This window comes from Quercus robur, chromosome 8 (genome assembly GCF_932294415.1).
Source record: "Quercus robur chromosome 8, dhQueRobu3.1, whole genome shotgun sequence".
NCBI classification, from domain to species: Eukaryota; Viridiplantae; Streptophyta; class Magnoliopsida; order Fagales; family Fagaceae; genus Quercus; species Quercus robur.
The window spans coordinates 10,940,020-10,991,244 of NC_065541.1; the positions used below are offsets into that span (position 1 = coordinate 10,940,020).

Here is a 51,225-nt window from a genome sequence, read left to right on the forward strand (position 1 = left end):
TCACGCGCTTATCACAGAATACCCAACTGATATCCCGGTTAGTTTCTTAAGTTTGATTTATTACAAGTTATCGATATAATGCCTGATAGTGCTGACAGATGAGAGTTGATTAGATTATGCTTCAAAGTAGCTTTATCACAAATATTTTCAAAGCAACACATACATAGAGCACATTCGTTCACAAAGTTGTGTTGCCCATTAGACCAACGCTTAAAACATGTAAATCAATTTCCATTTTTATTACGATGAAGAAATAGTACAGTGTACAAACGAAAAGCTGGAATCAGCCTACGTCAAAGCTTACTACATAAGCAAGAAAAAGAAAAATACAAGAAAGCTGGAGAAAGCCGGGGAGGTATGTCGGAGGAAAGGTTGGCTACAGCTCCGAGACCTTATTCTTCCCCCGCACCCTTACCTGCCCATAACTCAGGCAGCCAAAGAGACCCAACTTGAACCTGACACCGTTGAAGAAAAGGTGTAGGGAGTTGGAGGTGGTGGGGCTTTCTCTAAATATACGCCTGCCGCAAAGCAGAGGCGCTGATGGAGGAAAATCTTTCTTCTGCCACACCAAAACTCTGGCATGGACAGAACCTGCTTCGGATTTTGACTAAAAGAGGGGAAGATTCCTTTCCCCCTCGGTGGGGATGGAGTACTCTCCTGAACTTGTGCTTCCTGTGCCCATACCTTACTATTATAAGCCTCATGAAGACACGGCGCTTCTGCGGCGGAGGAAGTTCTTTCTTCCCAACCCTCGCTTTCAACATTTTATGCCAAGAAAGGAGAACTCCGGGTATGGGAAGCGTGATGTGGGAGAAAACTAAAAGGATGGGTGTATATATAAAGCAACCCTCTCTCCCTCCTATTTATTTGAAAAGACAAGATAGTGGCAGTCAACTCACGCGGCGTCCCAAGGAGCACTACAGACAAAGTGGTCTTGGCTCAACTTCCAACGTCAACTACAGCCAAGAGACTGAAGGAGCCTCGTAAAGGCGCGCCTCGATCTTTGGGGCGTCAGAGAAGTACTGCATGGCCAGAGGTTGCAGAAATATCTCTTAATCCGCAGGTTCATTGAATTCGCGACCCAGGCCCGCTTTGCGTGAAGGCCCAGGGACACCCTGTTTGGCACCTCGGGAAATGCTTAATGAAAGGGAAAATCTGAACTCAAAGTCTTGGACAGAACCTAAGGCTTGCATGATCCTCGGACTCAGGCTAAAAGGGAAAACCAAGTACTAATGCAGACATTGGTCTTGGACAGAACCTAAGGCTTGCATGATCCTCGGACTCAAGCTAAAAGGGAAAACCAAGTACTGATGCAGACATTAGTCTTGGACAGAACCTAAGGCTTGCATGGTCCTCGGACTCAAGCTAAAAGGGAAAACCAAGTACTGATTCAGACATTGGTCCCGGACAGAACCTAAGGCTTGCATGGTCCTCGGACTCAAGCTAAAAGGGAAAACCAAGTACCGATAAAGACACAATCCTCGGACTTAAGCTAAAAGGGAAAACCAAGTACCGATAAAGACACAATTCTCGGACTCAAGCCTAAGGGAAAAATCAAGTACATAAGGTAAAACGCGTAAGTCCTGAACAAAATCCAAGTTTTGCAAAGTCCTCGGACTCAGGCTTCTTGGGAAATCAACTGCCCGAATGAAGAAATTTCTCGGCTTAAATACTGGAAAGGGTTAAGTCTCGCGTATCATGGAAATGGCAGAACAACCTAATGATCGTCAACCTAAAGAGGCCATTCATCCGGTGGGTAACACGTCCTCGGATAGCTACTTCTTACATCTTATCGAAGCATTTAATACCCATCACGGCTAATTTTAAGATAAGTCTCATTCCTCACTGGTCGGATTGCTATGTTGAATAATAATTTTGTTAAAGTCATCGTGGCATCTTTTTATCAACGATTACTTTGGCCTTATTTATTATCGATTGAAATGCTATACTATTATGCCGAGCAGCGCTTTCACATTTGTTAAAATATATAAACAAGACATACGAAATAGAGTAACAATAACTTTTATTAATATGAAAAATTGTTACAACGTACAAGGAAGGGCTTAAACGAGCCTATACAAAAAATGAACTGCTAAAACAGTAACAACATCCGTAACACAAGTAAGTAAACCATCAGGTGTCTTCTGAATTCGCCTTCAAAGTCTTTCTGAAATCTACGCCTCAGTACTGCTCATATCAGGAGAAGATCCTTATACAAAAATAATGAAGGAGAAGGAAGAAGAATTGGAAGACATGGAAGCACTTCAGCAAGCTCTTGTCACTGAAGAATGCAAGGGAAAAAGAAGATGGAGGACATGAGCGGGAAGGAGGAGAAGAAGAGGGAAGCAATGAAAAGAAAGTAAAAGGAGCAAAAGAGGGAGAAGGGGAGCCATATTAGGTATGCTCATGAGAGAGCGGATGGAGATGACAAGGGAGGTTTTCGACTCAGTCACACCAGAAATGGGGTGTGACGAGTCCCTGCTTCGGATTTTGGCTAAAAGAATGGGGAGGCAAATCTTAAGCCTCCGCCATCCTTGCCCTGACCGAGCCATCTCAAGTTTTGTCAAGACATGGCATTTCTGGGAAAGGAAGGATTTGTTCATGGTGGATTACTATGAGAGAAGTATTATTGAATAGGGAGTAACCGGATGGAGGAAGTGGATTCTGAGAAGAACGTGAGGGATTCAGATATGAGAGAGTCACCCTCTGTCTTCTCTCTTTATATAGGGAACGAAGAAGAGGGTATGTGACACATTCAGATCCCCAGGGAAATCCAGAGTATAACGCGCCGTTTCGTTCTCCCACACCATCAATAACCGTTGCATCTGGGAGGCCTCGTAAATGGGAAGACATTAAAGACACGCTGCAGATAACCATGCGGCATAACGGCAACGTGCGCAAATCCAGGAAAAACGGCTCGTAGACCGGTGCGTTCCTTGTGGAGGGGAAGAGTCGCCAGTGTTGATCAAGATCCGAAGAAAGTGAACGGCAATAAGGGCTTGACATCATCAAAATCCACCTGTCCTACCATGATGTTGGACAGCAGGATTTTGAGGGGCTAATGTGGGGACCAATAATTTATGGGTCCGGCCCACACGCTTATGGGAAGCCCACCGGTCTTAAACTGAAGGAGGCCAGGGCCCAAGCTCGAAACTAGGAAACATAAAAATAGCCCGAAGACATAGCCGAGGACGGTTTCGTCCTCGGCAGGCCCAAAACCTCAGGGATAGTAATGGAACACGAGTAAGCTAGAAAGATCAGAAAATATCTTGGGGAAGTTGTCTTTAATGCCCTTCCCTGACATGACACTGCCCCTAACAGAGCCGGGATCTTAGGCTTTATGGATCATCTCCAGTAATTTTGGGATTAGACTGATGGGACAGATATCTGTCCTGGAAAGATCGACCCTACACGTGGACGAAGGACAACGAACGTAGGCTAGTATAAAAGAGAATGTTATGTGACCAAGAGGGGGGGCTCCCATCTAGCTTCTGGAGAAAGACTTGATGAAAGAGAAGGCCTGGATAATACATGCCGGACATCACATAAAAACCCTCCGACGGGTAACCGGGGATAGCACCATCGTTCCTCGGACATGATCCGAGGAGCCAAGTCCTCCTAGATACAAGATTGAAGGGCCTGAATATACAGCCCAAAGCTCTTTCTCATATTGGTTCGCCTATAGTCCGGCCCGAAATGTCACCCTGTGATCCAACGCTGGCCTTTCAAGCCCACTCTCTACAAATATTATTGTGAGGGACTTTCCGTGTGCGAGCCCAACATCGTTGTTGGGCCGTTAAAGATTTTGTGTCCTTACAATAGTTATTCCTCATTTTGAAGAATAGCTATTCATAAGGAATGATTATTCCTTGTAATAAAAAATTAAAAATATAACCAAACTAAAAAATAATTAAACCATAGTAATAACTATTACAGTCTACCAAACATGCTCCAAGAGTCACAACTCTTTGTTATTGGCTGGACTAAGGGTCATCAAATAGCCCATGGCCTATGGCCCGACCTAAAAACCCGACAACCCATCGGGCCAATGAGCGGCCCGGCCCGTTGTTATTGAGGCCCAGGGGTAGCCCACTAGCCCAGCGGGTTAGGCCGTGGGCTAGTTTTTATGCCCATAGGTACCTGGTGGGCTAGCCCAGTAGCCCAGCTCATTGGCCCAACCCGTTGCCCGGTCCAATAACTTAGAATTTATAACAAAAATATATAGGAGGTGTATGAAGGATTGATCTTGAGATATTGTAGAGTAATTTCTTAAGAGAACTCTCCCAACCACTAAGATACTTAAAGTAATTGTGCTAAACTTAGTTTATTAAATATATATTTTTCTAGTAGTCTAGCAAATTTGAATTAACCATTTGATATTTTTTTTATTAAAGATAAAAATAAAAAACTATTTGAAGCCTTAATAAAAAAAATTAAATAAGTTTCCATCAACAAAACAAAAAATTAAATTGATTTGACTATAAAAAAAATTGTAATTAAATATTAAATTCTTTGATTCTTTCTTTTAAAAACAATAAATTGATTATTCCCTTATAAAAAATGATTCTTTCTTTATAAAAATAATAAAATAATATGCTAACACAATCCCATTGGTAGCTCATTAGGCCCAACTTAGTAGTCTAGCTCGTTTTAGACAAAATGGGCATTGCTCATGGGTAGGGTCATGGGCTGGGGTTTTCTCTTTCGGCCTAATCCGACCTAGCCCGTTAACTAGTTAATAGTCCATTATGCCCAGCCCATTGTGCCCCTAGGCCAAGTAAAAATGGACCGGGCTAGCCCGACCCGACCCATTGACAACCCTTAGGCTGGACTAAGCCTAATATGGGCATAATCATTTAGGTTCATCCTGATCCAATATTTTTAACATCTCTCACTTACACATGGTGGACATGAAATGACTAATCATATCTCATACCAAACATACCAATTTATAATATTGTTCATACTTGGCAAAGAGAGCATCACGCTAAAGTCTTGTTAGAGACTAGCATTGCAACACTCCCATAAGTATATTGTAATGCATCAGTTTCATTCATTCATATCGAACTTAACACCTTTAATCCTTCTTTGACTTAAAACATTTGATCCCTCCTCAATTTATTCATTTTAAAGCCATGTTAAATTCATACTAACTATAATGTGTCCCCGATTATGTCACAACATCCAAGAAGCAATACAACTTGACGTCTATGAACATCAAACATAGATGTGTTACTAAATAGTCTTCATTCTTCCTCATGCAAAGACGGAACCGGGATTCTATTTTTAGGGGGCAAAGCCAAATTTTGAATAAGAGATTTCCACCATTTAAGAATGAGAATTATACTAAGATTCATGAATAAGTTAATGCATGAAAAATAAAAGTAGCGTCTATTTGATATTAACAAAATATAAATTTCTTTAAAAAAAAAAACCAAAATGATTGTTGTTCAAGACATATCAACTTGATCATCTTGTGAAGATGTAACTGGACATTCAATTAAATCCAAAAAGTCATTTATGATTAATATTGTATTAAATCTGAAACAATTTCCTTAACTTTAAAGTTAGAGCTTAGCATAAATTCTTTGGTATGTATATCATATTCTACCTGGCACCTAATTCCAAACGCAAACATAAAACAAAACTAACTTTAAGAACCAAAACAAATTAAAAAAAATAAAAATAAAGAATTGATGAATATGACCATGAAAGAAAAATATAAATTTGAGAAGCAATACCAACAATGTGACACAAGAATAATGTTTTCAATTTGATTATATCGAAATTATCTAGCATTATGTTTTACTCACAAAAAAATTAAGATGATTTTCAAAACATAAATTGACCTTCCTTCGTACTTGTATCCAAACATACAAACAGTTAACCACCACTTTCCTTTTTCTTCCCATAATTTTTATTCTTATTAAGTTAATAACTGAAATTAGTGTTTTTTTTTTTTTTTTGAGAATTCAATAGTTGGAGTGGGGGTATTTAAACTCTAGATGGCTCTATTAGAAACACTAAAAGGAATTCTATCTAGTTGAGTTACAAGACTCTTGGCAATTAGTGAATTAAATAAGAAAAAAAGTTAAAAAAAAATTAAGAAATAGATTGTAAAATTTTCAATCACAAAGTTTAATAATTTTATGGTCAAGAAAACAAAATTATTAAATAAAATTGAGCCTTTTTTGTTTTTGTTTTTTAAATTAACTAGAGAGAGCCCTAGCCAATACTGAGGGTAACATTAGAGACCTCAAGATACTAGTTGTCCTCGGAACAATAACATTTATTGAGATAAGTCTTCAAGTTCCAAGGTAGCAGCACCACATTACTTGAGGTTAGGTTAGGCATTTGCTAACTAAAAGTTCATTTTTAAGGGGACCATGGGTGCTGCCAGTTGACTTTTTTGTTGAGCCAATTAATTCTTAAGAATGAGAACTTCAAAATTTATAAATTTTAACAATATCCACTGTTTCAAAATAAAAAAAAATCTGAAAATCTGCTATTACTGATATTATCCTGCTAGCTCATGAGATTTTTGACATTCTTTGGAAAAAGAAAGGTAGGAAAAAAAGGCTTTGAGGCTTTGAAAATAGATATGTATAAGGCTTATGATAGGATTAATTGGAATTTTCTTAAAGCTGTCTTACTCTATGAACTTTAGCAACACCTAGGTAAATTGGGTTATGTAGACCTCTATTCAATATTCTTTACTGGTCAATGGTAGCCCTACTCAACCCTTTAACCCATCTAGAGGCTTAAGACAGAGAGACCCTATATCACCTTACCTATTCTTGTTTTGTGCCAACATTCTCTCTCTAGCTCTTACAAAAGAAGAGAACCAGAATAATATTAAAGGAATCTGGGTAGGAAGGAATGGTGTCTCATTTACCCACCTCTTCTTTGCTGATGATTCCTTATTTTTCTTCCGGAATGATAAGGCATCTCTCTCTAACCTCAGAAACACAATTCTATGGTACTATTTAATCTCGGGTCAAAGCATTAACTTCAACAAGTCTGACATGTTTTGCTCTCCGAATATACCTCAGGTAATTCAGGAATCCCTAGCCCTTTCTCAAAATCCTAGTAAATATCTAGGGATCAATTTCAAACTTAGAGGGAGGAGGGTAGCTGACTTCCAAGACATTATTGATAGGGTACAAAAAAAGCTTCAAAGATGGAAGGCCAAATTGCTTTCCTAAGCTGGCAGAACCACTTTGATCTCATAAGTTCTACAAGCCATGCCCTTGTACACTTTTTACTGTTTTAGAATCCCTGAGACAGTTTGTAATAAATTGGATGCTGTCATTAGGGCCTTTCGGTGGGGGCATGATCTTGAAAATAGGAAGTTGCATTTGGTTAACTGAGATAAAATCTGTCAACCAAAAATCAGGGGTGGGCTTGGGCTGAAAAAGCTCAGTCTCATCAATCAAGCTATGATATCCGAGCAATTCTGGAGAATACAACATTCTCCCAACTCCTTGTTAGCTAGAACTTTCAAAGCCAAATACTTCCCTAGGTCTTCCTTACAAGAATATAAGCCAAAACCCCATCATTCATGGATTTGGAAAAACATTGTTGTGCCACACTTGCCTTCCCTACATCAGGGTCATTAGCTAATTGAAAGTGGACATCAAATTCCTCTCACACACCCAGATTAGTTTCAATGTTCAAACCTTTCCTTATTAGAGAACAATCTCCTTGATGGCACTATTGCAGACCTCATTGACCAGAGATCAAAATCCTGGAGAAATGATTTGGTTAAGAAGTTATACCAATTCCCTGCTTGTGAGGAAATCTTGCACCTATCTTTACCCAGGACTTTTGACATTGAAGACAAGACTCTTGTGGAAACACTCAACTTCTAGAGAATATAAAGTGAACAAAGCATACCATATGCTCCATCAAAATCACTACCCTTCATATGTGCAGGATCAGAGGCCCTATGGTGTTTCTCACATTACGTGGAAGTTGATTTGGAAAGTGAAACTTCCATTGAAGATTCTTACTTTTATTTGGAAACTCCTACATGATAGCCTTCCTCTCTTTGAGGTTCTAAACAACAGTGGTATTACATTTTCTAGCAAATGTCTCATGTGCAATGAAAAGAGGAATCCATAGACCACCTATTCATGCATTGTCCATTTGCAAGAGCTATTTGGCATGGATCCAATTTGGAAATTAGAACCTCTGAGTTACATCACAATTCAGTCAAACAATGGGTGGAAGCTTGTATCCTACAAAATGAACCCAGGGAGAATAACAGAATGTGCTTCTTGCAGTCCATCTTCACCATTCTTTGGTCCATATGCAACCAAGAAACATGGTTCTTCACCAAGGAAAATTGCCTAACCCTATGGAGGTTGTTCTAACATCAAGTCTCTCATTTGCAAGTACCAAGAAGCATTCCAAGCTAATCAGGAACAGAAGCCTATATCCGGACAGCAACCTCAACAGTTACTCACCAACCAGGATTGGCAAATTATTCATAAAGTGGCAGCGCATAAAAACAGAAGATCCAAGAGAAGTGGCTATGCTTTTGAGGCAAAAACACTGGAAGGAAATGTTCTATTCACAGGATGGGCTAGCAGTGGAAGGAAACCCCATTACCTTGCAATCCCGGATGCTGTGGGTGAAGCAATTTTCAAGGCTATGGAGATGGGCTACAATAGAATATTAATTCTCAGCAATTGCAAGGGACTTGTGCAAGTGTGCAATCGAGCAAGAAACCCATCTTGGCTAGAACAGATCCTCATCTCAGACTTAAATCAATTTCAGCAACAGGGGCTGGCTACACACTACCTTTTCTGGCCCAAGGAAGTTATCTCACATGTAATAGATTTAGCTTTTATTACTACTTGCTTCCCTGTACACCAGTGCAGGATAAATCCAAACTTTGTATAAGCCAGGTGGTTTTCCTTTGTACTATCTCCTTTTGATCAATGCACGTTTATCTGGTATCAAAAAAATAAATAAATAAAGGAGAAATGGCCCCTCTGAAGTCTTCACATCATTTCGTCTCTACCCTTATGTTACCTTCTGTTCAATCACTTTTCTAGCCATACCTCTTTAGACCACATCACTCATGGTCATAGACAACATCCTAAAATGGTAGTCATTAAATCCTCAACCCCGAAACATAATTGAAGTCACATAATCAAGATCTAAATAATAAACCATTGAGCTCACATGGTGATGATATAGGAAAACTAATTGAAGTCACAAAATTATTAAGATCTAAATAATATCCCATAGAACTCACATGGTGAGGATATAGGAAAACTAATGGGATGAGATGAATAAACGATTGGGTCCTTGGATTTTTCTTCTTTTTTTTTTTTTTTTTTTGGCACTAGGGTTCAAAACTATTTCAAGTCTGACTAGTTTATGACATTATGTATTAACAAGTATGGTTTTGAGAACCTATAACCGATTCTACAAATAAAAACACTGGCCTTTAGGAGATATCCATTGTAAGGTGCTTAGAGCCTTTATGTTTACTGCACAAGATGGAGAAACATATAAAATGGAAAACAATTTACTGCACAAGATGGAGAAAAATATAAAATGGAAAACAATTTAAATTTCAAATAAAACTTAAATGGAAGATTTCTGCAATATATATACATTCTGGTATATAAAGGCCTATGCTCTGCGCGATTCATGCAAAACGGGTCCATGCTTTATTTGACTACCAAACCCACATCTACATCTGACGACGCTTTTGAGTGTTTAAAAGATGGAAAAAATTTAATAGCAGCATTATATTCTTTATAATCTTACAAATAAGAGCCTACAACATCGAAATACTGTAAGCGTATGGTGATTATAAAGAACCAACATTTCTTATCAGCCAAAACGTTCATGATAAAACAAACATTCCGCATGAGATGTTTCTCAGCACCAGACCATGTAAATTAAAAAAATATAACGAGTCTCAGTAAATCATTTTAGGGATGATTCCCTACAATACGATTCACATTAGTTCCATACAAGCTTTTTTGATGAGAACTTGGCGGGTTCAGCATAAAACAAAATACAACATTTTGAAAGTCTCTCATTTCAAATTCCATCATATCCAGCCGCAATAACAAAATTAAACCCTACAAAATTTAGATCTAAATATGTTTATTTTTTATCAATAAATTCAAGTATATCCAATTCTAGGTATACCAGAAAACCAAGAATCACAAAGCACCTGCAGTTGGGTCTTCATATGTCAAGGAGAAGTCTACGAGGGTCCTCCACAACATCTTTGATACGACGCAAGAAGAAAACTGCCTCTCTCCCGTCAATCAACCTATGGTCATATGTTAGAGCAATGTACATCATTGGCCTTGGAACAACGTTTCCTCCAACAACCATAGGACGGCTCACTATCGAGTGCATACCCAATATTGCCGACTGCCAAAGAAAGGTTCATTGGTGTGAAATTCTCTTTTTTGATCATGTGAGGAGTTAGAGAATTAAAAAAACAAATAACACCAAACCTGAGGGGGATTGATGATGGGGGTACTTAAAAGGCTTCCATAAACCCCACCATTAGATATTGTAAATGAACCTCCAGCCATTTCATCAATAGATATAGATCCATCATTTGCCTTCTTTGCTAGTGTGTTGATCTCCTTCTCAATCTCAGCAAAATTCATCTTCTCAGCATTGCGGATGACTGGGACAACAAGGCCCTGGAAGGGAATAAGTTGAAGAATCTTCAATAGTGATAAATATATGTACAAGGTTTACAGCTTGAGAAATACACAATCCTACTCAACAAGAACTAATGGTGGGGTTTATAGATCACAATTACAAGAAAATTACAAGAAATCTTCCTTTTAGCAACTGTTCAGGTATCACAAAAGATGGTACCTTAAAAAATGTGGCCATGGTCCTAAAAATCAGGTCAAACTTCAAAGGGAGAAGACAACCAGACAATTCAAAACCAACATACATAGAGGAACTAACATAGCTTATAGATCACAAATCTGCATTTTTACTTGCACTTATAGAGAGAACAATATATACGAAGACAAACCTTGAACATGTATGAGAAAAATAATAAGTTAACAACAAATCATTACGTAGTATATGCCTAATCTGGAAAAAATGCTTTATAACAAAATTATGTATAACATACAGCTATTTAAAAAAATACCCATAATAAAAGGTACAAAATCCATGTTTCACCACACCATTATATTATTCAACAGCCTTGACAAACATAGTAATGTGACATACCTTTGGGGTACCAACAGCAATACTGATATCTACATAGTCTCTATAGATAATATCATCCCCATCAATGACCGCATTAATAATAGGCTGATTTTGGAGCCCACTGACAGCAGCCTGGAATATAGTTACAAAACAAGAACAGATATGTAATTAAACGCATATAAGCATGTGCCAAGCAAAGGTTAGTCTATGTTCCATAACATACTTTCACAAATCCCGACATAAGTCCTAACTTCACCCCATGCTTTTCAACAAAAGCATCCTTGTAATCAGAACGGAGCTTCATCAGATTTGTCCTGCAAGAAGCAGCAAATCAGTTTAAAAAAGACGAGAGCAGAAAATAATCATATCTTCACCTTGAAAATGAATGTAATCTGTTCTTATGTTATCTTCTTCTTCTCTTTTTCCTGTAACTATTTAGGTTGAACACAACACATAAACTAGGGAAGCAGCTTTTCCCAGTAAAAGCCAAGTACAGTTGAGAATTAAATCATGAAAACCAACCTAAAATATATTCGAGTTTAGGTTTGTCAGTTGAATAAGGCAAAAAGCTACAAACTTTAAACCTAAGCTCTTATGCATAACAAAAGATCACACTGTTGAATTCCTTTTTTCAGTAAATACAGTCATATGTAAAACACCTGATAAAAATTCATCTTAATTAATGGTAAGGTCAATAGCATTGATTATATCAAAAATTAATTTTTTCCACGAGTTTTGCTCATACCAAGAAATAATTATTATAAAAATACTATAAAAAATTGGATGATTTTATCAGAGTAGAGAAGGTAGGGGGAACTGAGGTAATATAACAATTTAATCATATAACAATAAAATATATAATTTAATTATAACATCAATGTCCATCTATGGAGGCGAGCTAGCATGTGGGCACAAATGTGCCAGTGAGGACCAAAACTAAAGCCAATGGGCTATAGCCCAACTGGCATTTCAACTCCCTAGCAATTGCATGAAGTTGCGGGATTGATTCAGCTAGTATGCATGTGTTTCCTTCCCACAGCCAAGAAAGAACAAAGTGATTAATAAAAGCAAGTCACAGAATTAAGCCTACTGTGTCACTTGTCCATATACATGCAAATAGAGGAAAGAGCCAACACCCAATCAATTCTGAGCATAATGAGAAGAATCCAAAAATGTAATACCCAGCTACCAATGAGTCCCAAATCAGGGGTAACTGCCATCTACTGTAAATACACACTATAATATTAATATAATTTTACTTACATATCAACCTCATTGAATGTTGTCAACAGTGCAAATGTGTTTTGGGAATCTTTCAATCGATTAGCAACCCGTTTTCGGAGTCTTGTCATAGGAACCTGCAATTACAAGGCCTTTATACTTTTAGCAAGACCAGCAAGATTACTTTGTTACAGTGTTAAAGTATTATATACAATTACAAAACATTACACTAACACTATTGTGCCATATGAAATTAATAGAACAAGGATAGACTTACCCGCCTTTCCCTTTCTTTAGGGGGAAGCTGAGGTTCTGTAGCTGAGTGTTTAGGAGGTGGTGTAGAGGGTGCTTTAGGCTTCGCAGTGACAGGAGCAGTTTCAACTTTAGGCTTCTGCTTTTCCTCACTCTTTTCAGAAGGGGGAGATGGCTGCGAAACAGCTTTCTCTGATGCCTTCTCAGATGGAGCAACAGGCGCCACTCCTTCAGCAGACTTTGAAATGATGGCAATCTTGGTACCTGGTTCTACAGTATCACCTTCCTTGGCTACAAACTGCCAACAATTAATTTTAATATAGTAGCCAACATTAACATTCAATATCCTATCTTTTCCAAGTGTGCAAAGAAAATAAAAGCCATGAACTTGTCATGGTAGCAAACAAAAAAGTAAAATACAAGCCAACCAATATATCACCTTTTGAATCACACCCGCTTCAGGACTAGTAACATCAATTGTCACCTGACAGAAAATAAAAGAATTTAAGTATTACAATATATCCCTGATTTTCTTCTATAGGGGGAAGAAGCCCCATTTCCAACCATGTAAAGATTCAAAAACATATTTAAATACTGCATCACATCAGCACCTTATCTGTTTCAATTTGAGCAATCGGTTCATCAACTTCTACCCTGTCACCAGGATCTGCTCTCAAAATGCCAGTTGCAGACACAATCAATCAATTAGAGTCACAAACACTAAATACTGTAGTGAATTAAAGGATTGATAAGCTGAAACGAGGAAAACATACTCTTCAAGAAACTCGCCAGTGTGCCATCAGTAATGGATTCACCCATAAAAGGGACAACAGCATCAACCAAATCCCCTTGAACGCACAAATAACCGAAGTTATCAGATATGTCAACACCAAAGAAACATGCAGAGCAAGTGTAAAACATGTCCAAGTCTGACACTATTAAGGGGTACAAAGCACAAATTAGGAAATTTTCACTCTATATAAGGCATGTGCCACATGTTTTTCCAGCACTGCGTTTTGGGGGAAAAAATGAAGTCCATCTGATTGCTATTCATGAAATTAATTAGAAAATTTTCACTCTATAAGGTATGATTGCTATCCATGTGATTAATTAGGTGTTTCAGAAAAAAGCTGCTTGGCAACAGTTATTCCACAGTCCTCCACAATTGTTCTAATACCACTATGTTTTCATTTTCTCCTCATTTGAGTTAAGATTACTTAGTAAGACGTCATTGACAAAGTTCTCCTAAGAAAGATGGAACATGGCCTGCTGTGGGTGATCCAACTATACATGCTCTAAATTAAATCTTTGACAACTAAATCCCAAATTATATATATTACAACACCCATTAGTAGCATATTTATTATTTTCAAGGCTTGTTTAGATGAGGGATTGCTTGGAAGTTTCTTTTTCAGAGGTTCTTGTTATTAGAGATTATTGTAATGATACTTACTAGTTGGAGCTCTTGAGAATGGATCTTGAATATATGAGATGTGTTTATGGAGGCATCTTTACCATTATGTTTCTTTTTATAATAATGCTTAGCTTGTTCTGTAAATTATTATGTGGAATAGTTTGGTATAGGTTTTGATATGTTAGTTTTAGGTCATGAATCTCATGATCTCAATTCCATAGAGTCGTGACAGAGATGCATTCATAAATGCCACCAAAAGAATGCTCCTAGCAAAGTATTTTCAACTGACCAATTTCTAATTTGGAAATTGAATTTTTTTTTTTTTTTTTTTACAACATTGACAAGTGCTGTAACCCAAAGAGTTTAATTAAAGAAGCAATCTGCTTCTTAATTTTGCCACACAGATAAAATCCCCCCAAAAGGAGCCAATCAGCCAAAGTACAACCCATGAATCCCTCAACAGTTCAACCATAAAGACATAAAAACAACTATGAATATGAACCAATGAAGAATTTTATTTATTTATTTATTTATTTATTATTATTATTATTATTATTTTGAACCAATGAAGAAATTTGATGGAAGAGACATGTCAATATCACACCATTGTCTGAAGAAAATGGCCTGCTCAGCATTTGCATTGTAGCTTCCCACTGAATACTGGCAACAACCTCCCTGCACATCAAGAAAGTCAAAAGAGAAAATGTTTATAAGCAACCAACCAAAAATTACAATTAAACTTGCAAAGAACTTCTTTATCCAACTCTACTCCCCTCCACTCCCCCTCCCTTCCCCCTCAATCCAAATGGTCCATAATAGGTTCTTTTGAGAATTGAGTTGGATTAATATGAGAGAATAATCAGGAAACCAATCCTCACTGGGCTATTGGATCTCAAAAATCAGGTACAAAAAGTGTAATGGAAATTTCAAACTCAGACAGGTTTCTAAAGTACGTTTATCATGGATACTACCTGTCAGCTTGATGCGTCATTTATTATATTTGACATTTGAATTCTTAATAACAACATAACATATTGATATGTGCTTGTGTGTGTATGGTACACACATATTTTTGTATATATAAACTCCAAGTCAGGTTACTAGCAAGACCTAGTCCACACTACTGTAGTGTGACAAGGGAACAGGCTCACTCCCCCAATCCCAATCATTGCCATTCACTTTAGTAGTCCTCAAAACACTTCTTAAAAAATATTCACTTAAATGGAGTCACTAACCTCATTGGCCGTAAACTACCTGAGCAACCTGTAACAAGAAAATATTAAAAAACATTAATCACAGAGAAAATGAAGGCACACTTGAATGTATGAACTAGTCACTATGACAGATAGAGAAAATGGCACTTAAGATTACCAGGTACAACAAGGTGACCAAAATTCCGCACTTGCCCAAAGCCTCTCGGTTGAAGTAAAACCTGCTCTCATAATAAAAAGATAGAACATCTTATAAATCTTCTCAAAATTGAAAAGTAAACCCAAAAGCTATGTAATACTAAACTGCACAAAGGAGATGATAATAGAATAGCCCAAACTCCTGATAAATCAACCATGATGAAATCAAATCACCCATTAATCAAACATTGTTCGCACCAAAACATCATATATTTTTTTACTAAGTTACACACACACCCAGTGAGTTTTGTACCCATGACTTCACCCTCAACTTTGCTCTAATAAAACTATAAAAGGGGTGAAGGTAACATTTAAAACAGGTGCTCATTGGCCACACCAAACCAACAAATTCCAAGCACATTTCACCATAAAATTGACTTTCTCCATATATGCAAGCAAACCCAATTTTCTTTTTCTGTAAAGTGAACCATAGTAGAACCATAAACAAGTAGAATTTGAAAAAGGAAAACAAACAAAGAAACAAAGAGTAAGAGGTTAAAAAAAAAAGATCAGTACCTCTTTCTCTGCAATGGAGGAAACTCTAGAAGTAGACACCACAGGCCGGCTCGCCTGAAATGTCTGCCCAAAAACCTGAAACAAAAGCACATTGAGTATCAGAAATGAATCAAATTTGAAAAACAAAACCTCAAATTTCCAAACTATACAAACCATAAAAAACAAGTTTTGAATAAACAAATGAAAGAAAGATTAATTTACCGAAGCAGACGAGCCGCCGGAAGCGACTCTTCGCCTTATAACACCTAACATCATTATTATGCTGATCGCTGCTTTCATACAACAAGTTGAACAATATCAATATTTATATAATATAAACATAATCTCAATCCAAATAAGCACACATATATATAGAGAGCTATTGAATTGTTGCTGTGAGTGCTGCTTGGCAGCCGAGAAAGTAAAAGAAAACGAAAGAAACGGAATAGGAGTCAAAAGTTTGAGTCTGGAAGCTTTGAAAATGCGAAAGCGTACACCTTTTTTAGTCTTTCAAGCATAACTATGACTATCTACCAATTTCGTAGTTTCATGGAGGTGATTTTTGCGATTTCAAATAACAAAACACAGCAAAAACAAAAACAAAAAATCAGATTTTTCTTTTTCTTTTTCTTTTTTCTTTTTGCTTCAGTTTCTCATCAACCAAACAAAAAATAAAAAATAAAAAAGGAAGAAAAAGAGAGAGAGTATGAATGGATTATAGAGAATTGACCCGAATAGCGAGCACTCAGATGAGATTTCTTCGAACACAATGGATCAAAGCGTAGGGTTTTTCTCACAGAGAGAGAGGGAGAGAGAGAGTCGCCGCGAAGATATTGAATCACGTTTGGCAAGTGTATTGTATGAACGTGTCACAGCTTCTCTCACTATGGAAGGTCATTTTATTTCCAATCTTACATAATTAATAAATAATAAATGTAAGAACAAAACAAAACAAAAAAAAAATAAAAATTGTCTAAAAAGAAAAAAACAAAAAACAAATTGTCTAAAAGAAAATTAAACGGCTGCTATTTGCGTAATTGGTCAACTATATTTTAGAAAAGGAATTTAAGGATTTCTTTTTAAAATTATTTTTTCCTAAGCGAATTAGTGGGATTTTTTTTTTTTTTTTTTGGATTTTCTTTGATGGGTGAATGAAAGAGTGGGAAAGTTTGATAGAGCAATAGCATTGGTCCTTCGAAAATAGAAAAAGTGCCAACTTTTACATATTTTTGCTAAAAAACTACCGACATAAGTAGATATATAATATTGTGTATATGCAAAAATGATATAATAACTGTGTATGTTTACATCGTTATTGTAGCTTTCAATTTCATTATTTAAATATATAGTGGGAAGGAAGAATAAAAAATTGAACGGTGAAGAAAGAGGGAAGAAAGAAGAAAAAGAAAGAAAACTGACGTGTGAGAGAGATAGAGTAAAGTGTGTTTTGATATGGGTTATTAGAAATAATAATATAAAATGATTATTTAAATAAAAAGGTATAGAATAGATAAACTGATATGAGTGCTTTATAAAAATGATGATGTAAAATAATAATAAAAAAATAGATTCATTCTGTAAAATAGACATAAAAATCTAGAAGTACTAATGCAATTGCTAGTAGAGGGTTATAAATTAACTTAGCTATTCATGTTAGTATATTTGACTAATAAGCTAAATTAAAGTTTTGGTTACGACTTAAAAAGTCAAACTTGAGCATAATAATGAGTTCATAAACAATTATAGTATGTCACATCAGTATACCTCACATGCTTTATTATTATTAATTTTAATTTTTTAATATGATAGTGTTTACTTTAAATCTGATCATTTGTTCTGTCATGTTATATGATAACATATGTTATATATATATATACAAATAACTTTGTCACATTCGCTAATAATTGTGAGGATGCAAATTGTTTTCCTCAAAGGAAAGCTCTTTTACTTAAGTTTTGGGCCCTCATAGGTGTGATTACTCAATTGAATATATATTACCCCTTAGATCGAGGATTTTACAACAGAGTCACCACTTATTTTGTTAAAGATGTGAAATAAGAAAACTTTATGAAATATATGATTATTGAATAACTTTAAAGATTACATCATAAAGAAAAGAATTACATGGTTTTGATTTGGATACAACAGAAATAATAAAGATCACAGCGCTTTGATCCCTAGTTCCAATATAGAAAAGAAAAAATTACAATACTTCAATTCCAAGTTTTGATCTCAGTTTGCATATAGCATCTTTTTTGGGATTAGTCCGCGATTACTCTCACTGATTTCTAAGCATACAACATCGTTTTTGGTTTGGCTTTTTTTTTTCTTTTTTTGTCCAAGAGATTATTGAAGTGGCGTTTTTTTGATGGTGTTAGGGTCTATTTGGCCCTTAACAGGTTACAGGAGGACTGCTAGCAAAGATGGGCAGTAGCTGTAGGGCACTTTTGAAAATAAATCCAAACATTAAGTATGCATTTGGATTAGGATGAAAAATTATAATTATTTTACTATTTAATTTATTTTTGTTATTATTTATAGGTCTCACTGCACTTTTTAGTACTATTTACATCTCACTGTACTATTTCAACTAACTTTTACCTTTATCTACGGTATTTTCAGTAATAAGTTTTCATTTTCAGTAAAATAAGTGATATCTAAACACATCATAAGAGTTAAAATGAAAACAACCCCAAATTTTAAGGGTCAAAAGTGTGCTTTAATCACTAAAGATTAGCATACTAAATATTAGATTCTATCTATCCAAACTTATAGGAAAAAGGGATGAGAGATTTCAGGGAGAAATAGAATCAGTTCACCCTGGCACAATTGATTTTTAATTGATCCCGAAAAAGAAAAATATTACCGGAATAAAATTTCATGAAAAGTATTAATATATATATTTTTTGGTACCGGTCAAAAGCAAGATTAAGAGTTAGGGCTAGGTGACACCCATATTATATAGTCCCTATTTGCCTATTTTTAGAAAGCAGTTGAACTGTCTTGATTATTAATCGTGGGGCGACTCTAATAAATTGGTGTTGAAAGTTCAAACATGACCTTTTGAACTTTTGATGTCCTCCAAGATGGTTTCATTGTTAAACTTAACCAGTTATTTCCAGGGGCGGCGTTACGTGCTGGCCAGGGGTTCAAATGAACCCCCTGGCCTCGCAAATTTTTTTTTTTTTTTTTATATATATAAAATTTATAAAATATATATATATATATATTTTTTTTTTTTTTTTTGACTCCCCTAAAATAAATATTTGAACTCACCCTCACCTTAAATTTTGTTTAAATTCAGCTAAAATAAACTTGAATATAATCATTTTAATACTACTTTTACAATATTTTCACAATAATTAATTTCATAATAGAGATTAAGTGGCAAGTTGTAATTAGTTTTTACTTTGATGCACAACTGACATCACTTTTTTACTTTTCATTTTTTGCTAATAAATCACTTTTTTTTACCTACCTTTAACAACTTGTTACCTATATTTTGTTGTGAAATTTTTGTGTAAGTGTTGTGTCAACAACACTACTCTTAAAATATTTAATTTTATAATAAAAAATGTTTCAAATTTTTGTTCATTCGTTAAAAAATAAATAAATAAATAAACCTCCTATCTGGGACTTTGGCTTACTTTTCCGTTGACAACAAAATGAAACTATTTTTCCCTGCACGTTTCTTCCTCATCAACAAAAAATTACACTATCGTTCCAACCAACATATCTATATTTATATATGTGATTATTTCCTCATTTTATCTATCTCTCTTTCTCCCTTCTATGTTTTCTTAGCTTTTATCTTTGTTTGATCAAGTAGTTTTCTTAGCTTTTATCTCTGTTTCCTCCAATTCCAAGAGAGTGACCACATGTATGGTTAAAAAGTCATACGCTTCAAAAGCAAAAATTTATATTAATTTTTTTTTTCTTAGTTTCACATACTCCTAGTCCTATTCTTAGATTTGTTATTATTCTTCTTTATCCACACATATATACACTTACATTAAGTTAGAGTAGAATTTCTATTTTGTATAAAAAAAAAAATTTATTCTTCTTTATCATATATTTTTATTTAATTAATATTACATATAAATATAATAAATTATTATACATTTAATGGTTATTGTCTTACTAATCTTTAAACTATTAATAAATTTTTAAACTATTATACGATATAGCTGTATCGTATACTAAATTGTATTTATTTTGGATTATTGTATATAATATGAAGCCGCGACTAGTTATTTCCTTTTAGAAGGGTAGCCACCTTCTTTGACTCCACCATTATTAGATTAATTAATTGTTCTGTATCCTTGTCTGTTGTCCCCGTGCTGTGTATAAAGTCTTCCCTGATGGTTAAAAGGGTTGCGGTGTCTTTTCCTCATGGTGGCCAAGGTCCCGATGGATTTGCTTGTCTTTTTATGACAAAAGCTTCTCCATAAATCTATTAATATTTATTAGTGGTGACTATACATTATGCGTATGGGATATATAGCTATAGGGTTGATTATTCATATTCACGTGTCACATTTGTTTTGCATCGATTTAGCATTTGATTATATGTGTGTCAATACTAACCCGACACATTTATTAGATGGGTCACAATTCCTTAATTTTAATACGTTTATTAAATGACTGACTCAGTCGTATAGACCTATTTCATCATATTTTAGTATTAACTCAATTGATCTAAAATATAATAAATAAATAACTAAATAAATAGATTTTTTTTAATATAGAATTCAAAGTATCACAAATAATCATTCAAAGCCAAAGCATATCTTATCATCACAAATAATTAATCACAATATATCAAACAAAATAAACCACAACAACTAAAAAATTTATATATCTAAAGTTTTTAATGGTATATTAATAAAATGACATTTAGTTAAATAAGTAGGTTTTGTGAGTTGGACACAAAAACGTCATTATAACACTTTTAATAAATGAGTCAATCATGTATACACACATATACACTTAAATTAGATTAGAGTAGAATTCTATCTTGTATTAAAAAATAAATAAATAAATGAGTCAATCATGTTAATTCAAATATGACACGAACTCTTTAAGTCATTACTTGCTAACTTTAACATTATACATTAGGTGCGGTTTGGATAGATTATAGCGTCTACGTTTTGGGAGAGACGTGTTTCAGCTCTTTTTTTTTTTTTCTCTGCACGCGTTTCAACTGGGGGATAGAAGTTACTATTCACACTGTGTGGTTACTGTTTACATATTGTTCATGTACTGTTTACCCACTTTTCAGCCACTTTTTCATTAAAAATTGGTCTCACAGTACTATTCACATATTTTAAAATTATTTTGTTACAATGTTTTTAGTTTTCAATAAAAATAAGTTATATCCAAACGGACTTATGTAGATTACATTGAGCAAGAATATAAAATTTTGAGGGCGAGTAAAAAAGTAGAAATTTACAGTTTGTTGCTTCAACTTTCTGAGACCACGTAATTGTCCTGGCCTAAAAAAAGAAAGACACATAAGTCTTCCCTTCTATCCACTTAAAACACTATCTGAGCTCAATTCGCTGGATAACATTTGAAGAGGAGAGTTGTCTGAAAGGGGGAATCTTCTGCTACACTGCTGCGTTGCAACTCGGAGTTTTACAATGTTGTGCATCCAATTCCATGCTCCATTGCTTCCCTTACAATCACAGCTCAAACACAAGAAACATCCGAGGACACCTCAGCTGCTTTGGCTCTCTAGCTGTGAAGCTACACAGTTTTTTCCACACAGGCCAAACAACTTTTCTCTACTGGCTCCGAGGACCAACGCCATCCCCAATTCTCTTCTTCTCGCTGCCTCGTCCGAAGTCAAGCCCGGAGGAGACATATCGGTCCTGCTTCCAGTCAGGTTGGCCCTTTTCACTCTCCAATGCCCTCACCTCATAAGCAAAATATTCCAACATTAAACAGCCAGTAATTCAACCCATAAATGTCTTTGATATGTAGTTTAGTGTTCCACCAAGATTCATATTAGTGCATTTCAATTAAAATTGTTCACTCTTTTTCACTTATCTGTCACAGTGCGGTACTTCTCTCTGCATACTTCCTAGCAAATTTCATCGTGCCGACATTCATCATGAAGGATTTAGGCTTTGACAAAGAAAGTGAAAAGCAGAAGGGTAATGATGATAATTCCAATTAAGATGATATCACCAGCACAACTAGCAGTCAAGTAAGCTCAGAAACTAAGGTGAGAGCATGAGGTTAAAAAAGACGGGCATTCTTTCATGTGATATCTTAATTATAACTGTGATTGTAGTAATAATACTATCGCTCCAAAACGTCTGTTCATGATTTACCACTCTCCCAATTTACTTTCATGTTACTTGTGGGCACATTTTTAAACACACGGGATCCTATACGACATCCCAATCTCACAAAATTCAATTAACAAGTAGAACTAACTTTCAAGGACTCCAAAGAGCCATTCCATTTTCTTATTCCTTCTGTGTAATCAAACAAGAAATTCTTTCAACTGTTGCTAATGGTATCTAAAGTAGCAGGTTTTTCAAAATAATTTACAGTTACCTGCAATATCAAAGCATGTTGCTTAATCTGGAATATAACTCTTAACTAATAAATGAAGTTGTAATTAAATTTGTCAAATGCAATAACACACTATATTTTGAGTTTTGAGGAGAACAGAGGAGAAAATGATGGAGGAGATTGTGTTTATACACACACAATCTCAATAACATACATGATACATACATTTATGCTTGCATGTATGGAAAGTGTAGAGAGGTAATAAGATGAAGACTTTTTATTTAACACAGTATTTGCAATGACCATGTTTTGTTATCCCAACATTAAATGTAAGTCTATGACCTTTTTATTACTAGTTTGGAAAGTTATATTTCACAATGAGTAATGCTACAGACACAAACTATTTTACAACATTTTTACAAACTACTGATGCGGCTTTAGTATTTTCCAAATAATTATTGCAAGTAAAAATGTTATGTTAGTGATAGACCCATATTAGAACTAATAACAATTTGCCACATTAGTAGTTTATAAAAATATTGTAAAATAGTTTGTGTCTGTAGCATTACAAATTTCACAATAATCACTCTTGTATATAGTTGTTTGTAGATTCACTTCCCTCTTGTATATAGTTGTTTTCTTTTTCTTTTTTTGTAACCTTTGGCTGTTTTTTTTTTTTTTTTTTTTTGGCATAATGCAGACCTTCTTTTATAATACTTTTCTTACCTATCCAAAAAAAAAACACTGATTATTGCATAAAATCCACTTTTGCATTTCTGTACTTCCATTTATAGAGCTGTCCGTTAAAATACCATGGAAAGCGCAAATGGTTTTCACTTCTGCGACACATCCAAGACCTATATGACCAGTTCATCATTCTGCTGTCAAATGACACTTATAATGGCTAACAAAAGTTTCTGGTCCAACCAAACTATTTCATATATATATTAGTGTCTTGCAGTCTTATAAAACCTACCTGGCAAAGGTCATCAACTTTCTCACTCCAGAATCTGCCTTGACAAGTGGCAACAATGTAGTCTTTACACTCATACAATAGCTTTGGCAAATTATTATTAGTGGACAGCATAGCTTCGGCAATTAGAAATCCTAAACCAAGCTGAATATTTCAGAATAAAAGACATGATTAGCACAGCATAAAAGTGATAAATGAAGGCTGAATTTGCAAACAGTGTGTAAGAATAAATTGCTACCACTAATCTTGTTAATAATGTAGAGATGGTAATACCAAATTGCAGGATCATAGATCTGCTCAAACAAATCAAGATGAAATATATATTTTATGGAAGGATGGATCTTGACCAGACAACAACAGGTGAATTGCCAATTATTCCTTTTTTTTATTATTATTAAAAGGGCAAAACAAATATCTATATCCAAATTTAGCCAAGTACATCAATCAAAGTACTGGTTTTTAAGAAATGGCTGTTATGTAGAAAGACTATGATTGTGCATTTCTTCATCATCTATCAAAGTACCATGTATTGAACTTGAAGCCCACAGAAACTGTTACTGGCTTCACTTTTATCATTCAAAAGATATTAAATTCACTAGTAAAGGGAGGGGGCAAAAGCCTTCAAAGGATCTGCGTTTCTCCTTATGCAAGCAAGGATTAAAGACTGCTCCAAGAGCTTCAAATTTTTTCCCTAATAAGTGTGACCCCTGTCTATGAACACTCCACCCATATACATGCAGGACAGGTATGAGGGTAATAGTTTTATTTTTCATACAGACCAAAGATTTAGTTATGCGTCTTGATCAATCTGACTATTCTTCATTGTCAAAACTGCCCATAGAACTCAAACATATTCTTGATGTTAAATTAAGAGCTTTAGAAAATATATATGTCATGACAATATTGGCTTGTATAAATTTTCCCCATGTTTCCATTCTGTTATCTTGTTCTACCAACACAAGTTAGTTCTAGTTTACTATGCCAATTCTTTATTTCTTTCTAACAATAAGTAAGTTGTAACACCACTTTGGCAGAATTTCTTACATATTTTATATGTAGCAAAATAGAGTAACCCTACAGACAGGATCCATATGAAGCTGGTTCAATTTCATGCGTAAAACAGTACACATAGACAAAGAATTAAGCATATAGAAAGCTACCTTAGCTTCAAGATCATTTTTCATGTTCAGCAGGTACAGATTTTCATCATAAAACGGAACAGACATGGCTGAGTTTTCAACTTTTTCAGTATCTTCAATGCCTTTCCTCCCAAATTTAATGCTCCTGAATCTATCCTGCCAATCCTGCTTCGTCCCTGTCAGTGAAGGTGTCCACCTCAAGTTCTTCGATTCATTGGAAACCTATACATTATTATTATCCCATCAAAATTTTATAATAATAGCTACAAAAATACTAACTCACATGATATTACCCCCTCCCAATTATGAGAATTGAACACTCTATAAATATGTAGAATGGATAACCTGCTTAATTGCTGTAAAAATGTACAATTGAGTTGGATTAATATGAGATGATAATCAGGAAACCAATCCTCATTGGATCTCAAATCAGGTACAAAAAGAGTGTACTGGAAATTTCAAACTCAGACAGGTTTCTGAAGTACGTTTATCATGGATACTGCCTATTTAGCTTGATGCATCATTTATAAATTTTAGACATATGAATTCTTAATAACTACATAATATATATGTGCTCGTGTGTGTGTACAATATACACTTAGATTTTTGTATATATAAACTCTGAGTCAGGTTACTAGCAAGACCTAGTCCACACTACTGTAGTGTGACAAGGGAACATGCTCGCTCCCCCAAGCCCAAGCATTGCCATTCACTTTAGTAGTCCTCAAAACTCTACTTAAAAAATATTCACTTAAATGGACTAATGGAGTCACTAACCTCTTTGGCCTTGAACTAACTGAGCAACCTGTAACAAGAAAATATTAAAAAATATTAATCACAGAGAAAATGAAGGCACACTTAAATGTATGAGCTAGTCACTAAGAGAGATAGAGAAAACAGCACTTAAGATTACCAGGTACAACAAGGTGACCAAAATTCCGCACCTGTCCAGAGCCTCTCGGTTGAAGTAAAACCTGCTCTCATGATAAAAAGATAGAACATCTTATAAATCTTCCCAAAATTGAAAAGTAAACCCAAAAACTATTTAATACTAAACTGCACAAGGGAGGAAAAAAATAGAATAGCCCAAAAACCTAAACAAATCAAACATGGTGAACAATATATGATGAAATCAAATCACCCATTAATCAAAAATTGTTCACGCCAAAACATTATACATTTTTTAAGTTACACACGCACCCAGTGAGTTCTGTACCCACAACTTCACCCTCAATCTTAAGCTAATAAAAGGGGGAAAGGTAACATTTAAAACAGGTGCTCATTGGCCACACCAAACCAACAAATTCCAAGAACATTTCAGCATAAATTTGACTTTCTCCATATATGCAAGCAAACCCAAATTTCTTTTTCTATAAAGTGAACCATAGTAGAACTATAAACAAATAAAAAGGAAAACAAAGATCAGTACCTCTTTCTCTGCAATGGAGGAAACTCTAGAAGTAGACACCACAGGCTGGCTCGCCGGCAATGACTGTCTAAAAACCTAAAACAAAAGCCCTTTGATTTTCAGAAATGAATCAAATTTAAGAAGCAAATACTCAAATTTCCAAACTATAAAAACCACAAACAACAAGTTTTGAATAAACAAATGAGGGAAAGATTCATTTACCGAGACAGACGAGCCGCAGGAAGCGAATCTTCGCCTTATAACACCTAACATCATTGTCACGTCGATCGCTGCTTTCATTGTCAACAAGTTGAACAATATCGATATATAGCATAAACATAATCTGAATACAATTAAGCAGGGGTATTGAATAGTAGCTGTGAGTGCTGTTTGGCAGCCGAGAAAGAAAAGGAAAACGAAAGAAACGGAGGAGTCAAAAGTTTGAATCTGAAAGCTTTGAAAATGAGAAAGCATACACCTTTTCTAGTCTTTCAAGCATAAATATGACTATTTACGAATTTCGAAGTTTCATGGAGGTGATTTTTGCGATTTCAAAAAATCGTAACACAGCAAAATCAATAACAAAAATCTGATTTTCTTTTTCTTTTTGCTTCGGTTTCTCATCAACCAAACAAAAAAAAGGAAGAAAGAGAGAGAGAGAGTATGAATGGATTATAGAGAATTGACAACGCCAACTCCCAAAAGAACCCGAAATTTCTTGCTCAAACCAGCCTGAATAACAACGCCAACTCCCGCTTCTTTCTTCTTCTTTTATTTTATTTTATTTAAAAAAAAATAAAATAAAAGCGGCAATTCAACCCGGAGAAGAGAAAAGAAAAATCTACATTTTAAAAAGAGAAATGATATGGTATTTTAGAAAATAGTAAATTATTCTTTTAATCGGTCTATGTTTTTTAATTTAAAATTATTTAACTAAACGATAAAGGTATTTTAAAAAATTTAAAATTTTATTTGAAAATATTTTAATACATAAAATGATAAAATTCAAAATATAAAATTTTGTTATTAGTATTATAGATAAATAATAAATATAAGAACAAAACAAAACAAAAATGTCTAAAATAATATTAAACGTCCACTGCTATTTTTGTAATTGACTAATATTGGTCTACTATATTATAAAAGGAATTTAAGGATTTTTTTTAATTATTTTTTCCTATGCCAAATATTGAGTTTTTTTTTTTTTTTTTTTTTTTTTTTTTTAGCTAAGAGAAATAGTGGATTTTTTTTTTTGCTTTGACGGATGAAAGAGTGGAAAAGTTTGATATTAGAGCGGTGGAGGGTTATAAATTAACTAAGTTGTTCATATTCGTTTATTTGATAAATGAGCTAAATTCAAATTTTAGTTATGACTCGATTATTAACAAGTCAAAATTTAATATAATAATGCATTCATAAACAAGTTTTGAGTATGAGACTTGATTTAAGCATGTGTTTGTCAGTTTTTGTAAAAATTACATTTATATAGAATTAATAATCAAGTTTGTAAATAATTTCATAGGATATCATAAAATTACTATTTTGTGGCCTATTAATAATACAAATAATTCCATTTTAGTGTAAAAATTATTTATGATTTTGATAAGTTCATAAATGGAAAATCATATTATTAAATTAACTCAAATAATATAATTTTAACTATCTTCTATTTATTAATTATGAATGTAGATTTATGAAAAAGTAAAAAATGTAGTCATAATATATATGAGAATAGAATAACTTTAATCAAGTAACTCATAAACAAACTTGAGTGTATATGAAAAGAAAATAAATTGAACTTGAACATGTAATCTAGTTTAGTAATAAACTCAAGCTCAGCTTATATTTAAAATAAAATAAAATGAATAATCTTAAACTATTGATACTTGGCTCGACTCATGTCGTTTAGTGAATTTATTATATTTCTTGTAAAATGATTGTGATTTTTATGTAATTGGCCTAAAATTTTGTGTTACATAAAAGAGAAATCTTACAATACCCACATTTTTGTGCGTATTGTATGTTTACTAGTAAATAGTAATAGAATCATAAATTATAGCATGTCACATCAATACACCTCACATGCTTTATAATTTTTACATTATACTATAATAGTGTCTACTTCAAATCTGATTATAGGTTCCGTCATGTCATATGATAACATATGTTTCTTTACATATATATATATATATATATATATTTGTCCTTCTGAACAAATAACTTTGTCAAATTTGCTAATAACTGTGAGGATATTGATTGTTTTCCCTAAATAAAAAAAAAAATAATAAAAAAAAATAAAAACTCGTTTCCTTAAGATTTGGGCCCTCATAGGTGTGATTACTCAATTGGACATATGTTGCTCATTAGATCGAGGGTTTTTTTGTTAAAAATGAAAAATAAGAATATGTTCATAAAATACATTATTATTGAATAACTTTAAAGATTACATCATAAAGAAGAAAATTACATAGTTTTGATTGTGGATACAATCTAGGAAGAAATAAAGATTACAACACTTTGATCCCTAGTTCCAATCTAGAAAAAGGGAAAATTGCAATACTTCAATTCTAAGTTTTGAGATCGGTTTGCATACAACACCGTTTTTGGGATTAGTTTGAGATTATTCTCACTTATTTCTAAGCAAACAACATCGTTTTTAGCTTCTTTTTTTTTTTTTTTTTGGTCCAAGAGTTGAGTGATGTGGCAATTTGTGATATTGTATTTGGCACTTAACTGTAGGACTGCTAGGCTGCTAGCAGAGATGGACACTTTTGAAAATAGATCCAAATATTAAGGAAAAAAAAAAAAACCCTAAACTTTAAGGGTCAAAAATGTACTTTTAGCCAATAAATTGGTGTTGAAAGCTAAAATACGGCCTTGTCAACTTTTGATGTCCTCCCAAGATGGTTTCGCTGTTACTTCTTGTGTACCAGTAATTTCCTTTAGAAGGGTAGCCACCTTCATTTACTCCACCATTATTAGCATAATTGTTTTGTATCCTTGTCGATCTGTTGTCCCCATGCTGTGTATAAAGGCTTCCCTGATGGTTAAAAGGGTTGCGGTGTCTTTTCCTCTAGGATGCCAGGAATAACGTTTTGATGGATTTGCGTGTCTTGTCATCTATGACAAAAATACAGCAAGAGTGTATATGAAAGTATATAATTTAGCGTAGTGTATATGACCGTGTATAATTTAGCGTATGCAACGATAATTAACGTTAGATGACTTGTGAAAGAACGTAAAATTTTGAGGGCAAGTAAAAAATAGAAATTTTCAGTTTGTCACTTGCTTCAACTTTCTCTGAGAGCAAGTAATTGTCCTAGCCTAAAAAAAACAAAAAGGAAAAAGAAAGAAAAACAGACACGTGAAGATAAGTATTCCCTTCTACCCAATTAAAACATTATCTGAGCTCAATTGGCTGGATAACATTCGAAGAGGAGAGTTGTCTGAAAGGGAGAATCTTCTGCTACACTGCTGCTTTGCAACTCGGAGTTTTACAATGTTGTGCATCCAATTCCATGCTCAATTGCTTCCCTTACAATCACAGCTCAAACACAAGAAACTTCCAAGGACGCCTCAGCTGCTTTGGCTCTCTAGCTGTGAAGCTACCCAGTTTTTTCCACACAGGCCAAACAACTTTTCTCTACTGGCTCCGAGGACCAACGCCATCCCCTATTCTCTTCTTCTTGGTGTCTCGTCTGAAGCCGAGCCTGCTGACATAAAGGGCCAGCTCCAAATCATCAGGTTGGTCCTTTTCACTCTCCAATGCCCTCAGCTCATGAGCAAAATATTCCAAAATTAAACAGCCAGTAATTCAACCCATTTCTGTCTTTGATATGTAGTGTAGTGTTCCACCAAGATTCAGATTAGTGCATTTCAATTACAATTGTTCACTCTTTCTTTCATGTATCTGTCACAGTGCGGTAATACTCTCTGCATTATTCATAGCAAATATCCTCTTGCCGATATTCATCTCGAAGGATTTAAGCTTTGACATGGAAAATGAAGAGCAGAAGGGTAAGTGATAATTCCAATTAAGATGATATCACCAGCACAACTAGCAGTCAAGCAAGCTCAGAGACTAAGGTGAGCACAAGAGGTTAAAAAAGAGGGGCATTCTTTCATGTGATATCATCATTATAACTGTGATTGTAATAATAATACTTTCGCTCCAAAACATCTGTTCATGATTTACAACTCTCCAAATTTACATTCATATTACTTGTAGACACATTTTTAAATACATGGGATCCTATACGACATCCCAATCTCACAAAACTCAATTAACAAGTTGAACTAACTTTCAAGGACTCGAAAGAGCCATTCCATTTTCTCATTCCTTCTGTGTAATCAAACAAGAAATTCTTTCAAATGTTGCTAATGGCATCTAAAGTAGCAGGTTTTTCAAAATAATTTACAGTTACCTGCAATATCAAAGCATCATGCTTAATCTGGACCACTCCCCCCCCCCCCCCCCCCCCCCCACCCCCCCTCCCTCCTCCCCCCAAAAAAAAAGGTATTACTAAACAACCATCCAATCATTTTCAACTGGATGAAGAGGTTCAGCAGGGGGAGCAGTTTCTGGCTTAGGAGGCTTCTTAGAAAATAAAGATGACTTGCTGTCAAAGAAATTTGAGAATGGTTGGCGACCTGGGTCCTCTTCTACATCCTTCTGATTGTTTGAAGCTGGTTTTCTTGAGTGTTTATCCTTGCCACCAAAGTTGAAGCCAAGTCTCTTAAATCGACGTTTTAATTCACCTGTGGTGGCAGTTGTTTCATCTGGCTGCTTCATCATTGTTAGAACTTCGTCTGGATTGAGTAACATTGTCTCCACTGTATCATATACCTAGAGTAGGATTTCAACAGATCAGCTTCAAGCAACTTCCTCACTATCATTCCTTTGTTTTCATAATGTTCATATGAATTTTATAAATGGGTCACAGAAACCACACCAACGTACAAAATTTTACATTCATGCACAAGTCATCTACACACTATGCTTTATGGGATATGGCTAATGCATAAATGGAATAAAACTCTTAACTAATAAATGAAGTTGTAATTAAAATTTTCAAATGCAATAACATACTATATTTTGAGTTTTGAGGAGTATAGGAGAAAATGATGGGGCAGATTGTGTTTATACACAGACATTCTCAATAACATGTATGCTTGCATGTAATGAGAATATTTTGTTTATCACAACATTAAATGTAAGTCTATGACCTTTTTATTACTTGTTGGCAAAGTTATATTTCACAATAATCACTCTTGTATATAGTTGTTGTTTGTAGATTCGCTCCCCTCTTGTATATAGTTGTTGTTTTCTTTTTCTTTTTTTGTAAACTTTGGCTACTTTTTTTTTTTTTTTTTTGGGTGCATAATGCAGACCTTTTATAATACTTTTTCTTTTACCTATCAAAAAAAATACACTAATTATTGCATAAAATCCACTTTTGCATTTCTGTAGTGCCATTTATAGAGCTGTTCGCTAAAATACCATGGAAAGCACAAATGGTTTTCACTTCTGTGACACATCCTAGACTTATATGATCAGTCATCATTCTGCTGTCAAATGACACTTATAATGGCTAATAAAAGTTTCTGGTCCAACCAAATTATTTCATATATATCAGTGTCTTGTAGTCTTATAAAACCTACCTGGCAAAGGTCATCAACTTTCCCACTCCAGAATCTGCCTTGACAAGTGGCAACAACATAGTCTTTACACTCATAGAACAGCTTTGACAAATTATTATTAGTTGACAGCATAGATTCGGCCATTACAAATCCCAAACCAAGCTGAATATTTCAGAATAAAAGACATGATTAGCACAGCATAAAAGTGATAAATGAAGGTTGAAATTGCAAAAAGTGCATAAGAATAAATTGCTACCACTAATCTTGTTAATAATGTAGAGATGCTTATACCAAATTGCAGGATCATAGATCTGCTCAAACAAAATCAAGATGAAATATATATTTTATGGAAGGATGGTCCTCGACCAGACAATAACAGGTGAATTGCCAATTATTCCTTCCTTTTTAAAAAAAAGAAAGGGAAAAACAAATATCTATATCCAAATTTAGCCAGGTACATCAGTATTAATTTAAACAGTCCTAATTTCTTGACATGAATGATGATATAAAATCTTGATATCTGAAATTGTAACTAATACATTTAATACATCTGGAAGACTTCTCAGTTTTCCTACAGGGCTCTAGTTTGAAGTACATGGTTTGGTTGAATGATTTTCCAGTAAATAAATATATGAAAAACTATTATATAGACACAATATGAATAACAGTTAAACTGGAAAAAGCAATCCTGCATCATCAAATAAAGAACTTACTAAAGAAACAAACAGTTGCTCAAAAAGCTCAGAGGGTGGCATGTCCTCTAAAACATTCAGTATACCTTCCCTACAGAACCAATGTACAATGTTTTCTAGTCAAATAGCTATCTTTATAAAGGAATAAATCTAGACTAATAATATTAGTGATGTTCTTCCAACTTACACAGCCAAATCCTCCTCAAAGATGGGTGTTTGTTTGACAGCTGGTATTGCTTTAGCTGTTTCCCACAGCTCACGCCATAAATTACCTATAAGAATAACGAAATACCAATAAAGCAGCAGCTTGTAAAACTTCTAGATGCCAGTATGAATTATAAGGTACAGACTCATTACAAGAACAATAACAAACTTAGTTTTCCATTTGCCTAGTGCATTCTACAGGGCACATGCTACACAAATTCAAGACAAGCAAAAGTTACAAAACCAGAACTATAGCATGCCCCACAATTGTCTAAGCCTTTCAGTTGCTAATAAACTCTCATAAATTGCAACTACAAACTATATGCTCACATCACCAATAAATAAATAATCTATTTACAGTTCTCACACTCCAAAAAGGCATATTTAAACCTTAAGCCCTGAAGACCAGGTTACAGACTGACTACAGTTTAATTCATCTGACTATAATGCAGCACATCCCATTCATCACCTACCCACAAGCTACCCATGTCAAAGAATCTTTATAAAACATGTACACCAATGAAGGAAAAGTTTCCCACACATCTGGTTTGATTCCTTAGCAGACTAGTCTGCTCGAACAGAAGTGATAAGATGCCATTCAAGTAATTCAAGGCTTTGAAAAAATCCTTTTAATAGCACAAGGCAACACCCATAACAGCCCATGCGGATCCATTCTGATGCCACATGGTCTGCACTCAATACCCATCAAATTGATAAGTTAGAGAACAACCCACAAAAGGAGAATAACATAGTTCTCAAAACATGTAGGGGGTAGGGTCAAGCAGGTGATGGCTACAAAGCACACACTATACACCCAATGTCATTATCCATTGTATAAACATAAAATATACATATCATATATATCATCCATCACAATGATAATCAAATTAGTCTCATAACATCTTTTTAGGAATTTCACTCACACATAGCAAGTGTTGCCATTAAAACTAAATCAACGACAAGGAAAATAAAGTAAAACATTTTCTTAAGAAGCAAAACAAATCCACACCCTGCTCATATGTATTTATTTTCCTGAAACAAAGCTTAAAAAAACTAATCTGCTCGTATGTATTTAATTTCCTGGAACAAAGCCAAAAAAAAAAAACCTCAATGCAGCAAAAATAATATAGCAATGGATGATGGAGAATGATTTCCACCTTCTTTTTGCATTCGACTACTTAGTTGACCTTTTGTGGACGATATGTCAACACCAGCTGAAGTCTCTTGACCCTCCGTAATTGGCTCAGTTTCTAACCAATCAGGAGGGGAGTGCCATCTTACGAAATCTTCCAAAATACAACCAGGATTTGCAGCCTGACACATGATAATTAACATAATCTAGTTAAATTAAACATTAGACAACATTCTTACTAAATTTAAGCGTCCAGTGGATAGAAAAATTGAAGAGACTTTCTACATCATAGAACTTAACCTTGAAAGCCTGCATGTCAGAGAGGAGTTGAGAACACCCAGCACCAACACTGATGAATGATGATAAAAGGTAAGGAAATTTGTCAAAGAATGCCAAAAAGAATAAGAATAAATGTACTTTAAACAAGATAAAATCATACCGAGCATTTTTAATATAAGTAGTCATGAGGAGAAAATAATTAGCAAAACAAAAGGTCGTTTCTTTTTTATTCGTAAGTTACACACACACATCTAGTGGGTCTTGAACCCACCACCTCACCCTCCATCTTGCTTTTACAAGAAAGGGGTGCCCTTTGAGCTAGAGCTCATTGCCAAAACAAAAGGTCCATATATGACTAGCCTTTATTAAATATACAGCATCTTATAGGAGTGCCACCGAGAATTAATAAAGTATTTTTTTTTTTATATGTAAATGATATTATGATATAAATGATAATAATATGCATAAATTGACTTCTCTTCAGCCACATTTATGTATTTCACTTCTGCAGTTAAAATAACATTTTTTAAACGTTTGAATCACAAGGACAAAACTTGGGAACCTATACACACATTTACGTGTGTGCAGACAGTAAGCCTTTTTCTAATTAAAAAAATATTAGCTGCCTTAATCCTGTGACAGGTTGAATTTGAAAACAACAATCAAATACTGCCAGCAGAGATGAAGAAAAACATGTTTGCATAGCTTCCTCAAATGAAGAATGAATCAAGCTATTTAAGGCCCACTGAACATAAAGAATATAGCTCCAAGGCCCTGGCTCAGGGGATAATGGGGTGAGGTGGAATGAATGAATGCAGGTCAAGCATATGAAAGGCACAGAGATGATACTTGTATTTAACAAATTACATTCACAAAGGCTACATATCTAAAGGGTACATATAAGGACCATTTAAACAATAATTAAAAAACAAAAGGCTCAAAACATGAATACAACTGAATGAGTTAGACGAAATTCCTAGTATACTAACCTGCCTGTTCGAAGCACAAATTCCTCAGTTTCTTTGATAAGATCTTCTGTAAGCAAAGGTGCTTCCTACATTTATCAGTACATAAAGATCTCAGGTACAGGAGTACACAATGGGAGTTATTTTTTAGCATAAATTATTAACCAGACCTGGGTCACTGGGGAGTACACAGGTTCACCAGTTTCCAACATTGTAAGATTACTGCATGGACAATCAGCACCTAGTCGAAGAACAAGCTCTCCGGTGCTTATTCTAGCATACAAAATAGGGCTTGAAGGAAGCATGTCTTTAGAAGAAGCTGATTCTGCAGCATCTGTAGTGACCTCCCTCATGACGGAGTCTAATGATTCAGTGGCAATAGCCTGACGCCTTTTCCGGGAAACACAGCAATTAATAACTTGCAACTGCTGATACAATAGACAGGAATTTAGATCCGGAATCTCATCCATAGGAATTCCAGCCACATATTGCCCTTCAGACCAAACTCTTCTCAGCTACATATGCAATAGAATTCAGAACATATGTTATCTGAAGATTAATGATAAAGAAGCATTAATGCATCCTATTCCAATGTATCAAAGCGATGCTATATTGCTATCTCAAAAACTAGTGATAATATACCAAAAACTATGCTCTAGGTGAAAACAGAATAAGAATATTACTTAACAGGAGAAACTTGCACCAATATGTACTGAAAGTGATCATTAACTTTGTAAATATCACTAGAACATGTGCAGTTTTTATTTTCCTTTCCAAAGATGATGGATGAATTTTAATTTAAGATGACAAATTTCACTGCATTGACAACATATCTTTCCACACATGCACCTCGTATACCTCAAAGAAAAGACTCAAAAAACCAGATCCCAATGAATTGTAAAGCATGTATAATATTTATTCTTAAATAGAAACTGTTTTGAAAAGACCAGAAAATTCAAGTTCTATGAAACTGACTTACTTCCGCAACAACCCTGCTCCAAAACAGCACCATTTTCCGCAGGGTTTTGAAGCTTCCAATAACTTCAGCTAGCTTAACAACAAGGCTTTCAGCAGGAGCACCATGAATATCTCTTGGCAAAGATGTTACTGTGGTTGCCTCTGAATCATAGCTGATCTTCCTTCTGAGAAAATTTCCCTCTGCAAATATCTTGCATATATTACAACAGAAGTGAAAGATCATCACAGGAAAATGCAAAAAAATAAAAGATAAAAAGTTCATCCAACAGGAAGATTCTGCAACCAGGTCACAAAAAATGTGCACATACCTGCATCAAACAGTGAATTAATCAAAGACAGAACTTTCTCATTATCACCATAATCAAATGTAAGCTTCTCCTCCTTTTCACGAAGCACTAACGACTTGACTGCAGAGAGACTGAGGCCAGCCCTCTCCCTGACAGGTGAAGAACTTGCAGATGATGCCAGACAGTCTTTCAATGACTTCAACTTCTTTCCAGCCCTGTGCAAGATGTGCAAAGGTTGTAGGGAAGCAAGTTAAATACACCGGGAACAAAGAAATGAAATCTCATAATCATCTGTTGAACTATTTTCCAAGCGCTTGGACCACAGATAAAATTTAACTTTTAGAAATTTTATAGTGTCACTTCTAGCATATTATGGTAACTAAAGATTACAGCAATGTATTTTCTTCCTCCACAAAAGGGAAAGCCAAAGTTAACAGCAAAAAAAATAGAGGCAAAAAAATTGAACAACAAAAACTTACTCAACAGCTACAGCCAGTTGCTTAATGACAGACGACGGAGGAATACTCTCTGTGCTGACAGCAACAAAACCTTCTACCGTGGGTATCACTTCTGCACTCTAGAAAGAATATCAAATTCCACTTCTCAGTATGAAAATAAATTCCATCCTTAAAAGCAAACAGACATGAAAATGCCATGGACCTTTATTAACAATAACAATTTAGCAATCCCAACCTTTCAGGCTATTAAGTATGTAGAAAGACTATGACTGTGCATTTCTTCATCATCTATCAAAGTACCATATATTGAAGCCCACAGAAACTGTTACTGGCTTCACTTTTATCATTCAAAAGATATTAAATTCAATAGAAAAAGGAGGGGGCAAAATCCTTCAAAGGATCTGCATTTTTCCTTATGCAGGCAAGGATTAAAGAATGCTCCAAGAACTTCAAAAAATTTCCCTAATAAGTGTGATTCATGTCTATGAACACTCCACCCATACACATGCAGGACAGGTATGAGGGTAATAGTTTTATTTTTCATACATGCCAAAGATTTAGTTATGCATCTTGATCAATCCAACTATTCTTCATAGTCAAAACTGCTTATAGAACTCAAACATATTCTTGATGTTAAATTAAGAGCATTAGAAATTATATATGTCATGACAGTATTGGCTTGTATAAATTTTCCCCATTTTTCCATTCTGTTATCTTGCTCTGCCCACACAATTTAGTCCCAGTGTATTATGCCAATTCTTTATTTCATTCTCACAATAAGTAAGTTGTAACACCACTTTGGCAAACTTTCTTACATATTTTATATGTAGCAAAATAGAGTAACCCTACAGACAGGAACCATATGAAGCTGGTTCAACTTCATGCGTAAAACAGTACACATAGACAAAGAATTAAGCATATAGAAAGCTACCTTAGCTTCAAGATCATTTTTCATGTTCAGCAGGTACAGATTTTCATCATAAAACGGAACAGACATGGCTGGGTTTTCAACTTTTTCAGTATCTTCAATGCCTTTCCTCCCAAATTTAATGCTCCTGAGTCTATCCTGCCAATCCTGCTTCGTCCCTATCGATGCAGATCTCCACCTCAAGTTCTTCGATTCATTGGAAACCTATACATTGTTGTTATCCCATCAAAACAATAATAGCAAGTTTTCAACGACCCAATAAATTAAAGAAATTTAAGCATCCTAAGAAAGTTCAAATTTTTTTTTTCATACTATGATTGATTGTAAAAATTTCTTTCGCGCACTAAATGGATGCCAAAATTACACACAGACAAACATCAATAAATTAAGCAGATTGTGAATGATCAGATAAATTAAGAACATTTAAGCATCCTAAGTAAGATCAAATAATTTTTTTCGGGCTGTGATTGATTGTTAAAATTTCTTTCACGCATTGATTGTATGTTAAACACTCACACAAACAACAATTAAGCTTAATCGAGATCAGCACTCCATTTTCTTTTATTCCTACCCAAAAAAAAAAAGAGCACACAAATCCCGTAGTTTCCTGTAGCTTATTTGTTGAAAGGTGAGACACATATCAACAAGGTAGCTTAATTTCAAGAAAGCTAATTTATTTGGCAAAAAGTTATTCCGCTTCTTTTCTTATTTTCCTCGCGTTTCTTGGGAACCAAACAAAAAAAAATCGTCATAATGCATCCACATTCAGTCAAAAACCACAAAACGCATCAAGTTTTTGATCATTTTGATCCTACATTTCCAATTCAAACCGAAACAAAACCAAATCAAATCCAATTCGAAATCTCCTCAGATTGCTAATTCAAATTATTAAAAAAAAAAAAAAAAAGATTTACCTTGGTTTCGCGCTCGTTGCTTGAAGATTCATCGTCCGATTGGCTTGTCGAATTCTTCGGTAATTGTTTATCAGAATCTTCTCGAATTAATTCAACGCACAATAAACATTAATAAATAGTAAAAATAGAAATGAAAACTTGTGAAGCATATTCAAAGCAAAAAAAAAAAAAAGAGTGGTACCTCGATCGGGTTTAAAATCAGAGAAAACACGCTCCGCTTTCGCAGCAGCAGAATGAAAGGCGGTCCTCGCTTTTGAAACAAAGGACAAAGGTGCCTCCATTTTGCTAAGCTACGCTTGGGATGCGTACGTTACAATAAATAAAATTTTGTGTCAAGGATACGGTAATTTAATATCAAAGCATGTTTGTACAGAAAATTTTGAGAATTTTGAGCTATCACAAAGAGAGTCTCTCTCTCTCTCTGTTTTTCTGTCTGTCTGTCTGTCTGTGCGTTTTGAAAGAAATAAAGAGAGAGATGAGTGGAAGAAATGCCGGAAGGTAGGTAAGTATTTATATTAGCGTTATGTTGCTTGCTGTGTGCCGTTTGCTGTTTGATGTTGCTGTTGCTGTTACCGGTTATGCTATATCTTAATTTGAAGTTTTCTAATCTCTACTTGTTGTGGCGACCTATATCTTAATTTTAGACTTGGTTCTACCCTTCTCATAACTTCTCCAACCAAGACTCTGTCCAAAAATAAAATAGTAATTTGGATAGCATTTTAATCTATGTCCTTTTAGGAGAGAGGACTAATTAGAATTTTCGAGATTTTATAGTTGAACTAATTGGAACCTAAAATAAAAAAATAAAAATAAAAATAAAAACTTTTGTCAAGGCCTAATGATAAAATCATAAAGCTTCTCTTAAAGAAATAATAATAATACCGACAAAGTTGGTTTCAAATTTAGTTATAGTCTAACGCTATAATTTCATTCAATATCTTTTTTATTGGACGTGAATTTTTACAAATTTACTATTGGATTACATTTTCTTCGTATATCTTCAATGCTTACAACATTTCCAAAATATTAAAGATCAATAGTTATGTCATCATTCAATTGTTTAAATTGCAAGTTTTTATATTATAAAATTATGCATGAAAAATAAGTTCATGGATCATATAGTATACAATATTTGATTGGCACAAAATTTGATATGTATGTTAAGAGAATAAAAAACATGCAAATCCAACAGTTAAATTTTCAGATTATATAGTTATGTTAATTTGTTCAATAGAAGTTGTAACGTTAAGCTATAACAAAATTTATAGCCAAACTTTTTCCTAATAATATTAGAAAGGAAATGTTATCCAATGCCCTAATTTAGAAATATTTTATGGGAAAATGATAAAGCAATTAATTTTGTTAACAACTTTTTATATTTTCCATAAAAGTGGTATCAAAACTATTTTATTATGATTTATTAACAATTGCCCTAAGGATACTCGTTAACATTACCCATATTAGGAATACAACTTTTTTTATAAAAAAATTTAGTGTTGATACATCTCTAATTTCACAAATGGCTTGAGTAGCCAATTGTGAATAATGAGTCCATATAAAAAAATAAATAATGAACAAAAAAAGTATCCTCAAATCACCACAGACGACTTCAACGTGTGAAACGTACGAGATTGAATGTGTCCTTACATTTCACAAAAATATTAATGATTGAATAAACATGCACGGTCATCAGAACTCCTACGTACTTCTGTTATCCAGATTTGAAGTTTTCTATTTGTAGTGGCGACTTATAGAGAGTTAGAGTAAGAGGTTGTTGGGACTAAGAATTTTTAGAATTAGTAAAAGCTTCGGTATCTATATGACTCTCTCAAGCGTCGTGAGAAGAGTCTGTTTAATTTTGAAAGCTTTACTTTGAGAAAGTCGTCTCAATTGTTCATTTGACGTTTTCTTTTTTAAAAAGTAATTAACTTCATCAACATTGTGAGGAGCTATGGTAAGAAAATAGAAAATAATAATCCACCAAAAGGCTTAAAAGGATCAAAATGCCTTTAAATTATTGTAGCGGTGACATAAGTTTGCGAAAGCTACTTTTTTGGATATAATAAGATAATATTTTGGGAAATGGTTCTTGTAAAGGTCACTTTTTAGGAAAACTATTAAACTGGTTAAGACGGCTACTAATTCGATAATAAGATCTTAATAGAATTTTAAGAGATCTATGAATAGAAATATAAATGGATAAAGATCCGTAAGAGAATGAAATTGAAAGTTTTTTTTTTTTTGAGGTAAGAATGAAATAGAAAGTTAAAATATAATAATAATAATTTTTACCAAAAAAAAATAATAATAATAATATGTCTATAGGTAGAAATATAACCATATGTGATCAGATTTATTAAAAAAAAAAAAAAAACTAATAATGGACTCAACCTGATGACAAGATGCCATGCCCTTCAAATCCCCAACAAAAATTGATACACAAAAGTTGGACATTGATAAAATTATTATTAAAAAAAAAAAAAAAAAACCTTGTAATGCTTTAGGGCCCATTTGGTAAGAGATTTTTAGTAATGTTGTTGTTGTTTTATGAAAATACGTGTAAATGAAAAATGTGTGGAAATACGTATAATGTTATTTGAACACTGAAAACTGTTATTTAAATAATAGTAACAAACATCGCCTTAGGTTGCATATATTCAAACCCTATTTAGCAAAAAAATACACACATATTAGCTTCATAATATCCGTGTTGAGAGACCATCCTCAATCACCAATTTAACAATTCTTTGCAATTAAGAACAAAATTAAATGCTAAGGGTTTTGTATCTAAATTGAAACCTTTTCATGCATAAAGTATTTGGGAGTTTAAGGGGAAATAGTTTGAATTGCAAGGTTAATGCATGTTGTAATAATCTCAAAAAAAATAAAAATTAGACAAAATATGAACAATCTTGGAGAGTCCATGCTGAATAGCCCATAATTCAACCTAGATGCTGTTAATGCAACCTATGACATATAAAAGAACATCCTTTGATAGTCGAATTGAACCTCCAATAAGCTTGGAGGAACTTCTAACTATACATAGAAATTCTCAATAGATGTCCAAATGTTTCCTATTATATATCCTCAATGATTTTCCCAAAAGTTAGACAAATCTTGCTCTAAATGACTTGGACGTGTGGAAGATTTCCAATGAGTCACCTTCAACTTTTTCTAGACCAAAGTCTTTGTATCTCTACGATTTCTGCAAACAAAAGTGCTACCTCAATTTCAGTCCCAGTCCCCACCATCTTGAGTCTTTTCATTACCACTCATCGCTGCTATAAATGCTCCTTTCTCATCTGCTAATTATGCTTAAACCCCACCACCGCCTTAATTTTTTTTTTTTTTTTTTTTGTGACAGTGGTAATAATATATATATATATATATATATATTGATGGGAGGTAATAATATTTTATTACCAAAATTTCAGGTAAATTATTGATTATTAAGATGGTTAATTTTAGGTAGAACAATTTTATTAAAGTTTTAAGAAAATTAAAAGATAATTCATTACAGTATTGTACTAAAATTTTAATTATCTACCTTTTTTTCAGTACTATAGAGTTAAGATATTCTTTTAATTTTTTAGTATCTATTTTATTGTTTTTTTTTTTTTTTTCCTTAGTAAAACAAAAATGGGGTTAGCTAAGTTATGCCAATTTCTAGGCAGAGCGCTCAGGTTAAGACCCATAAGCTAATTCTTATGGATGTTTATCAACAAAGGACAGCTAGCAGCGGAATTCGAAACTAGGTGGATTAAACGAAGTGTCCAAACCTTACCAATTGAACCATTCTCATTAGTGTATCTATTTAATTGTTCGTGTTTGTAGAATGTATTTCTTTTATTTACATAAGCATCGCACTGCAATATATGTATAATTTGTCACTTTCATCAAAGTTGACTTTTGACTTTTGAGCATTGGTAAAGAGATTTGTGACATTAATGATATTTAATTTATCAACTTAGAGACAAACTGATGTTGCTATCTGAAATTAAAAATAAAATAAAAAATGTTACAATCTAGCATAAATAAACTAGGAATAATTTTTGATACGTAACTAGGAATAATTGCTATAAGAGGACATTATCTCATAGTTAAACACGCCACGTCTGGTTGGTCCAAAAGTTTGGCTAAAAAAGATAAGAGTAGGATAAAAAAGAAATCCAAAAATCTGTTTCTCAAAAAAAAAAAAAAAAATCCAAAAATCCAAAAATCTCATTCATATCCTCACATCTTACTTTGTTCTCTACAAACCCTCAAAAACTTAATGGTCTGTTTGGATTGAGGGAGAGGGAGGGGAGTAAAGTAGAGTAAAGTAGATTTAACACAAAATTAGTTTATTTTTAGCCAACTCTACTCTACTCCCCTCCACTCTCCCTCCTTTCCCCTCCATCCAAACATGCCATAAATTTTTTCGCCATAAACAATAATTTTTACCAATTGCCCTTGAGACTAGGGTGTCCAACTATGTCCAGACATTTTGTATTGATGACCTCTTTACCCAATCAGAATGGTTGTAGGCGATTTTCAAATAGGCAGATAAGTCGAAATTAGGTTATGAATTTTAAAGTTTTCTATTTATGGGCGGATTACAAGTTTGATAACATTTCACCCGACCCAATCATCTTTAATATTTTCCTTTACACATTGCTAGATTTGATTAGTTGCGGACAACTGTATGCAATTTTATCTTGCACATGGTTGAAAATTATTGGTGATCATCATATGATAAGGCTACCTTATGTTACTAAAGAAAAGACAGAAGTTTTTGTTGATCCAATGAAATAATTGATTGGTTTCTATAATATATATATATATATATATATATATATATATTAATATGTAAAATTTAGAGAAAGTTGAATTAGAATTTGAAATTAGAATCCAATTTTGCACCATGTATCTAAATTTATGTGGGGATCACACTAAAATTATCCACTTAAGTTTGTGTAATGTGTTTACTTAAATTTTTTAATTTTTGTACCAAATGAGTTAATGAGTGCAAAATACTAAGAATTTAATATTAATGAATTAAAAAATATTAAAAAAAAACTAATCACATATTTTCAATAAAAATCATCACACAACAAAGATCACATCACGTTCTATTTTATTAAAAATTAGAAAAAAAAATTATCATAAGTAGTATTAAATTTAGGTAAAAACTTAAATATGTGACTAATTATGTTTACTTAAAAAAAAAAAATATATATATATATATATAATTCGACTAATTATTTATATTTTTATGATAAAAATTATGTTTAATTTTAAATGTATCTATATGTATGCATGTGTTACATGCTATTTTTTTTATTATAATTTGACTGATTATTTATATTTTTATAATAAAAATTGTGTTTAATTTTAAATGCATCTATGCATTTGCATGAGTTACATTCTAGTATATATTAATAGTCAAAACTCAGAGAAAATTCAATTAGATTTTAATTGAGTTTTCAATTTTGCACCACGTGTTTCATTTAATTTTTAATTTTGTGCCAAATGAATTATTGGAGAAGGTATTTGGTATCAAATGATACCATGTCAACGGTATCAAAATCCAATAAGTGTGAGATACGTAGTAAAAAAATAACTACCCCACTAACAAATGAAAGACATGTGTTAGTAGATAGTTATTTTTACACACATGTCTCTCATTTATTGGGTTTTGATACGGATGACGTGGTATCATTTAATACAAAATATTTTTTTGAATTATTAAGTATAAAAATCAAAAAGTCCAAATCTAATTATATTCTAAATAGGATTTCAATTGGAGTCCAATTTTCCACCATGTGTCCATTTAAGTTTTTAATTTTTGTGGCAAGTAAATTATTTGGTGTAAAAACTGAAAAGTCTAAAACCAATTAAATTCTAAAGCATATATATATATATATATATATATATATATAAAATGAGAAACCATTACATATATTAGAAATGTATGATTTAAAAAAAGTGTAAGTGAATACCATGTATAATTTAAACTTCTTCTAAAAAAAAGTACAATTTAAACCATATAATTATGATTGTTTTTAATTGTACCCATGCATACACATGGAGCTACACACTAGTAAATAAATAATGTTTCAACTTTCAATCGATTAAACGACAATGACCTAGTGATCCTATCAACACTTGATTGACTCGAACCTCAAAATAGCCTCTGTCGATAATAAGACCCCCATTCCTTGATCTCTTCAGCAATAAAGGCGTGGGTAGTATAAGGGGGGGCCAAGTTAGTAGTGACCATGTGCATCGAGGAGTGATGAGATTAGCAGCAACTAGGATCTATAAGATAAAATTTAGAGTGCAGCGGAAACAAAACAAACATAAACATACCTCCAGTTATAGTTGTTTAAGTGTTTGAAAAAAAAAAAAAAAAAAACTCACTATATGATAATATATCTATAAAATGTGTCTTCTAGTCTTTGGCATTTACCTCACATATTTCCTTTTAATGGAGACAGATTATATATATAGGCTAGACTAAAGACCCTTTTAAATTAAGATTTGTTTCATAACCCTCATTCCATCAAAGAGTTCAAAACTTGTAACTTCAAGGTGTTTATTAACCTTTTCTCAAAAAAAAAAAAAAAAAAAATATATATATATATATATATATAATCAACCAAATGAGTTATATCAACTGATAGTTAATTAAAAATTATTATTCACCATAATGTTTTTCACAAATAAAATTTTTAAGACATGAGTTTTCATTTATCACTTAAACGTGGGCCATAAAAAGTATTTTTAAAATCTTACATTATCCCACTTGGCCCACTTGACATTTAAATTACTTAATAAATGATATTAACTTTAACATGACCATGACATTACTCATGTCAACCAGTTGTGAAATGCTCCCACTCAAATAAAGAACCCAAAACTTTCTCAAAAAAATAAAATAAATAAAATAAAGAACCCAAAACATGAATCATGACAATAATACCCTCAATTATAATGAGTACTTCATTCCATATATTAGAATATGTGGTAATTTTTACCTAAATACTTAATGAGCCATTAATTTTTATGAATTGACTACTTGTTAGCCAATCGGGTCCTCTTTTATACATCCCCACAGATATATCATCCTTATATATCTCCACAGATATATCTAACTTAATACATATACTTTATGTGCACAAAATAAAAATTATATATTTTCTTCTCCAAAACTAACTAAATATGTGACCAAAACATAGAATAATTAGAAAGAAATTAAATACCAAATGAGCTAACAAGTTCCATATGTCCGAAAGACTTTTATATTGCTTTGCCGACAAATCTTTAGTTATGAAATTAACATATATCAGCTCAACAATTTTAACTCAATGGACACTTCAGTTTCTTAAAATTCTTTCTTAGTTTGAGTTACTTTATGTCGATATGTTTATCTCGGTTTTCACAATCATTGTCCTTAGAGAAGAAAATTATAACCGAGTTATCTTTAAAAATTCTTTAAGGATCTCATCACAAGACCGATAACCTTAAGACTTGTCCATAATGTTTGTCTTATAGCTTCATAGCATATAAAATATCTTATATGACAAAATCAAACCAATACTTCCACATGGTATGTCATTCATATTTAGGCGTAAAAACAATACATTTACTCCCACTGATCTTATATGACAAAATCAAACCAATACTTCCACATGGTATGTCATTCATATTTAGGCGTAAAAACAATACATTTACTCCCACTGATCTTAAGGTATATACGCCAATTAACAATGTGCCCACTAAAACCAAATGGCACAACAAAGTTGGTGACCCTTTATATACCATTAGTGAGATTTCTATATGCCTAACTTTTGCAACATAAAACTTTTATTAGGAGTCGAACCTAAATGGATCTTGTAAATTAATATTAACAGCTTTCACAAAACCTTTAGCTTTATAGGAATAAATTCTCAAGTTCTTACTCTTAAGCAATCAGATCACTCCCACCCTCATACTTAATTTCTCATTTGACATATTTTATTTAATGAGATGGGTGGTTCATCCACATAAGTACCAAAACAAATATCCAAAACCCAAAGAAAATAAACTTTAATGCTATGAAACATAAATTTTAATTCTTAATTAACCAATGTCAAGTTTGTAGTAAATTTGACCTTCCTATGGGCAGAGGCGCATCATGCATGAATTTACTATAAAACTTTATTCACAAAACTAGTAAATATAAACACTAGGAATCAAATTTTCCATACCTATGGGCCTAGGAATTTTATATCGTCTTAATACTTCATTCACCATCTTATTCCAATTAAATCATAAAAATAATAACACCCCATGAGGCCAAGTCATTATCTTCATGAATTAATTGCCACTTAGATGCCTTTATTCCTAATGAAGTCATGCAAAAATTTCATGATATGATTATCATCATGGCTTAAGATGCTATGGCCACTCCTAAGTCATTTTGATATTCACCACTTCAAATAGCATCATAAAGATCAAGCAATCCTAATATTGATCATGACAGTGTGCACTTAAAAATGATATGAAATAATATTTCAATACATGATAAGTGCAAAGAAACCTAAAATGTGCTTAAACAAATTCCTCACTTCAATGATCCAAACCTCATATGTAATAATAAACTTTATAAAATAATTGCAAACTTACATGCAACACATTTATGCTCATAATTTATTGTAAAAACATTATGGTCTCCAAAATGTAAGGATCATTTGTGTTATTATGCCAAATATATTGATGCACAAAAATAGTCTCTAAAGCAATTCACAATTGAAAATTGTATAAATTATTGAGGCATATTTGTCATATGAGCCACCATACTGTCACAAATTATTTTCCAAATAATTAAGATTTTATATCCAGGAAACAAGCATAAATACTTGGATGGGTACTTGATGAATATCAAAATCAAAATCAAATTTATGAATACTTTAAGTGTCCCACTTATCCACATTGGTATATTGTAAAATACTATATGTGGACAATTTACGATTAGAGAAAACAAGGTCCTTAAGTCGCACATGTAATGAAAAAACAGATTGATACAACATATCTACCTTTGAGTATTGAAAAAACACATTGGCATATTGTAAAATACCATATGTGGACAATTTACGATTAGAGAAAACATGGTCCTTGTGTCGCACATGTAATGAAAAAACAGATTAATATAACATATCTACCTTTGAACCTATCTAGTTCTATATAGATAATAATCTTGTGGATTTCAAATTGATTATTTCAATCTCAGAACTTAATGATAATTCATTACACAAATACCAATAAAGATGCAAAACAAAACTTGTTTTCTAGGGTTTAAAGTACACATGCTTTATATTTGCATTTAGGACAACTTAATTTCATCCCAAAGTTAAATTATTGCATACAAATTTTTACCATAGATGGTACAAATATACCATGATTGGAAATAATAGAAATTTCTCAAACTAAAATCACTAAACAACATAGCATAAAGGATGGCTCTGATACCAAATGTAAGATAAAATTTGGAGTGTAGCGGAAACAAAATAAACATAAACATACATCCAGCTATAGTTGTTTAAGTGTTTAAAGAAAAAGAAGAATTAATATATGATAGTGTATCTATAAAATGTGTCTTCTAGTTTATGACATTTATCTCACATATTTCCTTTTGACAGAAACAGGCTATATATAAAGGCTAGACTAGGGATCCCTTTAAATTAAAATTTGTTTTATAACCCTCCTTCTATCAAGGAGTTAAAAAGTTGTAACTTCAAAGTGTTTATTAACCAAATGAGTTATATCAACTGAGAGTTACTTAAAAATTGTTATTTACCATAATTTTTTGCACAAATAAAATCCTTAAGACATGAGTTTTTATTTATTGCTTAAATGTGGGCCACATAAAGTCTTTTTAAAATCTTACATGATCAACCTCTTTTGTTCCTTGATCTTGCTATCCTCATTTTGTTTCACTTTCTAATGTCTTAGTATTAGCAAAATTGTGAATTTTATGAATATTAAAATGATATGAAGATTCTTTGGGATTTAAGTTATAATAGATAAAATCAAGTTTTGTGGGGATTCTCATTTTTTTGAGTATGTGAGAAAATGATGAGCTAGTTTCTATCTAGTTCAAATTATGTGAGGGAAAACATTTTTTTTTTCTTTAAAAATTTAATTTTGTAGGTACTTGACAATACCATCTATTTGACACTCGATCATTCTCTCAAAGTGATTTGTAGATAGTTTCACACTTTCACTCCACATAAATCGATAATTGGTTCAAGTAACAAATTGAGCAATAAGAGCATTCATAATGGAAAATGTCATCCTATCATATTTTACCATTCCAAAAAGCTGTTTTATCAATTATACCATATCATTTTACAATACACATAACATCCCAAAACTTTATTATTTTACCATTTTATTAAAATATTATTTTTTAATCTTTCTTTATTATTTCTCTCCAATAGTCATTTTTTTGTTCAAATTTAACAGTTATTCCAACGGTCACATTTTCAATACCATTTTATTAAAGTATTATTTTTTAATCTTTCTTTATCATTTCTTTCTAACGGTTTTTTTTTTTTTTTTCAAATTCAACAACTATTCCAACGGTCACATTTTCAATAGAGCTTTTGCATCCTACCAACGGTCATATTTTCAATATATATAGATCCACATCTTGCCAACAATCATTTTTCAACATATATAGATCCACATACATATATTTTCAATAGTCATATCAATGTTGTCTTTAGAAGACTCGTACATATATCAAATTACAATAAAGTCTTTCTTTTTCATTCATGCCACTTGTATCCATGGTCATTATTCTTCCCTCCTTCTTAATAGTTTCAAGACAGAGCCTTTCCTTTCCAATATCAACTCTTTGCACATTCACTCGAACCTTATCCACTTTGATGTGAAGAGCCTCTGTCTTGTTCATGTAATTCCTGAATATATTGCAATTTTTTCACCAAATAATCCTCAAAACCCTTATCACCATTTGTTCTCTTTTGCTTAGCCTTTTCGACTTTTGTACCAATTGGTCTCTCTAGCAACATCATGTCATCATCATTACTACCAACTTGATCGATTTAACTTGGAGTTTGAGGGAGCACTTTTGATCTTTCCTTAGGCACACTCCACTTTGGTTGGTTCTTCAACACAACTCAACAATGTTCAAATGCAAAAACTGTTTTTTTTGTTGAGTGATAAAGCTTTATATAGAGCCTTTGCATCTTCCAATTATTTATTTTTTTATTTTTAAGTCTTGAAACTATTTGGAAATTAATATTGTGACACCATTGCAATATAATTTATACCTTCATTTGGTCAGTCGCACCACTTTGATTTTGGGCTTCAATTAGCCATGAATCCAGCAAACTTACTTGTCTCCCTATTAATTGTTCCCCATTAACTTGATAAGGAGGAAGCAGAATGTGTGGTTCTGTAAGTATTATTCTCGTAAAAGTATTGCCAAATTTTCTCCCAAAATTTTTCATCCTTTTGGTTAGTATCATGCACGGCATCCATACTAATGTTAAGCCATGCAGAGACGAGGAGGTTGTCCTCATCTACACTAAAGTTGCCACCATGTTTTGTTAGATTAGAGGTGACAATTTCAATTTCCGATAAAGACTCTTGGACAGGCATTGAAGTATTTTAAGACCCACTTAAACATGGTGTCCCAAAATCAGAATCCCCTTGTAAGATATTAGCATATCTTGATATGTCTTCTTGTGTATCCATCCCTTTTAAATAGGGATCTTAAAATAGTTAGTGTATGAAGTCAATTAGTATATGAAACCAATAAAACAATAGTAGACTAGGTATGAAGAAAAGGGACATTTTTAATCATTGCTTGTGGATGTTAAAGTTCAACAAGGAGGAAGAGCATATCCCCTTCCCTTGAGTTATACTCTACCTTTTTGCTTAGTCGAAGGTAGAGTATGTTGGGGGCTTTGTGCCCTCTCAGTGATTAATCAGTCTCTCATCGTATTAGTGGAGGAGGTTAGGCTATCCCGAGAGCAAGCTTGGTGCTGACCGTAATACATCATGAAAAATCAAATCAAATCAAAATCAAAATCAAAATCAAAGCAATATACTAGGTTGGTTTTGATCAATGTATTTGAGTTTTTGTGTTTGTGTTTTTTTTCTCTCTGTACAAGAAAAATGGGGATTCAACTTGTGTTTGTGTTTGGGTTTGGATTTTAATCAAAGAATTGTTGTTGATGTTTGTAGATGTGAGATTCAACTTCATCACAAGGGGTTTTCGCTCTCTGTCATGGGATTAGCATCTTTAGAAAGTTTACTCAGGTTCAACTTCAATTACTAGTAAGTTTCGCTCTCTATCTATTTCTCTCCCTTCTCTCTTTTCTCTTTATTTTTGTACCCCTTTGTAAAATCATTCTTTGATAAACTTTTTTTTTCCTCCTAAATCATTCAACAACTCCTCCTTGAAAAGGTTAATAGATCTGTAATTGTAATTATTTTATTCCTTTCTACCAAAATCCCAATTTTATTAGATAATTGGTGTTCTTGTTTACTGATTTTTTCTTCAACAAATTAATATGTTGTATGCAAAAGTTCTATCAGTGGTTTTTGTTGTGTTCAACTCTATGGTGTTTATTTGATTTCTATTTGTACATGTTGGCTATGTATGGGTTGTGTTTGCAGATATATTATGCAGAGTATATTTT

General features: G+C 33.3%; 2 protein-coding genes and 2 long non-coding RNA genes across 7 annotated transcripts; 2 read left to right on the forward strand and 2 right to left on the reverse strand.

The window, feature by feature from the left end:
* Positions 1 to 9,871: 9,871 nt before the first annotated feature.
* On the reverse strand, positions 9,872 to 26,677 carry LOC126694559 (dihydrolipoyllysine-residue succinyltransferase component of 2-oxoglutarate dehydrogenase complex 2, mitochondrial). Of its 4 annotated transcripts, XM_050390908.1 has the most exons (15): positions 16,739 to 16,905; positions 16,231 to 16,298; positions 16,030 to 16,104; positions 15,476 to 15,536; positions 15,340 to 15,367; positions 14,709 to 14,779; positions 13,464 to 13,538; positions 13,302 to 13,357; positions 13,130 to 13,174; positions 12,716 to 12,988; positions 12,481 to 12,575; positions 11,441 to 11,531; positions 11,239 to 11,349; positions 10,494 to 10,688; positions 9,872 to 10,407 (listed from the first exon to the last, which is right to left on the reverse strand). In XM_050390908.1, exons 2-15 carry the CDS (start codon positions 16,282 to 16,284, stop codon positions 10,216 to 10,218), a joined length of 1,422 nt encoding a protein of 473 aa, XP_050246865.1. In that variant the 5' UTR covers positions 16,285 to 16,298; positions 16,739 to 16,905; the 3' UTR covers positions 9,872 to 10,215. The 4 variants fall into 4 exon arrangements, with proteins under 4 accessions (XP_050246865.1, XP_050246863.1, XP_050246864.1 ...); XM_050390906.1 differs by lacking the exons at positions 15,476 to 15,536; positions 16,030 to 16,104; positions 16,231 to 16,298; positions 16,739 to 16,905 and adding exons at positions 25,559 to 25,619; positions 26,075 to 26,149; positions 26,276 to 26,677; XM_050390907.1 differs by lacking the exons at positions 16,030 to 16,104; positions 16,231 to 16,298; positions 16,739 to 16,905 and adding an exon at positions 26,075 to 26,139 and having other exon boundaries at positions 9,872 to 10,106; positions 10,202 to 10,407.
* On the forward strand, positions 21,519 to 30,528 carry LOC126694562 (uncharacterized). The gene is made up of 3 exons (XR_007645805.1): positions 21,519 to 21,895; positions 22,069 to 22,550; positions 30,453 to 30,528. It is a non-coding gene; the product is annotated as an uncharacterized LOC126694562 (long non-coding RNA).
* LOC126694561 (uncharacterized) lies at positions 29,250 to 30,269 on the forward strand. Its single transcript, XR_007645804.1, has 2 exons — positions 29,250 to 29,797; positions 29,973 to 30,269. It is a non-coding gene; the product is annotated as an uncharacterized LOC126694561 (long non-coding RNA).
* An 8-nt stretch (positions 30,529 to 30,536) lies between the features above and the next one.
* Positions 30,537 to 39,094, reverse strand: LOC126694558 (uncharacterized). Its single transcript, XM_050390904.1, has 14 exons — positions 38,712 to 39,094; positions 38,531 to 38,607; positions 37,620 to 37,820; positions 36,710 to 36,807; positions 36,252 to 36,445; positions 35,945 to 36,123; positions 35,136 to 35,480; positions 34,990 to 35,054; positions 34,022 to 34,070; positions 33,747 to 33,903; positions 32,573 to 32,657; positions 32,407 to 32,476; positions 31,715 to 31,855; positions 30,537 to 30,899 (listed from the first exon to the last, which is right to left on the reverse strand). The coding sequence occupies exons 1-14, from the start codon at positions 38,809 to 38,811 to the stop codon at positions 30,576 to 30,578; spliced, it is 2,085 nt and encodes a 694-aa protein (XP_050246861.1). The 5' UTR covers positions 38,812 to 39,094; the 3' UTR covers positions 30,537 to 30,575.
* Positions 39,095 to 51,225: the final 12,131 nt, after the last annotated feature.

Excerpts from the sequence above, each read along its gene's own strand:
- LOC126694559 (XM_050390906.1), bottom strand. The coding sequence starts at position 26,527 with ATGCTTTCTCATTTTCAAAGCTTTCAGATTCAAACTTTTGACTCCTCC. Across the intron at positions 12,989-13,129 it reads AAGCGGGTGTGATTCAAAAG|TTTGTAGCCAAGGAAGGTGA; the intron begins GTGATATATTGG and ends AATTGTTGGCAG. Across the intron at positions 10,689-11,238 it reads TTGCTGTTGGTACCCCAAAG|GGCCTTGTTGTCCCAGTCAT; the intron begins GTATGTCACATT and ends ATTCCCTTCCAG.
- LOC126694558 (XM_050390904.1), bottom strand. The coding sequence starts at position 38,811 with ATGGAGGCACCTTTGTCCTTTGTTTCAAAAGCGAGGACCGCCTTTCAT. Across the intron at positions 38,608-38,711 it reads TGATTTTAAACCCGATCGAG|ATTCTGATAAACAATTACCG; the intron begins GTACCACTCTTT and ends TAATTCGAGAAG. Across the intron at positions 36,124-36,251 it reads TAATTCACTGTTTGATGCAG|AGGGAAATTTTCTCAGAAGG; the intron begins GTATGTGCACAT and ends AGATATTTGCAG.